The sequence below is a fragment of the Miscanthus floridulus genome, chromosome 7, assembly GCF_019320115.1.
Source record: "Miscanthus floridulus cultivar M001 chromosome 7, ASM1932011v1, whole genome shotgun sequence".
NCBI classification, from domain to species: domain Eukaryota; kingdom Viridiplantae; phylum Streptophyta; class Magnoliopsida; order Poales; family Poaceae; genus Miscanthus; species Miscanthus floridulus.
Genome location: NC_089586.1, coordinates 94,639,686 through 94,711,774, shown reverse-complemented (window position 1 = coordinate 94,711,774; position 72,089 = coordinate 94,639,686). Strand labels below are relative to the sequence as shown.

The 72,089-nt window shown below is 48.9% G+C and overlaps 2 protein-coding genes across 2 annotated transcripts; one reads left to right on the top strand and one right to left on the bottom strand.

Annotated features, from left to right (window-relative positions):
* Positions 1-16,487: 16,487 nt before the first annotated feature.
* On the bottom strand, positions 16,488-19,599 carry LOC136463861 (wall-associated receptor kinase 5-like). The gene is made up of 3 exons (XM_066462837.1): positions 18,309-19,599; positions 18,039-18,209; positions 16,488-17,929 (listed from the first exon to the last, which is right to left on the bottom strand). Exons 1-3 carry the CDS (start codon positions 19,252-19,254, stop codon positions 16,743-16,745), a joined length of 2,304 nt encoding a protein of 767 aa, XP_066318934.1. The 5' UTR covers positions 19,255-19,599; the 3' UTR covers positions 16,488-16,742.
* A 22,334-nt stretch (positions 19,600-41,933) lies between these two features.
* Positions 41,934-42,260, top strand: LOC136465882 (uncharacterized). Its single transcript, XM_066464447.1, has one exon. The coding sequence runs from the start codon at positions 41,934-41,936 to the stop codon at positions 42,258-42,260; it is 327 nt and encodes a 108-aa protein (XP_066320544.1).
* Positions 42,261-72,089: the final 29,829 nt, after the last annotated feature.

Below are 72,089 nucleotides of genomic sequence, written 5' to 3'. Positions count from 1 at the left end.
GTAGACTATAAGGATCCGTCTGTGCCCACCAGAAGAATCCTTCATACAACAACTACTCTTCAAACTACACATGCAATAGGTGTAAATAAACCCTAAGTACATAATGTACTCACAAGACTTATCCATCTATGTAATGCAAGGCCCATACTACAACACTCTCAATTGCCTCACAACGCTAAGGACATGGCATCCCATAGATGTAGCCTACTGACGGACTATCGATGGCCTGGTTCTACCTAAATCTCACGCAATACTGGATGTCAGTTGTCGTCCTCTGGCCCATTGCTTCCATAAACTCCTAGGCATACCCCAGTCACTTAAGAGCTTGCGTGAGAATGGGCTGCAAGCCACATGTAGCATAGGTGAAATCATAGAGCAAAACCTGCAAGCGAACAAACAAAAAATATCAGGAAGCGCTCATATAACAATAAGAATAAATAAACATTACTCTCATATACACGACGTACCACATCATATGGTTGAATATCGCATGCCTCTCGCTTACTTGCGACACATCCAGACTTTGCTGACGTAATGCTTCTATCTTTTAGGATGAGAAATCAGGCATACGGTAGCCAATTCGTTCAATTACCTGCAAAGAAAGCAGCACGACATCGATCTAGGCGCCTATCTCGGTCGGCGACTGTCATCTAGTTTGCACGATGTCCTGACGCACCTCATTATTGTACCTAATGGGGATGTCGAAGGAGAGACCGCATGTCCATAACTCGCCTCCTTCATCATTCATGACCTCACTTGTCGTCGTCTCGAAGATGTTCCACACCCCAGCAGCCATAGTGCTGCTTTCAGCCACTTGACCGGTTTTATAGTCTGTGACATATGTAACAATCATGTTATGAATGAATGTATATATGTAAAAATTATATTAGCATGCAAAACTTAAAATATTCCATACTATGAATGGTCTAGGTGACGCGGAGCGGCCCTATCTGGCGATGGCGCGAATGGAAGATCACCAGGGTGGAAACCTAGTTCCTATAGCTAGGGAAGTTCGCCGCCATTCATCGTAACTAGAAAACCTAAAAAACATCCTAATAAATATAGAACCCCATATAAATATATCATGCAACAATATTGCAACACCGCTGGTGTTATGGACATAGTTAGCACTAAGGTTAAGGCCTAATAAACTCTAGCATATATGTTTTCTAGAATTTTAAAAATAAATTCTCACATGAAATGGTAAGGTGAACCTAGTGTGACTTACTTTTGTGAATAAAAGAATCAAATAAGTGTTGCTAACCAATTTTTCTTTGGTACTTAAAAGCTTTTAAATAGTCTTGGGAACAAAAGTTGTTTAGGGTTTATTTTTGGAAAAGTATGAAGAAAGTACTTAAAATGCCTGATAGCAATTCTAGCAAATAAATGGTGAGTGGCTTGTCCTATTTGATTAAGCATGAAAAACAATTTTTATAAACAAAAAAAATATAACTTGTGTTTAGTACTTAAACAAAATTTGAAGTACAAGTTTGGTAGATGAAAAATGTAACTTTTGTTTTGGTGAATAGATGTTGTTCAATAGTATTTTTGATAGCTCGAGAATTGAATATGGAATTCAATTTCAGCTTCTAGAACTAAAATGACCTAAGTCTGAAAACCTAATGACGATGTCGTTTTGGCATTTAATTTTTTATTAAATTTCTTAAACACTAGATCCATATTTTTATACTATTGGTTGCACCATAACGAGTACCTTGACATGGTGTAGTTCATGGACTAGTTTGGTTTTGCGTTGGCGTTACAAAAATTGCCCAAACTTTGTTGAAACGAGCTGTTGACCATGTTGTTAGCGCTCTGTTCGTGAACCAGCATTCAGCGTGATGAACTCATGTTGGCATCCTTTTATCTCCCTCTCTAGTTGCTCTCTAGTCATGATGATTGCTTTGCTAGGTCGTTGTTAGTATCGGCTTTAGGTTAGTGGAATTGGTTGAACCCCGGTCATGTTGATCAACAGCCTTTGCTTTGCTTTAAAATGCGTGCATGACACCGATTGCAGTCATTCGGCCTGAGTCCGCGGTCACCACGTGGGCGCGGGCACTGAGCCCAAGCTGTGGTTGGGCTATTGCTGCTAGATAGCTCGTGCGGTCGGTCGGTGCCACGCGGCATCCCTGGCCCTGCGTTGGCCAGTCTCGGCTGCCTACGGCCTGGATCCCGCTGTTGCTTAGTGTGTGTGCTACACTTGAGTGGCTGGCCGCTGTGCCACATGTAGGGGCGAGTTGCTATTGTGGTTGCTCTCGCTTGGCCACCATGGCACTCACTCCGCCCTCCAATTCACCTACCGCATCGAATCTCTGAGCATGCGCCACTGCTCGACGCATCTGGGTCAACTGGCCCCGGTTATAGTGGCGATGGTGATGCCTCTCTGCCTCACCGACGCTAGTGAGCCCCGCTTGGGTCCTACCACTACATTCTAAGCATTTCACGCCAAGCCTCCATGTCTCATCATCTGTGCTCACATGCTTGTGCTACCACCATCGATCGGAGTTGCCCCGTCTTAACCTGCTCGGGCTCGCTCATGTGCCCTCTCCACACTGCATCATGTGTGGGACCACCGCTCCTTTTCTCCCCTAGCATCAGCGAGCTTCGTCGCATAATTCCTTGCTCCAGCGGGTAGCTTAGGGAGTCGGCTAGCCGTCTCTTTCCCCTCAAGCCCGGTAGAGCACTACCGACCGGCAATTTGGCATTTTGCTCATTTCCGGTCATGTGCGCCGCCGAGCCGGTAGGTCTAGGGGTAAGACCCATAGGGTTGATAGCAGTTCAATTGCTCGTAACCCCAAACTCACTTTGACTCCCTCTATATGGTGCTCACGCTATTTTGGCCTGGGTACTCAGTGGTGGTGTGGTGACGCGTCAGTGTCTGACTCAGAGCGTCACCGTCAGACAAGCGCGCAAGAGGCCAGGTCACCACAACCCTCCTCTACTTCAACCATCACCTCAGCATGGACCGTGGTGACCCTCTTATGCTTCCCTACCATCTCTACTCTCCGATTAGTGCCCTAGGTCATCAGAACGGTCACACCGCCACATAGTTTGGCCCGACGTCGAGGATAGACTTCAGTAGTGCATCATCGTGTTTCCTTCCGCTTCGCATCACTGCGCGTTGGCCCGTAGGTCCCCATCGACCGGTTAGATGTGCCGATTATGCCCTTAGTTGGCCGGCTTAGCCACGCAGTGCCAACCAAGGCTATGCCGATGAGTGCGGTGGCATCAGGGACCATTCCGTTGTGAAGATGGGATAGTTTGGGGGCTGGTTTCCAAAACCGTTGTTGGTAGGAATAGTGTGCATAGTAGTCGTATTAATATCTAAAAGTTCGCTTCTGCAAAACCACCATCACGTACGGGCCTCTCGGTTTGGGCCGTCGCTGGTCCATCGCGCCCCGCACTGGGCTGCCGGGCCAGAATTGGTTGTTGCTGGCCCTTTTCCTTTCTCTAAGCATTTTCTAATTTAGTTTCTAAGGCAAACATGTAAATTCAATATAAATTTGTGTAGTTGGCCAAAAATTATGAAACTAAATTTGTTAGGTTCCTAAATTAATAATTGACCTGTTTATATATCTTATTCACATAGTTTCATAGTATTTTTAGGAGTTATCTAATTGAATTGAGATGCTTAATATTGTTAAGATAAAAACTTGTAGGAATTTTTGTAATAAATTGGTAATAGTGTTGGCTCTAAAAATTTCACAGTAAATTCTTAATATTATTAGGTGTTCACTATAATTTTTGTAGCTCCATAATAAGTGGCTTGCTAAGATAGCTAAGGAGCCCTAGTTCGAATATATATGTATATATTAAATCAATGAAATAAAGAAACACCTTGAAAGTCTAAAGTTAAAACACTTGTTGGGAAAAAATGTCTTATTCTATAACATGGATACGTGACCTAGTATGTTAGTCAATAGAGCTAGCTCGTTAGCGTGAGAGATGTAAACATATTTTAAGAGTTGCGGTTGTCGTTGATTAATTACGTCTCTGCGTTGCATCCACGTATATCATAATAGGAATAATGATGGATCGTGGAGTCAACCAAAGTAGCAGAAAAGAAGGTGTCTTGATGATCGTGTCACCACAATAGAGTGCTAACTTTTGATTATATCTTACTCAGGTAAGCCCCGGTTCATAACCCCTATTATTTTGCACTTTATTTTATGCTTGTGCATTAAATTTAAAGGAGTTGAATGAAGTCCACTTGCATATATATATATATCCTTATCCAATGAGTCCTGCTAGTATGTCAGGATCGTGTAGATTGCTATTCTATAGGACCCGATAGAAGTCGAGTGATTATCTATCACTCGTAAGAGATAGGAAAAGATATCATTGTTACTATTATCATACTTCCATCACATGGAATATATATATATATGGACAATAATTGGAGACCGGGCAGGACCGTATGTGGACTTGGTTAGGCAACTGTGGGGGTATGGCCCACAGTATCCACAAGACAAGACATGTGCCGCACCATCAGAGGTGGCCAAGCCCACAAGATCAAGGCATGCACGACGCTACTCGGCGTGCATCGCAAGATATTGTATAGTACTAAATAGGATACTTTCCTTGTAACTCTACCCCTCTAGACTATATAAGGAGAGGCAGGGGTCCCCTAGCGAACAAGATACATACATCTGCAGTCACGCAATATCATACGATAGCTAATAAAACTAATAGACCACAGGAGTAGGGTATTACGTCATACTAATGGCCTGAACCTATCTAACTAGTGTGTCTCTATTGCCTTCTTGTTCTTGATCTCATGCTCCTCTGCCGATCAATCTACCTTTATGGGATACCCCTCGGAGGACTGCCAACGATATTCTATCAACAGTTGGTGCGCCAGGTAGAGGTCTGCATGCTGTTTCCTTGTCGAACAAGATGGTTTTTTCCATAGGCTCTTCGTCCCTCCCATAGCCTAGCCAGATCTTCACGGTTGGATCGATCTCTTGGATCATCAACGCTGACAGAGTCGAAGAGCTCCTTGAGCTGGTGTAGATCGATTCTACGCCGATCATCCCCGCACCTACGACTGCAGCTCCGATCTCGAAACCACCTCTAAGGTCACCTTCATCAGCAACTCGCTGCTCGCTTCCTCGCTACCAGAGGAGATAGATCAACAATGATGATCTGATCGAGTCCATCGATTGGGTCGGTCTGAAGCTCGCCGATTGCCTCTCCATCACCGAATCGGCTCTGGACACTTTGGTTCAGCGCCGACCACCCTCCGATCTAGATCTATCGGAGGCTGCTCGAAAAACTCCAGGGGCTACGGCCCTACCCTTTGGGTTCGCCAACATCATCGCCGCTTACCAAGATGCCCTAAGGGGTAGATTCGCAGACCAGGTTGAAGACGTCCATCCTCTCGCCGACCAGATAGCGCCATACGCCGCCAACTAGATGTTCTATCTAAAGTTAAGTCATGCTTTAATATTTTTCTAAATATTCTCCAATCTTCGTTAATCGCCATGATGTTTCTCCGACCTATTTTCTCCATGTTTGCTCTCCAAACGATTTTTTGAACCCCCGAACAGTCCTGTTGATGCTCGGACGCCTCTAGAGATGGCCCTGTCTCCGGCTCCTCCCTACACGTGCACGAGCGTCTACCCTCTGTGTTATGGGTGGCCGGTAGTGGCTCCTTAGCGACGCCTATTCCTCCTACATGTGCACGGGCTCCGCGCTCCATGTTATGGTTAACAGGCTAGCTAGGGCTGGAGACTCAGCTACACACTAACTGTTCGGGTAGTTTATATTAAATACATCTTCACACCAACTAATCGCCGAGCTACTTACGCTATTTCATCGCCATTGCTGATTTCTCTCCGGAGTTCATATATTTGTACATCATGTACTACCCGTTCTACATATTTGTATTGCAGGATCATCGGACCACCTGGTGCTCGGGCTTCTTCACCGATCAACTGGTCGGACTACTAGGTCCATACACTTCATCATCGACCAGTTGATTGGACTGTTCACTGGTCACTTCTACTCAATGTTCACTTCGCCGCTGACCAGTTGACCAAACTGTTCGTCGCTTGTGCTTCATCGCCAGCTACATCGGTTACTCCTCGGCCCTCGAATTCTCCAGTTCGAGGACTAAGTGGGCACACTTCACCCCACTTCACCTTGTGGACATCGTCAGCTATGCTGGGGACTCCTCAGTGCTCGGACGTCACCAGCAGCACCGAGGACTCCTCGGTGCTCGGACATTGCCAGCTACGTCGGGAACTCCTCGATGTTCAGACATCGCCAGCTACACCGGGGACTCCTCGGTGCATGGACATCGCCTGCTACGCTGGGAACTCCTCACTGCTCGGACATCGCTAGCTACACCAGGGACTCCTCGGTGCTCGAACATCGCTGCCTACGTCAGGGACTCCTCGCTGCTCGGACATCGCTGCCTACACCAGGGACTCCTTGGTGCACGGATATCGCCAGCTACGCCGGGGACTCCTCGCTGCTCGAACATCACCGCCTACACTAGGGACTCCTCGCTACTTGGACGTCGCCAGCTACGCCAGGGACTCCTCGATGCTCGGACATCGCCGCCTACGCCAGGAACTCCTCGGTGCTCCGACATCGCTGCCTACGTCGGGGACTCCTTGGTGCTCGGACATCGCTGCCTACACTGGGGACTCCTCGGTGCTCGAACATCACCGCCTACGCCGAGGACTCCTCGGTGCTCCAACATCGCTAGCTACGTCGGGGACTCCTCGATGCTCGGACATCACCACCTACACCGGGGACTCCTCGGTGCTCCGACATCGCTAGCTACGCTAGGGACTCCTCGGTGCTCGGACGTCGCCAGCTATGCAAGGGACTCCACGGTGCTCGGACATCGCTCTTGGTGGTCGGATCTTGCTACGTCTCATCGGTGTGTTGATCATGGGCAACACGTCTGGGTCTTGATATGGGCATGTCAGACGACGTCGGCAAGCTTTCAGACTTCTTTTTCTTTGACCCTGCTACAAGATTCATTCTTTATCTTCCAGCAGTCTCGGGGACTAAGTGGGCACACTTCACCTTGCAGTGAATGTGTGCTTTTCTCATCTCGAGGCTACACCCGGGGACTGGCTGTCTGCTTGGCTGGTCTTCTACTTTCTGACCTTGGCACCACGTGACTATGTCACCTACTATCAGGCATGAGGACTAGCTATGGGGGTATGGCCCCGGTATCCACAAGACAAGACATAGGCCGCACCATCAGAGGTGGCCCAGCCCACAAGATCAAGGCATGCACGGCGCTGCTCGGCGTGCACCGCAAGATATTATATAGTATCAAATGGGATACTTTCCTTGTAACCCTACCCCTCTAGACTATATAAGGAGAGGCAGGGGTCCCCTAGCGGACAAGATACAAACATCTACAGTCACGCAATATCATAAGATAGCTAATACAAACCAACAGACCACAGGAGTAGGGTATTACGTCGTACTGATAGCCTGAACCTATCTAACTCATGTGTCTCTGTTGCCTTCTTGTTCTTGATCTCACGCTCCTCTGCCGATCAATCTACCTTCGTAGGATACCCCTCGAAGGACTGCCAACGATATTTTGTCAACAGCAACCGAGCGAGGCTCTGGTTGCATTTGTTCCGCCTATATCAGTTGAGGACCATCTGTTGCTGTGGATTATATTCGGGTCATAGACTTATTATCCTGAGCACATACTTGCTTATGGGAGCAGAAAAGCTCGTTGCGCTCTTGTCAATGGTTCTGGCTCTTTCTGGACCGACTTATTGAAGGCGGGGAAAGGTGAAGGTCTAAGCACCACACTGAGACTAGGTCTCAAGTGTGGGGGCTTGGAGTCCTAGTTTGGATGGGACCTAGACCCCTCCACATGAGTGAAATGGGTTGGTCTCGCTTGTGCCTGGGGTACAAGCGAGGCGTGTGTTTTGGGATACCCAACTGGGATACATTGATTCATGAATCATCATTTCTATGAATGGTACCAACTTGGCTGTGGTCTATCATCGTAGTAAGAACTGGAATATGAGAGATGGTGAAATGGTTCTGATTGCTTACCACATGTTTGAAAGTAGCTTAGGTGCTTACTTAGAATGATTAGCTAATTAACTAAAAATAACTACTAAAAACTTGGAACATAAGGATGCAGCATTAGTAATGCTTTCTGCAAATACAATAAACCAGCAAGCCAAATAAGCCTTGCATATTCTTGGAGTCTTTTATTTTCCTACTATCGGGTAAGTCTTGCTGAGTACAACCGAGTACTCAGGGTTTTATTCTCCCTATTGTAGGTGACAGGTGGATACTAGAGCTAACTCTTGTGTGTGGAAATCTTCTGATGGGCTCAGACATGATTCTTTTCATGCTGCGATCGTAGTGTTTATTTATAACCCCCACTAACGGTTTTTATAAGAAAATATGTAAAATCTGCTAGCATATATCTTATATAGAAATGTCCACTATGTTAATGCTTCACCATGTCATTAGATTAATCTTTGTTTCCACTGTAACTCTGATCATATGTTTAATTTTCGCTGTTGCATTCAACTTGTTTAAGTACTCGGATGTTGTAATAAAGTGATGTAAGAAATGGCTACGGATGTTGTAAGCTTTATATTCTCGTTTATGATCCTAATAAAAAATGTGGATTTTTGAGTTTCCCCGTTGGGTGTGCTCGACGGAATAATCTAAATTAGTGCGCTCCCCTGGGTACTTAGTGTCTAATGGTAGACATGTACTCTTTGGAGAGCATTAGCTCAGACAGTTCTGCCACAAATATATATTAGAGAAACATATAAAAAATCAATCATCAATATATATATATATATATATATATATATATGTGTGTGTGTGTGTGTGTGTGTGTGCGCGCGCGCGCGCGCATGCCAAGTAAACTTAAACAATTTGCACATAATTTTTTTTAACGATTATTAACTCTCATCAAGAAATAATGTTGCTAACAAAGATCTAGAAAATAATAAATGTTTAAGGTTATGTACAAACAATGTATAAATAAAAATAAAATCCACTATTATTATTCCTAATCTAAAAACCACATATTTGAATATTTCTATGCTTATTACTAAAGCATGAAATGATCTACATTATTAGCAATAAAAGAGTAGAAGATGAAGTTGCTAACCTTTAGAAGATTGAAGATGAAGCCGGCGGCCGAGAGCAAGAACTTACTCCCCCAAGCAAGAACATGGATGAACAAGCAAAGACTAAAGATTTGACCTGTTTCTCGGGCTTGGGGACAGTGGAAGCGGGTATATATAGGTGGGGACCTTTAGTCCCGGTTGGTGAAGCCTACCAGGACTAAAGGATCAACCTATAGTCCTAGTTGGGCCAAAACCCGAGATAAAAGGCTAGCGGGACCTTTGGTCCCGGTTAATGGTACCAACCGGGATTGAAAGGCAACCATTAGTTCTGATTTGAACCACAGACTGGGCTAAAGGTCCCTACTATAAAACCTGTTGCACTATCCGTTGGGCAGAGGATTCTAGTCTCGATTGGTGGTTCCAACCGGGACTAAATCTTCTATTACTCCCGGGCCAAATTCCAGCGGGACTAAAGCAAAAAACCGAAAGTATGTTCTCTACTAGTGGTTGGTACCTCAACTATCAAAGTCATTTAATTTTGACCCCGATGCGGTTTTGAGTGGTTTTCATATGGCTCTTGGATCAAAATTAAACGGATTTGATAGTTGAGATCCCAAAGTTAGACAGTTTTATAGTTAGAAGATTAAAATTAGACAAAGAAAAATTGAGGGGCAAAAAAATGGACTTAATCCTTATAAAAAATCCGTGCCGGAAACTCCCATGCTTTTTTAGTCTTGTGTATTGGTTTTTATTCAGCCTATTCTTCGTGTGATCCGGATCATCCTAAAGTATGCTTTTTTTTCTAAGACTTGGCTGATTTGCTTCAAAACATGATCCCAACTTCATGTCTCTTCTTTTGTATTGCATCTTAGGAACCTACTTAAGCATATTCTTGACAAACATGTTAATAGTCCCAATGACCACGTTATCATTAATTGTATCACCAAAATCGTAAATTGTGGCATACCAAAGCCATATTTGCTATACTTCACCATCCTCACTCATGTTTTCCTCTTTGCATCACACCTCTATGGCTCTATATGTGTTTAGTTAAAATTTTAGCTTGAACTATATGTTTTATCATGTATATGACATATGCATTTTGACATTATGTATGTATACCTTGAGTTACCACGAGCGGCCTCGGCAACCGCCCGCCTTAGATCCGCCGGCGCCCCCAGCCGCCGCTCGCTTGAGAGCCGCGCGCGACACCGGCCAACGCCGTCCGCCTGAGCGCGCTCTAAGCTTTGCGAGGCTAGCGAGAGTGTGCCAACGGCTATTCCACAGACTCGTCTGGCCAACGAGTACCGCAGTTACTACAGATGCGCCGTTACAACATGTGTCAGCTACATATCACATATGCGTATATTGAAGCACTGCTCCAATAACAAATCCTACACACGTGTGTTCGTAACATGCGTTTGTAATATTGGACCTTACTACATACGCGTCTTTGTAACAAGCGTATGTCAGTAAACACACGTTTGTAATATGTGATCTAGCTATAGACGCATCTTAACTACACGCGTCTGTAGCTATTCAACCTGTTATCCGATATGTGATCTAGCTACAGATGTGTCTTAACTACACGCGTCTGTAGTTGTTCAACCTGCTATCCGAGACATGGAAAAGACACGTGTTGACTCCGTCGGATCGGTGACTTCGGTCAGCGACTTACTACATGCTCGTGTTGGGAACGCGCGTATGTGAACTCATACCACAGAAGCGTGTTTTTTCGGCGTTTGTAGGGGGCGCTGGTGGATATGACTCTTTCTTACATAGTGTTTTTTTTATTTTAAAGTGACAAAAGTAGGTAATTTAAAGCATGTATAGAAGTTTTTTTTTTGATATTTTTGTAGTGAGATGTATGTATTAACATATCAGAAAGTTATTAATTTAGAAATCTGTGATGACTTTATCAATCTCGGGATCTGCTGATCTAGCCTAGTTTACATCCATTTATATGAGCGTTTCCATCTGTTCTATGTTTTTTATTTAAAAAGAAAGAAAACTCACACATTAAAATGAGCGGGTACAGTTTGTTTTGTTGATTTTTTATCTTCTACTGGAGTATAGAAGGTACTGATGTGTAAAGATAGATCAGCAAAATTTAGAAAAAAAGAATATGTGAGAAATGGTCACGCGCATTCAACACGAAGAATGTTCCAATAGCTAGTCAACTATATACTACTGTCTTTCCATAAAAGAATCTAACTACGGGTTACGTATCAGCAAAAGTAATTCACTTTTAATCAAATTTCTAGTGAATACTATTTATATTTACAGCTTCAAAATAATTTATTATAAAAATATATTTTGTAATTAATCTAATGATATTTGTTTGATATTATAAAGATTAATATTTTTTTATCTATAATTAATCAAATTTAAGATACTAAACCATGACATTCTGCTAGAATTGCATTTTTTTCACTGGAGTACTCTGCAACGCAAAATTTGCAATGTGTGAGTGTTAATTCCAAGCTAGTACTAGCTTCATTCCACGCTTGAATTTTTTTTTCCATAGATGGTCCCATGGTGTCAGCACTCAGCAGCCTGCGCTGCACCTGGCCGGTCTTGTTACGTTTGGTTCTGGTGGAATCTGATCGGGATAGCTTCTTGCTAGTCCAATTGTAGAAACGGACATTCCGGACCAGGACATTTACACGACAAGACGGACTACCTTGTTACCGAGGACTTCCTCTGTGCCAAATTATTTGGTATTTTTTATTTTCATACCACTCGATTTATAAAAAATACGTACAATATATATATCTCCAAATAAATTTATTAAAAAACTAAATTCAAATATTAATTATATACCATAAATATTAATATTTTTAATATATATTTTATTAAAGTTGGTTCTCGAAAAAACAAAAACCATAGATATTTTGGAACCGAGGAGCACAGTGCTACACACATCGTGAATCCAACCAGAATTCCCCCATCAACATATGGACCAACAGGGAACGTTGCTCCCCTGAAAATACTTGTGCGGTCAAAGCCGCGAATGCAATAGCGAGAGGATCCGAGAGTCAAGTCAGATGACCCAAATAATTCCCAGGTAGACATCGTCAGGCTTATCCAAAGTAAGACGGGACCGGACGGAGGCCCACGCCACTACACATGCTATCCGTGGGCCGTGCGCCGCGCTACCACCAGATCCGCGCGCATCGGGCGTCGTCAACAAGACGGGACGGCGAGACGCAGCCCCCTTGGGACCAGGTGCGCTTGCCCCTCTCCCCCGGGCCCCGGCCCTCGGCCCTCGGCCCATGCGCTTTCAGGTCCGCTCGCATCGCAGGAGCATGCAGGCCCCCAGCGTGACTGTCGCAGCGGCGGCGGCGGTACCGCCTGGGGCCTTGAGGCCTGGTCGCGTGGACGGGACCGGGCCGGCGCGCCCACCTCTCGGCTCCCCGCGGTCGCGGTGTGGGTACTGTCGGCAACGCCTGTCACGACCTGATTGGACTAGGCTTGAGGAAATGGATGGATAATTGGATGGGAGCTGCGCACCAACTAGCAAACATTGGCGATAGAGAGATGGAGCTAGGACGGTGCTTCGCTGCTTGTTTCATCCGCTACGAATTGAAGTCCGGAATCATAAGATTGGCAAGAAAAGAGCATTTCAGATTGGCATGCTCTTGCTTCAATCCAGGCGAAAGGGAACCGGCCGGGGATGTATTGATGCAAAGCTTCATACTGAAGTCTTGTGTGTGTGTGTGTGTGAGTACGGTGTATCGATCGCCTTCGAAAACAAGCATGGTGTTGACAGCAAAAAAGTGATCAATGCGTGTAAAGGACTCCATCGCGACCCTCCTAGTGTCAAGTCAATCGAGATCATCCTATTTGGAGTTTGGAGGACAAAAGAAAGGATCTGGGCTCAGCCTTCCAAGGCCGGCCTAGCCAGTTTCCTAAACCGGAACTGGCTATGACGATTTCTCTTTAGGTGGTCCGATCGGCCTGCACAAGCCTGAAGAGCCGGTTTCAGATCCGGCTAGGTAGGTTTTTTTACTCGAAACCGGTTAAGAGTCCAAATTGGTTTTGGATTGTGTTTTGACATGAAAAACTTGCAAAACGCGCCTTGGGCATGTATTCTACTAAGATAAGACCACCCTCCTCTATACATATCGTAGGATCATGACCAATTGGGAGATTCAACATTTAATCAAAACAAAAAATACATATATTATCGCTTTTACCCTAACTTTTCCAACCCATGCTATTCGACGCATCTCTCGACGAGATTTGGTGGTGTTTTAGGTGGTCTTGCCGACCCTAGGACAACCACAACGTGCATCTCCCCGCCGGAACTTCTCGGGGGGTGTTCTCGAGCTCTACCGACGAATAACGAGCTTCAAATCGGTTCTATCTACCGGTTGGTCGGTACTTGCTGATTTTGGAGTTACTCGCTGTGTGATTAGGTCATGTGCGACCTCGGGCATGCTAGCCCATACTGGTGTGTGATCCGAGATCTAATTCGGTGTCAACACATGGTCGTCATTCAACCAAGGGGAAGATAGAGATATTGATGAGATCTGGGAGCGTTATAATGCATATTTTGAGCAAGGCCCACAACTTGAAATGCCTTTGCAAACATTTTTGTTTTAGACTAACCCCGACTGTGCCTCAAACGTAAATATGTGTGCACAGGTAATTTATTTATTTTTTTCAACTAGCAACAAGGGAGGCCGCTCGACGATCTAGAGAATATGCAACACAGCAGCCAGGGGTATTAGGGTTGCTAGCTAAACCATTGTTGCTAGCTACAACTTAAACCCTAAACCCAAGACACATCACAACAAACAGGGGTATTAGCGTTTTAGGGTTTAGAGAATATGCAACACAACACCCAAGGATATTAGAGTTAGGGTTTAGGGTTTAAGGTGTAGCTAGCAACCCTAAACATAAGAAGGAGAAAGTGAAAAACAATAAGACTTTCGTAAAAAAACAAGAGGAAGTCACTTGCTTAGTTTTTTTTTTGAAAAAGTTGAAGTAAGTCTTAGGAAGATGAAATGAAGCATATAGAGGCAAAAAAAAGACCCTCATGGTAAACCAAGTTCAGTTGGCTAACAAAATTATTAAAGCCAATGTGCATGAAGGCGATTATGCGAACCATTGCTGACACTACATCATTGACAGAATTCAATCAACATGATTGGATTCCAATTCATTTTGGCCCAATGATCCGCCATGCGTGGCACATGAAGGACTATGAGGAGATTTTAACCTATGCTATTTAGAGAAAGACGTCTCCCGGAGTGCTAGTTTGGATCTATCATTTCCTAATTTCCCTTTCAATCCCCTCCAATCCTGACCTACAGAAATGTTTGCCCTTATGTCAACGAGGATGATCCAGAAGCTATCTATTGAAGATTGTCCAAATCAAGTTGGAAATACAAAAATGAGCGAAGGGAACAAACTCGTTGGTGCTGAATTTGTTGATTCATTCAGATTTATAACTCATTATTTATTTAACCACAAATAAAAATACATTTCAAGGCCCCTAATAAAAGTCAGCTGCAATAAAGATGTAGTCCGTACAAAAAAATGATTAAAAGTTGACTTAATTTAAAGGGTAAAATGCTCAGTTAGTCCATCAACTTGTGTGTCTTTTCAACTAGATCCATCAACTTTGAATTTGTTGTTCTGACTCCAAAACTTTTTAAGTTATGCAGTAAAGGTTCATGCCTGTTCATTTGGGCAATTGATCTTACATGGCGTGTACATTGTGGCCGCTGAGGTGGATAAGGGTCACGTTTGAATCCTTCTTACGGGAGTCTGCATCAAGGTCTTCCATTCCACATAATCTTGCTTCTTGGAAGCCTTAGACTTCAGAAGATCCATGTACTTATCCTCCCAATAGAAAAATGGGCAACCCTCACCACTACGCTACAATGGAGATTGAACAAATCAAGCTAAGATTCAGTGTCCAAATTCAAACCACAAATCTAATACAACATTCAAACTTGCCTGGTGCGTTTGCAAACAGAGCATCGTCGTGGATCTGCCGCCGGCGCCATTGTCGCCCCTCCACCGTCGGCTCAATATGAGATAGAGACATAGGAGAGATGGGGAAGTACCGGAGAATGAAAGGGAGGAAGAAGCATGTGGGTTCGAGAATAAATGTTGATCTGTCGCTGACTAGACATGCGCTACACCTACATGTGACCCCTATCCACCTCAACAGCCACAACGTACACACCACGTAGGATCAATTGCCCTGACGAACTGGTATGGACCTCTATTGAACAACTTTAAAAGGTTTACGACCCAAAAATGCAAATTCAAAGTTGATGAACCTAGTCGACATAGACATGCAAGTTGACTAAATATTAGAGCTCTCTTGGCATTCTAAAGTTGAACATACACTTGTTTGTGTCCAAGAGAGAGGTTTAGCCTATTGGTGTGATTTGGATTTGCTAATTTAAAATTAAGGACTCTATTAGTGCTTAGGGAGTAGCAAGTGTGCATTCACTCTTCTCATTATGCTTGGTTGGGTCAAGTGAGAGTTTGTGCTTATTACTCTTGGTGATTGGTATCACCTAGACAGCTTGGTAGTGTTAAGTAGCTGAGTGATCTATCGAAGACGATTGTGAGAGGCCAAGTTATGGTGTAAATGGTTGTGCGTGATTCACCGTGCTGGAGTGGCGAAGAATCAACTTGTATAGAGCACTTAGTCCTTGCACGTATGAAGGGGGAACTACACCCCTACGCGGGTGCTCCAGCGAGGACTGTGGAAAGTGCGGACTCTCCGATCCCCTGGGAAAGCATCGCTGTGTTCCTAACCCTCCTCATCATTTATATTTGTGCAGTTACTTTAATGTATTTACATTCTTAAAATTGCCATGCTAGACTAAGGTTAAAACTAGGGTGCAAAACTTTTGTGTGGTAAAAATAAACTAAATGACATGTTTTAATTTTGCGAGAATTTTATATTAGCCTAATTCACTTTCTCTTCTCTTAAACATCTTGATCCTTTCACGACCAAAGAGTTTGCAGCAGGAACATCTAAATCTGTTGAAAAGAGATACCGCTGGACCCACCATTTTTTATTCAACGCCGCTACATTTTAGTGAAGAGCAATTAAGAGAGGAGTAAGGATTAGCTGCAAGAGGAAAGGAACTTCGGATAAAGGCAAAAAAAAAAAAAAAAGGGCCACGGGGATGAGTGCTGCATTTTGGGCCCATGGGGCTGTTTCGGCTAAAGTCAAATTCGAACTTGTTTAGTGGTTGTATTCGGCTAAAGCCAACTAATAGCGGGCCCTGATAACATAGTGGCATAAGAGAAATCTCTTAGTGGTGAGGCTTTTGAGCAGCTATATCTAGCTATATATATAGCTGGAGATTTAGAACCTTACTAAATATCTAACAATCTAAAAATGTGACAGACAATTTTTTGTTACAGTCTTTGCTGCAGTACTGAAGGCAAACATGTCCCGTCCCGGCCGACCGTATGAGTCATCATCACAACCAGCAAAGGTTACTTTGTAGATCTCTTTTTTTTTCCTGATTTTTTGTTGAACTAGCTAGGAAATGATCCTCTAAGAAAAATGATTCAGTTGCTCAAAGTGATTTCGTATAATGAACTCTGCTGACTGTTGTAGAAGTGGTATTAAGAGGTTAGTGAATCAGGTGGATACCTGCGTTTAAACGGGCCCTAACGTGGAGACCTAATTCCAATGTACGCCGTATCAGTAAAACTGATATTCCGACTGGTACTAAGTTCTATTTCTGAGGCCGTGCTCGGCGATCCATCAAGCAACGCCAGAATCTCCTCGGAGTTCTGCCGACCCCAGGGATGCTGGGACCACCTACTCAGCCTGTCTAGCTCTTCCGCGACCTGCCTCATCGACGGCCTCTTGTCGCCGGTCATCTCCAGGCATTGTTTCGCCAGCTCCGCGACCTGCTCGAGCAGCTCGAAGCTGTGCTCGCCCTTCACCTGCTCGTCCAGTATCTCCTCAAGGCGGTCCTCGCCGAGAACCAGGAGGAACTGCGACGAAAGGTACTTCTCCTCCTCGAGCTCCGCCAGGTTGAGCGCCTTCCGGCACGTCAGGAGCTCCAGCAGGACGACGCCGAAGCTGTACACGTCGCTCTTGTCCGTCAGCTTGCACGTCCTCATGTACTCGGGGTCCAGGTACCCGCAGGTCCCCTGCACGAACGTCACGAGCTGGGCCTCGTCCGTCGGCGCCATCGCCGAGGCCCCGAAGTCTGAGACCTTGACGGTGTAGTCCTCATCGAGGAGTATGTTGGACGTCTTCACGTCGCCATGGATGATGGGAGGCGACGCCCAGGAGTGCAGGTACGCGAGCGCCTCGGCGGCCTGGTGAGCGATCCTGAGGCGGAGCGCCAGCGGGATGCGCGGCACGCCGCGGTCACGCACGCCGTGGATGAGCCGGTACAGGGTGCCGTTGGGGATGTACTTGTACACCAGCATCGGGACCTCCACCTCGAGGCAGCAGCCGTAGAGCTTCACGATGTTCCGGTGGTTGATCTGGGAGAGGATGAGCATCTCCTTGCCGAACTCCTTCTTCTGCCGCTCGTTGGCCAGCCGGCACTTCTTGATCGCCACGGCCGTGGCGTCCTTGGTGGTGCCGCGGTACACGGTGCCGTTGCCGCCCTTGCCGATCACGTTGCGCTCGTCGAACCTGTTGGTCGCCACCTCGAGCTCCTCCTGGGTGAAGAGCGTGAAGGACAGGCCCTGCCTCGACTTCATCTCCTCGAACAGCAGGAGGCCGCCGTGCTGCTTGAAGTACTCGCTTTTGTTCTTGGCGAGCCGCCTCTTCTCGTGGATCATATAGAGGCAGGTCGCCGTGACGATCAGTGCGACAACGCCGCTGGTAACACCTTCACAAAGAGAGACTAGGTCATTACATTATCTGCGGTGGTTGGATCATCAATTCAACTTAATTAGCGTTCGCAAGAAACAAGAAAATGGAGACGCGTGTGTGCCTACCAATGGCGATCTGCCACCCGATTTGGGTTTTCTTTTCCTCACACGTTCCATTGTAGGCGTTGCCCGTCGTCTTGTCAGGGCATGCGCAGTAGAATGACCCAATAGTGTTGACGCAGGTACCAGGAACAGAGCACGGGTACCTGAATCTTCCATCTTCGCACTCGTTAATATCTGCAAAAGCAAAATGTTAACTTGGCCGCCGTGGCGAATTCAATTTCTTTATGTGACGCGCCAGCGACGAAAACACAGTAGGACTAGGAGGAATAGCACCTTGGCAGCCGTTGAGCAGGTAGGGGTTGCCGTCGTATCCGGCGGAGCAGTTGCAGAGGTAGCCCCGGCCCTTGCCGTACTTGGAGTCGATGCACTCGCTGTTGCTACTGGCGCACGCGTACGCCGACGCGTTCCGCTTGGCCTCCTCGCACGTCTTGTTCCCGATGGCCCAGTCGAGCACGAGCGGCACCTTGCCGTCGTTGTCCGCCATGAACGCGTCGGTGGTGACGTACGTGGTGCGGAAGTCGAAGGCGGCGGCCTCCAGGAGCACGGCGTAGCTGCAGGGGCTGAAGTTGGCGATCCCGGAGGTGTTGAACTTGTCCTCGTAGGAGACCCAGTACGCGTTGAGGTCGCTGGGGATGGCGGTCTGGCAGCACCCGACGCCGGCGCAGGAGCCGTTCTCCAGGCGGCTCGCGCCGGGGCACATGGCCATGCACCCGGTCATGTACGTGTCGGTGCTGTCGTTGAGCGAACGGATGTAGGCCAGCGAGTTGCAGCCGATGACGGTGAACCTGTTCTGCGCGTCGTTGATGCGGAAGTTGGTGATGGACATGTCGTACCACCAGTTGTTCTGCTCGTTCATCGCCCGCGTCGTGGCGTTGTAGCACCATGGGTTGATGATGTTGTAGATGCGCAGCTGCCCCAGGCGCACCGACATGTCCATCACCTCGATCTGGTAGTTGTACAGCCGGAGCCGCCCGCCGTCCGTACTATTGCAGGTGAGCACGAACGTCCAGTCCCCCGTCTCGAGGTGGCACCCGGGGCCGACGCCGAACGGGTAGGGGATGTCGATGTCGCCGCACCGCCGCAGGCACGTCGCGTTCGGCTGCATCGCCGTGGCCGCCGCCGCCGGCGGCAGCGCCCAAAGGACCGACGCGGCGAACAGCGCAAGGATCATGGTTCTTGCGCTCTCCCGGCCTCTCCCGGCGGCGTAATTAGGAGGCATGGCGTGGCTGGCAGGAGCGCTGTTAACGTAGGGCGATTATGTTGCCCTCTGAACTAATCGAGAGGCTTTAATCTGGCCATTCTTCGCTTATTTTATTTTGAAGAGATCAAAACGCAGGTGTTTTCGCTCGCATGCAGGACGAATTGACTTCACTACACGATACCGACAGGTATGTGGGAAATTTCAAAGGAGACGCCTCTTTTTCTGACGTGGCGTTGCGGTAGTTGATGCACGTTGATCTTCAGGCTCAAGATACAGTCAGAGTACATGAGTGGGCATCGACAGCGATTGATTGATCACTCATCTCCTACTCTAAGATGAGGTACTGGTTCATCGATCCTTTAGCTCCGTTTGGCGTATGAACAGAATCATGGAGGTACTATGTATTTTTGAAACATTCTATAAGACGAAAGCAATAGTAGTACCATCGTCTTCACCCAGTTGCTTTCGTTTTTCACTTTGGGGGAAAATACTTTGGATTTCTACAGTTGCACTTGTTGACTCCTGAATGGAAGTACACAACTCTTACTCCCTCCTATTCCAAACGTATACCATTTTATTTTATTTATATACTACTAGTGCACAAGCATTAACAAACTAGATCAACTGGAATTAGTGCCTTTTGTTCATAGTACTACAATGAAAAAGATGATTCATTTGACCACCAGTAAAAGATGCATACTCCTAGTAGTTCTGTGATGACTTAATTTAGAGAAAATTTGGGAAAGCTGAACTTAGAGCATCTTCATATATATATATATATATCCACCCCCAACAGCTTCTATATATTTTGTACGTATTTCAAAGAGTTAGCTCCGCTCTCTATTTTTGGCTAGCGAGAAACAAGAACGAAGAATGACAATATTTGAAAATCTAATTAAAGAACTGTTGGAAGACTATTTTCCATCAAATCTGTCTTGTATGAAGTAGAAAAAATTAGCCGACATGGGTATCGTAGCAGTTCATTGTCCCATAAATAATTATGCGAGTGTCTACTTATCTGTCAACAGATTTTATGTGGTCAAATCTGTCAATTTTTTTATAAGTACGGCCTAGTAGACAGTTGTAGCATAAATCCTAAAGCACAGTCAAATGTATAGAAATCTGACAGATCAGTAAAAAACAATCTGTAAGAGATAAATAGCAAAAAGTCAACAATTATACGAGTGGCATTCAGCTTATTTATCCTAGCGCCTAGTCAACTGCAGTGTAGGTAGAGGGACAAGCACAAAGCTCTCAGTTACTGTCTGAACATCCATGATGCTATCAGACTTGATCCACCACTTTATTCCACCCGCATGTCTGCGCTCTACTGCGCCCCGGCTGCTTCTTCGAAAACGTTTTGACTATGACCCCTTCAGGTCTTTAATCAGAAATTCACCGAGTCTGAATCGGACGTGCAAACCAGCGGTGAATTCGACCTGTAAAATACAGGTGCCCGAGAACTTGTGCAGCACTAGACTAGTTTTACCGGCATGCCAAAGGAAGCTTCACCGGCACGTCACCCGTGTCATTGTCGCCGTCTGGACTCTAGGCAAACAAAACAGCACTTATCCTGAAACCATGGCCATCATAAACTAGTAAAGCCCGTTTTACCATCGATCAACAAAGCAACCATTTGCCTTTTTCAAGAAAAAGATAAGACAACAACCGTTTCAAAGCATCATCAAAATTCCAAATTATAGTGGATCGGATTGTCAGGCGGTGATGGTTTCTTTAAGGCACACGTGGGCGCTCGGTGCTCCGTCAGACGCCATAACGTCCCCGCTGTCTGACGTGTCAGTGTCTTGAGCTACGTCAACTTTGGACAAGAAGAAGAAAACAAGACCAAGAATGGCCCAGCCGCCTAGCCTCCACGTCCAGGTCGCTGTAAGAAAAGAAGAAGAAAAAAAAACAACGACGACGACGACAAGGAATGTAGCAAAGACCAAGATTGGCCCAGCCGCCTAGCCTTTTTCCGCCGATTCTGAGCTTATACGATCCTATATACGATTGTGGATTACAAAAACAGTATTTTTTTCCCCACGCCCAGCCAAACCGACCGGCTGTCGACCTTGGGAAAGGCTCGGAGGGGAGGAAAAAGAAACTGGGCCAGCAGCCTGTCACGGCCATGCCACATGTGGAGGATGGGCGGGCGGCGGGCTGAAAGGACGGACAACGGCACTCTTGTGCTTGCGACGAATGGGCTTGGTTAGGCCCAGTTTCACTGGGTGCGAAAGACAGTAGTGGGCTACTGGGCCAAAGAGTCCGAGGCACAGCCGGCAAGCCCGCGGGCCCTCAGGATTACCACTCTCTCATTCAGCACGGTAACTGAGGCCCAGCCGGGTGCATACGAGTCAAGCTGAGGCACTGTAAGAACCCTGAATCTGGAGCTATAAACTGAAGTGAACCAGCGTGATCTTATTATCATTTTTTTTGCTTAAGTCTAAATGGTTGAAGCGACTATATAACTATGGGCACGTTTAGAAGGGCTCCTCTGCGTCTGCTCTCATGCCGGAGCCGGAGCCGGAGCCCTCCGGGCAAAGCACTTTTCGCGGCTCCACATCGGTACGAGAAAAGGGCTCCAGCTCTGTGATTTGGCGGCAAGAATGGTTCAGCTCCGCTCGCTCCGACACTGAAGCCGGTGGAGGAGCTGCACCAAACGGCCCTGTATGTTATACACGTGTGAATACAGTAGTAATTTCCACCGGCGTCCTCGTCTGGCTCCTCATCGCAGACTGTTATTGTAAATTAAGCTCACGTTGAATTCTTGTTGAGAGCGTTCTAGCTTTCTAGGTTCCTAGTAAACCAGAGGTTGCTGCAAGCTGACCACTTCTACTCCGTCTAAACAAAACACGTTCCAACGACACATTCGCGAAAAAAGAAACTTAGCTTTGTAGGTTGCTAGTGCTACTTGCGTATAACATGCCAAAATAGCCGAGCTGGAAAGTAAAATATTATTTTCTATGTAATTCTAATGATATAATTGAAAGTATATTTATAAAGCAACTCGCATTTGTTATTTGGATCGAATGATATACTGAGCATTTTGGGGAAAAATGGCCAATACAAACATACATTAAGTAATGGGTCTGATTAACAACTTCTGAATTGGTGTCTTGAGCATATATTGTTGCATGCGTTGGCATTTCCAGAAGGGCAACCAAAAAAAATCTAAACCACATTAGGATAGAAACTAGTGATTTACGGATTATGGACTTCAAACTATGTAAATTTGGAAGGAAGAAAACAGAGTCATATAGGACACAAAAAGGAAAATGAGAAAGTGGAAGCTTTGTGTATGTGCATCTAATAATGCAAGCTGGGCTCCCACAAGAATACAAAATTATTTTTTTAAACGAACCAGGCAAAAGAGCTACCGATTGTATTAAAAAGCAGAAGTAAACCCAGACTGGGCAAAATAACAAATGGAAGAAAATTACGGCAACAATAAAGCTCAGAAAAGACCAACAACTGAAAGCGGCCAGTTGGACTGGGACCTCAACCGTACCCGCGCCGCACAACAATACTCGGACTCAACAACTGCCGGTTGGATTGAGACATCAACGCGGGCACACCAACTCCACTCAACTCCAAACAGTTCCCCCGGCCGCACCCCCACAAACTAAGAGTAAAGACGACAGGTAGCCCTCACCGTAAGCGCCATCGTTACCAACGATGTCACACGCCAACCAGTCGTTGCCATGCAGAACTAGCCACCATAGTCCACTGCAAGCTAGCCGTGTAGCTACCACGACTCCCCCACCATGCCGTCGTCGTCTTTAGATCACGCACACATGATCGTCGTTCTCCTAACTAGTAACACCCTCAGTGTTACCGCTTAAACAACTTGCTAAACTATGTCATGAGCATCATGTTTATGTGTCAATGCATGTGATAAAGTGTGTAGATCAATTTTCGTAACTCAAAACGATCAACAAGAATGCTAAACGAAAGTTGATTCAATAGTCATGTTATATCACTTAGGGTTTAAAACCAATTTTTATTAAGCAAAAATACTATAGAACATGTATGTGACACTTAAATAAAGTTGGAGGTACAAACTTGGTAGATGACAATGCAACTTTAACTTTTGGAAAATAGATGTTGTTAACTGGTGTTTTGGGAGCCCAAAAATCAAACTTAACGTTAAGATAAGCTCTTTTCGGCAAGCACTTGAACTATTGTTAAAAATACTATTTTTGACGAATTATATGGAGCAAAATAGTTAAATAGTGCTAAAATATTTTGCTCCTATGGGTTAGTATAAGGTATGGACTATTGTATGAAGTATTTGTGGTTGAAATTAACAAGGTTTAGATCTATTAAAAATTGCGACAAAAGAGTTAATGGTTACTTAGCCTCAATTGAAATCCTTAACATTCTTAAGTATGGAAAAGTAGTAAGACAATGCTATTTTGACATTTAATTTCTAACAAAAATGTTTAAACACTAGTTGCACATTTTGGTATTGTTGATTGCATCAAAGTGAGTGCTTGAGCATGGCATAGGTTGACATTATGTTGGATGTCACGTTGTCCGCTCTAAAATTGCCCTAACTTCACTAGAACGCGCTGCGAACCCTGATTCAGTGCTCGGTTCGCGAACCGGCGTTCAGCGTGACGAACCCATGTTGGCACCTCCCTATCTCTCTCTGGTCGCTCTCTGGACGTGAGGTTTGCATTGTTAGCTAGGTGTTAGTATCGACTTTGGGTTCATGGAGTTGGTTGAGTCTTCATCGAGTTGGTAAGTAGTTTTTGGCCCGCTTTAAAATGTGTTCGTGTCACCGTTTCGTCCGTTTGGCCCCGTGGGCACGGTCGCCTCGCGCGTGTGTGCAGCTAGCGCCGGGCTTGGCCCCAGGCTGGTCACGGCCCTTCCCTGTAGGCTAGTGCCGCCTGTCGGGATGATGCCACGATGCGCCTCTCACCTCACCTGCCCTCTTGCTGGCCAAGCTGTGTGCGAGCCGTTGTGCCGCGCGCAGCGCCGAGGCAAGGTTGCGACTGCCATCGCTCAGTCATCATGGCGTTTTCTCCGCCCTCCGATTCACCTCAACCATTGTAGCGCGCGCCCTCTGCCTCTCAACCCACCTACCACACCCTCATCTCAATGCTGTTGCGTGGCCGCATGTAGACGCTAACTGACGCGCTGCTCACTCGTGTGGTCATATCTCCGCTACCGCCGTTCGTGCCTTGCCCAGACCAAGCCGTCCCATCCCGGCACCCCATGACACGCTCCATTTGTGCCACACCGTGCGGATGCTCTCGCTCATTAAATGTGGCCTCGGCTGAGGTTGGCCGGGCCTAGAAGCCACTGCCCCATTGCCTTGCCGCCGAAGGAGCCGCGCCGCTTCGCAAGCTTTAAACACGCGGTCCATGATATCCCATCTCGATTCAGTGCCCCAGCGGCTAGGATTGGAAGCTAGCTAGCAAACCGACCCGCACCAAAGCGCAAATGAGCCTTGTAGTCGGCCAATTTGGCGTTTTGCTCGCCGCCAGCCGTGGGTGCCGCCGAATCAGTAGGTTGGGAGATAAGGCATGTAGGAGTGGTAGCAGTTCGATTGCTCATAACCCTACACTTGCCTTGACTCCCTCTATCCAGTGCTTGCACTATTTTGGCTAGGAAACTCATCGACGATGTGGTGACGCGCCTGTGTCCATCGCAGAGCATCGTCGCCCCGCTCGGTTGCGCGTGGCTAGACCGCCACAGCGCTTCCTAGCTTCAACCGTCAGTAGGGTATACAACATGATGAGCTATGGATGCTTCTCTGCCATCTCTACCTAGCCGTGAGGGTGTTGGCTTGCCAGAACAGTCATGCCGCTGCCGCGGATAGCCGCTCGCCGCTGTAGCTCTCGATAGTGCGCCTCCGAGTCCCTAACCGCCACCCATCCTTTCATGTTTAGCTGTAGATGGTTGTCGGCCCCTTACTTCTATCGTAAGAAAGCCTTGTTGGCCCGGTGTAACCACCGTTGCCGTCGGTGTGCCGCATCACCGCGCGCGGGCACGCCGAGGACCACCCCGTTGCAAAGGCAACACATTCCACGGTCTTTATTGCAAAGCGTGAGTCTATAGTAATAGTGTTCCGTTGCTCCGCGTGATTATCCAAAAACTCGAGCCCTTTTCTGCAAAATGGCCTATGCGTGCGGGCGCAGCCGCGCCACGCTGGGCTGCCGGGCCTAAAGGGTCGTTGCCGACCCTTTCCTTTTTCTAATGTATTTTCTAATTTAGTTTCTAAGGTGAACTTGTAAATTCAAGATAAATTTGTGTAGATGTCCAAAAATTATGAAACCAATTTTGTTAGGTTCCTGAAATCATGATCTATCTGTTAGTATATTTTATTCACATAGTTTTATAATATTTTCAGGGGTTATCTAATCAATTTGAAATGCTTAATATTGTAAGATATAAACTTATAGGAATTGTTGTGATAAATTGGTGATATTGTTGGCTTTGAAACTTTCACAGTAAATTCCTCACATTATTAGGTGCTCATTGTAATTTTTGTAGGTACATAGGAATTAGTTTGTTAAGGTAACTAAATGAGCCCTAGTACAAAAATATATATTTAATCAATCAAATGTCAAAAATAATTGGGGGTTTGTAGAACGAAAACATTTTCCGAAAACAAGCCTTACTTGGCGACGTGGATACGTAGACTAGTATGTTGGTGATTAAGCTAGCTCGTTAGCTCACAGAACGTAATTGTATTATAGAGTTGCAGTTACCATTGATTAATTGTGTCTCTGCGTTGCATCCACGTATATCATAATAGGAAAAACGATGGATCATAGAGATGACCGAAGTAGCAGAAAAGATGGTGCCTTGATGATCGTGTCACCATGATGAAATGCTAACTTTTGGTTATATCTTACTCAGGCAAGCACCGGTCCATAACCCCTATTATTCTACACTTTATCTTATGCTTGTGCATTAAGTTTTAAGGAGTTGAATGAAAACCACTTGCACACACACACACACACACACATATATATATATATATATATCCTTATCATATGAGTCTTACTAGTATGACAGGATCATGTAGATTGCTATGTTGTAGGACTCCGGTAGAAGTCGAGTGATTGCCTGTCACTCACGAGAGATAGGAAAGATATTATTATTGTTATTATATTACTATCACATGGAATATATATGAATGATAATTGGAGACTGGGCGGAATGGTAATTTGGATCTGGACTTGGTTTGGCATTCGAGCGAGGCTCGGATTGCACTTGTTCCGCTTATGTCGGTTAAGGACCGGCTATTGCATTGGATTCTAGTCAGGACACGGACTTATTATCCTGAGCACATACTTGCTTATGGGGGCGGGAAGGCTTGTTGCTCTCTTATCGTGGGTTCTGGCTCTTTCCGGACCGACTGATTGGAGGCGGGGATGATGGAGGTCTAAGCACCACACTAAGTCTGGGACTCAGGTGTGGGGGCTTGGAGTCTAAGTTTGGACGGGGACCTAGACCCCTTGATAGGAGAGTGGTGGGTTAGTCCTGCTTGTGCCTTGGAGTACAAGCGGGGCGTGTGTTTCAGGGTACTCAGCTGGGCTACATTGATTGATGAATCACTATGTAATACGATACAACTTGTCTACGATCTAGCACCATAGTAAGAACTAGAATATGAAATATGGTAAAATGGTTCTGATTGCTTACCACCTTCTTGAAAATAGCACCGGTGCTTACATAGAATGGTTAGTTAATGAGCTAATGATAACTACTAATGAAATTGAAAATAATGATGCACGCTTAGTAATGCATCCTGCAGATGCAATAAAACCATAAGCCAGATAGCCTTGCATATCCTTGGAGTCTTTTCTTTCCTCCTGTCGAGTAAGTCTTGCGGAGTACATTTGAGTACTCATGGTTTGTTCTACCCTGTTGCAGGTGACAGGAACATGTGGAGTTGACACTTGTCTGTGGAAACCTCCTGGTGGGCTCAGCGAGGATTTCCTTAACGTTGCGGACATAGAGTTTATTTGAAAATTCCACCCAAAATGTTTTACAATGGAAAAACTTATAACCTGTTATGATGTATATAACGGATCATCATGTTAATGTTTAACTTGTCATTAAATGATTTTATTTCCGCTGAAACTCTGATAACATTGTTATATTCCGCTGTTATAAACAATAAATATTATACTCTGATGTTGCATGGAAAGTGATGTAAGAAATGACTTAAGAATGTTGTACGCTTTATTCTCTCATTTGTGATCCAGATGGAAAAATGTGTTTTTTTTGGGTTCTCCCTTGGAGTGTGCTCGACGGAACTACGTAATTTAGTGTCCTCCCTTGAGTACTTAGTGTCTAATGGATGACAAGTACTCCTAGAAGGCATTAGATTAGGTAGTTCTGCCACACAACCATGGTCATGCGTTGGCAGAAGTTAGAAGAGAAGCCCACCACACCACACCAAAGAGGCCACCTCCATGCAGGACCCCTCGCCGAAGTACCATTGCTGCACCTTACACACCAAACGACCGAAGCACCGCACCAGATCCTAGACCTCCAAGGCAACTCAAACGAGTGGGGGGCCTTGCCACATCCATCGCCGCACACCACTCCTTGGACACACCACCTTAAAGCGCACAGGGGTTGTTGGGTAAAGAAACCACCCAAGCATCAAAGTTTAAACACAAGACCGCCACAGCGCTTCCTAGCTTCAACCGTCAGTAGGGTATTCACCACGGTGAGCTACGGATGCTTCTCCGCCATCTCTACCTAGCCGTGAGGGTGTTGGCTTGCCAGAACAGTCATGCCACTACCGCGGATAGCCGCTCGCCGCTGTAGCTCTCGATAGTGCGCCTCCGAGTCCCTAACCGCCACCCATCCTTTCGTGTTTAGCTATAGATGGTTGTCGGCCCCTTACTTTCGTCGTAAGAAAGCCTTGTTGGCCCGGCGTAACCACCGTTGCCGTCGGTGTGCCGCATCACCACGCGCGGGCACGCCGAGGACCACCCCGTTGCAAAGGCAACACATTCCACGGTCTTTATTGCAAAGCGTGAGTCTATAGTAATAGTGTTCCATTGCTCTGCGTGATTATCCAAAAACCCGAGCCCTTTTCTGCAAAATGGCCTACGTGCGCGAGCGTAGCCGCGCCACGCCGGGCTACCGGGCCTAAAGGGTCGTTGCCGACCCTTTCCTTTTTCTAATGTATTTTCTAATTTAGTTTCTAAGGTGAACTTGTAAATTCAAGATAAATTTGTGTAGATGTCCAAAAATTGTGAAACCAATTTTGTTAGGTTCCTGAAATCATGATCTATCTGTTAGTATATTTTATTCACATAGTTTTATAATATTTTTAGGGGTTATCTAATCAATTTGAAATGCTTAATATTGTAAGATATAAACTTGTAGGAATTGTTGTGATAAATTAGTGATATTGTTGGCTCTGAAACTTTCACAGTAAATTCCTCACGTCATTAGGTGCTCACTGTAATTTTTGTAGGTACATAGGAATTAGTTTGTTAAGGTAACTAAATGAGCCCTAGTACAAAAATATATATTTAATCAATCAAATGTCAAAAATAATTGGGGGTTTGTAGAACAAAAACATTTTCCGGAAACAAGCCTTACTTGGCGACGTGGATACGTAGACTAGTATGTTGGTGATTAAGCTAGCTCGTTAGCTCACAGAACGTAATCGTATTATAGAGTTGCAGTTACCATTGATTAATTGTGTCTCTGCGTTGCATCCACATATATCATAATAGGAACAACGATGGATCATAGAGATGACCGAAGTAGTAGAAAAGATGGTGCCTTGATGATCATGTCACCATGATGAAATGCTAACTTTTGGTTATATCTTACTCAGGCAAGCACCGGTGCATAACCCCTATTATTCTACACTTTATCTTATGCTTGTGCATTAAGTTTTAAGGAGTTGAATGAAAACCACTTGCATATATATATATATATATATATATCCTTATCATATGAGTCTTACTAGTATGACAGGATCATGTAGATTGCTATGTTGTAGGACTCCGGTAGAAGTCGAGTGATTGCCTGTCACTGACGAGAGATAGGAAAGATATTATTGTTGTTATTATATTACTATCACATGGAATATATATGAATGGTAATTGGAGACCGAGCGGAATGGTAATTTGGATCTGGACTTGGTTTGGCATTCGAGCGAGTCTCGGATTGCACTTGTTCCGCCTATGTCGGTTAAGGACCGGCTGTTGCCTTGGATTCTAGTCAGGACACAGACTTATTATCCTGAGCACATACTTGCTTATGGGGGAGGGAAGGCTTATTGCTCTCTTGTCGTGGGTTCTGGCTCTTTCCGGATGGACTGATTAGAGGCGGGGATGATGGAGGTCTAAGCACCACACTAAGTCTAGGACTCAGGTGTGGGGGCTTGGAGTCTAAGTTTGGATGGGGACCTGGACCCCTTGATAGGAGAGTGGTGGGTTAGTCCTGCTTGTGCCTAGGAGTACAAGCGGGGCGTGTGTTTCAGGGTACTCAGCTGGGCTACATTGATTGACAAATCACCGTGTAATACGATACAACTTGTCTACGATCTAGCACCATAGTAAGAACTAGAATATGAAATATGGTAAAATGGTTCTGATTCCTTACCACCTGCTTGAAAATAGCACCGGTGCTTACATAGAATGGTTAGTTAATGAGCTAATGATAACTGCTAATGAAATTGAAAATAATGATGCACGCTTAGTAATGCTTCCTGCAGATGCAATAAAACCATAAGCCAGATAGCCTTGCATATCCTTGGAGTCTTTTCTTTCCTCCTGTCGAGTAAGTCTTGCGGAGTACAATTGAGTACTCATGGTTTGTTCTACCCTATTGTAGGTGACAGGAACATGTGGAGCTGACACTTGTCTATGGAAACCTCCTGGTGGGCTCAGCGAGGATTTTCTTAACATTGCGGACATAGAGTTTATTTGAAAATTCCACCCAAAATGTTTTACAATGGAAAAACTTATAACATGTTATGATGTATATAACAGATCATCATGTTAATGTTTAACTTGTCATTAAATGATTTTATTTCCGCTGAAACTCTGATAACATTGTTATATTCCGCTGTTATAAACAATAAATATTATACTCTGATGTTGCATGGAAAGTGATGTAAGAAATGACTTAAGAATGTTGTAAGCTTTATTCTCTTATTTGTGATCCAGATGGAAAAATGTGGTTTTTTGGGTTCTCCCTTAGAGTGTGCTCGACGGAACTACATAATTTAGTGTCCTCTCTTGAGTACTTAGTGTCTAATGGAAGACAAGTACTCCTAGAAGGCATTAGATTAGGTAGTTCTGCCACACAACCATGGCCATGCGTTGGCAGAAGTTAGAAGAGAAGCCCACCGCACCACACCGAAGAGGCCACCTCCATGCAGGACCCCTCGCCGAAGTACCATTGCTGCACCTTACACACCAAACGACCGAAGCACCGCACCAGATCCTAGACCTCCAAGGCAACTCAAACGAGTGGGGGGCCTCGCCACATCCATCGCCGCACACCACCCTTGGACACACCACCTTAAAGCGCACAGGGGTTGTTGGGTAAAGAAACCACCCAAGCATTAAAGTTTAAACACAAGACAAAGTTGTATTCATTTCATGATCGTACTGTATATGTCAATGGGGGTATTTATAGAGCCCCAGTCTTCGTATTTTACATAAAATGACTATTTTACCCCTGACTCAAATAGTTACAACCATTTTTAACTATAAGGGCGAAGTGGTATTTTTCTCCTCCTAAGCCTTCATTCTTCAACTTTGGTCATGAATCTTTTTGATGTCTTCGTCTTTTTGGACTTGGTTGATTTTTGCTTTGACTTCTTCCTTCAAAATATTAGGCAAAGTAAAATCCCTGTCTTTGCCTAGTCTTGCTTTCTTCTTTTCCTCAGCGAAGATGAAATCTTTTCAGCGAAGACGAAATCTTTCTAGCGAAGTAAACTTTCTGTCTTTGCTTCATTTCTTTCTCCTGCATGTAAACTATGTTGTAGAAATCACAATTTCAACTCCGAAGTTTCAAGGGCTGTGTTTTCTTGGTGAAGCTAAATCCCCAACAGGGGCCTCACCACTCCCGTCACTGGGCTCTTCGAGGATCTAGGCTTGCTTCACCGTTGGGTGACTTGCTACCACCGAGCCACTCCATTAACTTCACTTTCATCTCACCGCCACCGGAATGTCTGTTGCACCACATGCACTGACACAAAGCTTTCAGAGACACAGCTCACCACCTTGGCCTTCTCCTCACTCGGTTAGATTGCGACATCAACATGAACATTAATGAAAAAAACTCTGCTTGGTCGGATTAGGACATCGACATGAGCCTTCACTCTGCTACCATCACTATGCTGTGCTACCCACTCGCTGCCACCGTATGACCACCTATGTGGCCCCATTGTGCCTTCCTTGCATTGCGCTATCAGGTATCAGGGGGATACCCAGAACAGGGAAGCTGATGGCCACGAATGCTAACTCCCTCGGATGGTCAAGAGCGTATCTTGATCTCGCCCGGCCCTAAGGGTACGGGCTCTATCTTGTTTGACCTCGAGGGCACGGGCTATGTCATGTAGGACCCCAAGGACGTAGGCTACGATGCGCCCAACCCCAAGGGCGCGGGCTTTGTCTCACCTGATCCCTTAGGCAGAGACTTCGCTTCACCAGACCCCTCAAAGGGGGGCTCCGCCTCACCTGATAGGGTCCGTACCGTCCCCAACCACTATGGGTCTTCGAGTATGGACCCTAGGTCAAACTCCTAACACCAAAAAGGGAGTAGATGTGTCCTGACGTGACCCATGGCCATGATGGGCCATGCCTAAGGACACACGTCGCCAACAGCATCGGGCGTACCGGCGTTGTGCTCCCTAATCCCGGTATGGCCACCGATGGGGGTGTCCGTTAACCATGCCACCTACCACACGGGATGGAGCGCCATGACTAGCCAATGACATCAGCGTACAACACCAGTGATGAATAGAGTAACGACATGGATCCATCCCCATCATGATCTGTAGGGTCGGTGGGACCCACATGAAGGAAAGGATGGGTGCTGCGACCATAGAGGCCTTCTATTCTCCTTGCCTATCTCTCTCTCTCGTGTAACCTGTATCTTCCCCTTCGTCAATATAAGGGGAAGCAGGATGCCCTCGGAAGGGCAAGGCTTCTAAGGCACAACGTCTCTAATACATAACGCCCACATGCCTCAATAGTTAGCATCGATCCTTCCACTAGCGACTTGAGACCGGCTCCCTCTCTCGTCCGTTTGTAACCCCTACTACAAACCAGTGACGAGAACACGAGCAGCATCGAACTGGACGTAGAGACATTCTACCCAAACCAGTATAAATCCTTCTATCCTTTGAGCATAGCCATCCGAGTTAGATGCGCAAATTATAAAATTTACTAGCTGGTGATACAAAACACTGACAGTTGGTGCGCTAGGTAGGGCCCTTTTGTGCTTCTCATTGTCCACAATAGGCCACGGATGGCTAGCCATGATGTGAGTTGGGTCCTGGGCGCACATGTGTGCTTTGGGAGCCTAGATTTCTTCATCACCATGGAGGGAGAGCTGGCGCGGGCTCCCGTCCCCCTCCAACTTCTTCGCTCCACTAGCCTTGATGCAACCATCGAGGCCCTTGAGGAGCTGCGGTTGCACACCCTAGAGGCCCATGCCCTCGAGAGCGACTAGCTCCTCGGCTTCGATTACGAGAGGCTAGAGCACCAACTCGACACCTTCCTAGGACCCCGACCGTCCCAGGAGGACATGCGCTACCTCACCTTCTCATTCGGCAACATCATGGCATAGGTTACCGGAGGAGAACCACTCTCCTTGGAATACCTCACCTAGGACGCCCCGACAGCGTTCCCATTCGGTCTACGCAACACCACAAGGACCATTGGTCACCTTGTGGCACGGCGTGTGCACCTATCTCCCATGGATAATGAATTCGTGGGTATGACGGAATACGTCGCGGAATCTTTCCATGACCTTCTTGCAGGAGACTCAGAGTCGATCTTCGACTCTAACTCTAGCAGGGTAAGCCATCACCCCTCGTGAGAATGCTTTATGGCCGACACCCAAGGGACATGTCGAACGCGTCCATGAAGTAGGGCCTACTCCTATGAATGACCCCGACGATGGTGTTGAGGGAGATGTAGGGGCCTTGCCTCACATGCGGGTAGAGCAGCTAAGGGCACGAAACAAGGAGATCAAAGATGCGCGTCTCTAGTTGGAGCAGGAACGCACGGAGCTCGAGCGCGAGATTGAGTGCCGTGGAGATGGTGGCCGAGCATGGGCTATCGCCTGCAATGTGAATCGGAGGATCGTCGAGGACGACGGAGGCCTCCCACATTTTGCCTGGGCAAACTAGAACATAGCTGCCGCTATGGCCTTGCTCTGAGGGCTCTTGAAGCCCACGATGCTCGAAGATTGATGGGTTCATCGCAAAATCTGCACGCTGCTCGAGCGCGCGGTGGCGCGGCAGGCGGAGAGCTCACTGTCTCGGCCATTCGAGCTTGACGCCAGTTAGCACGTGTCTTCGAGATGACATGGCTAGGACATAACCATCCACCAGGCGCCATGCGACGGTGGGGGGCTTGCCATGGTACCGGTGCATGAGCGTCTCGGCCCCAACCGTGATGCACATGACACCCTAGACGCCCGTAAGCACGGATGGGGGGACAAGAGAGAGGAGGCTAGCCATGGCTACCACCCTCGCCATGGCAGATGCTACGATAGTGGCGAGGACTAGAGCCCGAGCCCCGACCTGCTAGGGTCCTAGGCTTTCGGCTGGCACAACCTCATCACGGCTTTCCCACCGCGGTATAGGCCACTGACCAACATCCTGAAATACTCTAGGGAAATGAACATTGGCCTATGGCTTGAGGATTATCGGCTTGCTTGTCAAGCCAGTGGTTCGGATAGTGATTACTTCATTATCCGCAACCTCCCCATGTTCCTGGCCGAGTCGGCGCGAATAAGGCTGGAGCACCTTCCGCCCAATTGGATTCAAAGCTAGGCGGATCTGAAGGAGATCTTTGTGGGAAATTTTCAAGGCACCTACACATGCCTTGGGAACCCCTGGGATCTAAAGAATTACTAACATAAGTTTGAGGAAACTCTCCATGAGTACATCTGACGCTTCTCCACGCAATGCAACAAGTTGCCCGACATCGCCAATGCTGACATCATCAGAGCCTTCCTATCTAGGACCACCTGTGAGTCTTTGGTCCACAAGCTAGGACGCAAGGGCCCTTGGACCACCAAGGAGCTCCTTGACATCGCCACCAGCCATGCCTCAGGCAAGGAGGTGGTTAGAGTGATTTTTGACTGCTCCAAGGGCAAGGCGAAGAGGGACGAGTACGCCAGCGAAGGCACCTCTAGTCATCCCAACAAGAAGAAGAACAAGTAGCGACATGGGGGCTTGCTCGTGGCCGCTACTGAGCGGAAAGGTGGTCGAGCGCCCACCGAGGGTGCTCCCGGCCACTTCGAAAAACTACTCGAGGGGCCGTGCCCAAACCATGCCTTCCCTGTCAAGCACCTATATAATGACAGCGGTCTCATGAAGCCTTTCTTGTCTAGGGGCACCAGAAAGGAGGGCTAGAGGAAGAAGCCTGACCTGGCAGCGGATGACCCCGAGGGAAAGGATGGAAGCTTCCTGATGTAGACATGGTCCGATCTTCCAAAAGGTATGATAGCGTCGATTGGTAGAGACTCGACATTCATGATCTAGGCTTTGAACCAAGACTGATTTGGACCCCCGCAACCATTACACCACTGCTCCGTTGGTTATCAACCACGCGAACATGATTGACCTCGCCAAGAAGGCTTTCCTACAAGCGAATCGAGAACACAAGCAAGAACGGGATGAACGCAATCTAAAATTGCAAATAAATATGAGGCTTATGATAATGAGAAGGAGTTCAAGTATTTATTCGAAAGGACTAATCGCCATAGGCGAACAAGATCAAGAACTGGGGCCCTGGTTCACCGCAAGCAGCCTTGGCGGCACAGTTGCAGCAAAACGATGTCTATTTCACAAGGAAATCAAGAAATAAACAAAACTCAAACCCTAAGGAGAGTGACGGCTGCTATTTATAGAGTCTTGGGCGTCACCCCCCCTGGACGTGTCCCCTAATGGGCCCAAACACGATACACGGTCCAACAGACCAAAAGACGGTGTCGCAGCACCCTGGCAGATTATGGATGCTGACTTGTTTCGACGATTTCCGTTGATTTCGAATGTCTTTTAACGTGAGACCACTTGGATTAGCTTCCTTATCAAATTAGCTTTCCAACCATATGTGGATCATAGAAAACAGAGTCCGGATGCGTCATGGGTGACCAGTTTAAGGCATACTGGTCCTAGAGGCCGAGGCAGACTCGAACTTGAGTTGCTTTGGGCCTCCACCTTGGGGATTCGAACCAAATTAGCCTCAAACCTCCTTCTTGACTTGGACACCCATGCTGGCCTCCTACCCCTCCATACCATGTGCCAAACATGGTCATATGCATGGGTGCATGTCCTCATCATCCTCCCCTTCTTGACAAAAAGCCATCCTCAACGTCGATTGTGCTTGAAAATGATCATGCACAACATAAAGGATAACGGGGTTGTGAAGACAAAGGGAACTGAAATAATTGTGAGAAGGAATGCGACCATGTTTTCAAGTTTCTAGCATGTCATCTCGCATAAAAATTTCAGCAAGCATGTAGACTCCATGATTCGAATGCACACGATATATGTCAACACTATCCTGCAAAAGATTAGAACTAACCAAAGACAATGCAGGAATAGATGGTCTAGCAGACATAGGTAGCAACCAATAATGCTCCCCTTCTTGGAAGTGAACTTGTTTCTTTGAAGAACATGAGAAAATGTTTGTATTATTATGGCTGCCCTCTAAACGATCATAATCTTGTACAACAAAAGGAGAATTCATATTACTACGAATGTATACTCGATGTATCATATATTGTCCCTTGTTGTTATATTTGCCAATAACATGATATGTGTGTTTAGAAAGCCAAGGCAAATCAGCATATTTAAAAAGGCTCTCCTCCAAACAATCTAGGTTACACAAAACATCAAATTCAATGTAACCCAAAGTATGTAAAGAAGACAATAGTTTGAACTCATCAGTTTTAGTAGCAATATGAATAATATGTTTATTTTCAGCACAAGTGATTGGTTCCAAAACATGTAAAACTAAAGCATCATCAGCCAATTCATCTTTATCACAAGGAACTTCAAGCAAATTATCATAGGACAGAGATAAATCAAGAGAGGGTTCCACTAACAATTGCTCTATGATAGCATGGTTTGTGGAAGAATTTAGTACATTAAAACAATTCTCACCTTCCGTGAGTGTAGCACCATGGGCATTACCTGTGTTCTCAGCAGGAGTAATAGGTGCATTGTGAAGTGATAGTTCTGAATTTGCATATGAGGTTGTGAGCTCCTCATTTTCTTCTATGTTATCCTCTCGCTTATGTACATTATCCTGCAGAAGGTTAGTCATAGCAAGAGGAATAATAATAGACTCCTCCTCTAAATGGTGCACCTCAGCATATGAAGTCAAAATAGGAGGTGGATTAACAAAGGTTTCTCGCATAAGGAGTTTCATATCATTCCAAGTTTGAGGTTTATCAGAAGGATCTAAAGACTCCCACCAAGATAAAGTAGAATATCACAAAACACTAGCTGCATTTTTTACCTTCCTCCTTGGACACATAAAGCGAGTAGCAAATATGTTATCTATGGCAATTTTCCACTCCATGTACTCATCAGCACCTATACCATCATAAGTCGATGGATACGAATAACCTGTCATTGTTAGAAGATAGCAAAAGACAATACAAAAGTATTATCCCTGTCAACTACTTAGGTTGTGGACAAGGAAAAACAAGGTACTCAACTCTCAAGCGTCTTACCACGGTCTTACAAGTGTTCTTACCAAAGCAACAGGCGGTGCAATCGGTCAGTGACCGTGATACCGTTGTAGCTTGAGTGTAATAGTTGCAAGGCGAACCTGTACTTGGTTAGAAGAAAGTGGAGCTTGGACAGGCACAATATAGTAGCAAGGAATAGCAAAATTCACAACTGGATAGCAAAGCTGAATAAGTATCCCAAGTACTTGTCTTAGTTGCTGGCCTACTCACGTTCCAAGTACCAGATGTATCAAGTGATGTGAACAGCTAGAATATGATTAGGAACAAAGCATAAATCAGCACACGCAAACACAGCTTAAATGGCGCTCTCTATGTGCTCCTCTAGATATTGTTCCACTTTCACCCCTCTCTTTTTTCTCTATTTTTGGGATGCCGTTGTTTTTTGGGATTCTTTGAATTTTCTTTTTATTTTTTGATATTTTTTCTTCACTTAGGAGCACAAAATAAGTAACCACAGAAAATATGAGCTTAAACAAGTGAAAGGCCTGTGGAAATTTTAGAAGATGTGCTCAAAATCAACAAAAAGCTTGTGACCACGAAAAGATGATCCCGTGACCAGTTTTTGGCCAAAATAAAAATTTCTAAACTTGCAACTGCGGGGACGGATGGATCTGAATTTTTTTTCTGATCGATTTTAATATATGGAACGTCGAAATCCGAGTTCGTATGCAAAAACTAGACCAGTTTTACGAACTGACTCCGAATTAGAGGATAAAACAGGAACAATGCGCGCAAAATTGGTTACGACAGCAAGGATTTGATAGAAATAGTGAAGACAAGTGTAACAAATTAGATGGTGTGGACTAAGGTTTGATGGATATAAAGGAAACACAGCAAGACTTGAAGGTGTTCACGGATTATGATGAAAAACAAAGGGAAAACACAAATTGGACTCAAAAACGATATAAAACCAGCAACTAGAACTTGCCCTAGGACACAAACTCAACAACGTGAAACAGAGACGAAATTGCATGGCACAATGAGGCTATAGGATAGGGAATATGTGGCGGTGTATATTTTTTTGGCTTTTTGTGGACTATAGGTAACGTAAAAACAGTAACAATCTAAAAGGGGAAAACAAAGTTATACCTAACGGGCAACAAGGGCTCTGATACCACTTGATGTAGACAAGGCCCGATCTTCCAAAAGGTATGATAATGTTGATTGGTGGAGACTCGACATTTATGATCTAGGCTTCGAACCAAGACTGATTCAGACCCCCGCAACCGTTACACCACTGCTCCGTTGGTTATCAACCACGCGAACGTGATTGACCTCGCTGAGAAGGCTTTCCTACAAGCGAATCAAGAACACAAGCAAGAATGGAACAAACGCAATCTGAAATTGCAAATAAATATGAGGCTTATGATAATGAGAAGGAGGTCAAGTCTTTATTCGAAAGGGCTAATCGCCATAGGCGAACAAGATCAAGAACTGGGGCCCTGGTTCACAGCAAGCAGCATTGGCGGCACAGTTGTAGCAAAATGATGTCTGTTTCACAAGGAAATCAAGAACTAAACAAAACCCAAACCCTAAGGAGAGCGACGACTGCTATTTATAGAGTCTTTGGCATCAACCCCCCTGGACACGTCCCCTAATGGGCCCAAACATGATACACGGTCCAACGGACCAAAAGACGGTGTCACAGCACCCTAGTAGATTCTAGATGCTGATTTGTTTCAATGATTCCCATTGATTCCAAAGGTCTTTTGATGTGAGACCACTTGGATTAGCTTCCTTATCAAAATAGCTTTCATACCATATGTGGGTCGTAGAAAACGGAGTCTGAATGCGTCCTGGGTGACCAGTTTAAGGCAGACTGGTCCTAAAGGTCGAGGCAGACTTGAACTTGAGTTGCTTTGGGCCTCCACCTCGAGGATTCAAACCAAATTAGCCTTGGACCTCTTTCTTGACTTGGACTCCCTTGCTGGCCTCCTACCCCTCCATACCATGCACCAAACATGGTCATATGCATGGGTGTCATGTCCTCATCACTTCCCGACACCCAATGGCTGCCTCATGATCTTTGGTGGGTCGGTAGCTTACAACTCCAAGCACCACCAAAAGATCACACGTCGCAAGATCTATGCGGCCGAGCCAGCCATGCCATTTTTCCTCTAGTGGTCGGAGTCCGCCATCACCTTCGACCGATCCAAACATCCAGATCGCATCCTGCAGCCGGGAAGATACCCGCTCGTGGTCGACCGATCGTCGGCATGAAGCGCCTAACCAGGGTGCTGATGGACGGAGGCAGCGACCTCAACATCATGTACGCCATTACACTTGATGCCATGGGTGTCGATCGGTCGTGCGTCCAACCGACCAAGATGCCCTTCCACGGTGTCGTGCCAAGGAAGCAAGCCATACCGCTCAGGCAGATCGACCTACCTATCACCTTTAGGGATCTGACCAACTATAGGATGAAGACCCTCACCTTTGAGGTGGTCAGGTTCCATGGGACCTACCACGCCATCCTAGGACGACCATGCTACATGAAGTTCATGGCTGTCCCCAACTACACCTACCTAAAGCTCAAGATGTCGGGCCCGCGTGGGGTCATCACCATCGACACCTCCTTCCAACGTGCTTACAAGTGTGAGGTTGAGTGCTGTGAGTGTGCCTCGGTAATCATCGCCTCCGAGGAGCTCACGGTCATCAAGGAAGTGACTGTCAAGGAGGCACCTGACTCCAAATGGTCGACCAGATCCTTTGAGCCCACAGAGGGTGTCAAGGAGGTCCTCATAGACCCTAGTAGCTCTGAGGGAAAAGTGGTGTGCATCGGCACCACGCTTTCCTCCAAATAGGAAAGCGTGCTCATCCACTTCCTCTGCACCAACAGAGATATCTTCGCATGGAAACCCTTAGACATGCCAGGCATCCCAAGGGAAGTCACTGAGCATGCCTTGAAGATCAGGCTAGGCTCCAAGCCAGTGAAGCAGCACCTACATTGCTTCGATGAGGAGAAGCGTAGGGCCATCAGCGAAGAGATCACAAAGCTTTTGACGGCCAGATTCATCAAGGAAGTGTATCATCCTAAGTGGTTAGCCAATCCCATCCTCGTACGAAAAAAGAATGGAAAATAGAGAATGTGTGTTGACTACACGAGTGTCAATAAGGCATGTCTGAAGGATCCGTTTCCTTTGCCACATATAGATCAAGTAGTCGACTCAACCTTAGGGTGCGAAACCCTCTAGTTCCTTGATGCGTACTTTGGGTACCATCAGATTGCCATGAAAGAGTCCGACCAGCTGAAAGGTCCTTGTTTGGTTTTGGTAATTGAGTGACAACCTAGGTGGACTAATTGTGTTTATGTGAGATACACAGGTGATTAGTCCACAGGTACATGTGTGTGAGCAACATATGCCATGGAGGTGAAAATGGCTTGGAGATGTTGCAGAGCTCACACATGTGATGATGAAGGAGCTTATTGCACATGAGACATGACATTGAGTCATGTGATTAAGGTGGAGAAGATCAAGACAAGACTAGGCTTGATGGACCGGTTGCAAGCGTGAAGGGCAAGTCGAAGGCTTTGGAGTGATGGACCGCGTGGCGGTGAAGCTTGAGCAAGACTTGGCGCTGATGGACGATGGCAATGGTGAAGAGCAAGTAGAGTCAAGATCGATGAACCAATATGATCATGTGATGATATGAAGTGGATCATATCATTGTTGATCGTGTTGGTGCATGTGTTGCATCGACATTGGAGGAGATGGAATGGAATGCGCAAGGCAAAGGTATAACCTAGGGCATTTCATTTCACCGGTCATAGGTGTGTAGAGAAGTTTATGACCGGGTTTAGGATAGATGGCCATACTATCAAGAGGAGCAAACTTGTTTGCATATCGGTCATCTAGTGCCACTCGAGTGATCTAACTTTGCATTGTCGCTAGGATCGAGTGGCGTGGCAAGTTGAGTGGCTAACATCCTTTAGGAAATGATTGTGAAAATGCTAACACACATACACATGGTGGTGTACACTTGGTGGTGTTGGCACATTTACAAAGGAGGTGGTGTTTGTAGGGGTGAGATGGGTTTGGGTTCGGGAAAATAGAATGCCTATTTTCTATTGCGCTGGATGCAAGTTCTTGTGGTTAGCACATTGGAGCAAGGGTGATGAAGTAAGAAGTGAAAACGAGTTAATCGCAAAGATGCTGGCATTGGTCAACTGACCGGACACTGGATCTGTATGCACCGGATGCTGGCAGGCTGCATCCGGTCAGGCTGACGTACGATGATGCAGAAGTTGGAGTGTGACCAGATGCTGGCTACGTCCGATCAAGTGTGACCGGACGCGTCCGGTCGAGGTCGGTACCTTACTGGAAATGACCGGACGCTGGGGGTTCAGCGTACGGTCAGTTGAAAGCTACTACGTCCGGTCAGGTCAAGTGACCATTGGAACCAGGACACGTGGTCGTCTGCGAGCGACCGGACGCTGAGGTCCAGCGTCCGGTCAACACAACCGGAGCGTCCGGTCGGCCCGACCGTTGCCCAGTGAAGGGGTAACGGTTAGTTTAGCCCTTGGGGCTATAAATAGAAGTGGCCTTCGGCCATGGCTGGTGCTGAGCACCTCAAGGGACTTAGTGTCCATGCTTGTGAGTGCTTGGGAGCCCTCCATCACACACATACTTGACGTCCGAGGTGACTCACAGCTGGTCATCGATCAAGTCATGAAGGAGTCAAGCTACCATGACATACTCGAACTCAATCACATCCTAAGGTGGCTCAATGAAGCGGTCGACACGCTGGCGAAGATGGTGTCAAGCCGAGAGCCAATGCCAACGGGCGTCTTCACCAGCAATCAGCACAAGCCTTCGATCCGCTATGAGGAATGGGGACAGACCAAGGACGAGCTATCTGCCCTAGGCTTGAGGGCTGACCAACTGCCCGCTCCTTCTGACCACGAAGTCATGGAGGTCGGCAAGGATTCGGCTGCGGAGCCCGACCTTCTAGCTGATTGGTGGACCCCGTACCTTGATTGGCTCCTCCATGGAGTGCTCCCAATAGACAAAATGGAGGCTCGGCAGATCGCATGCCAAGCCAAGTCTTTCTTCATTATCGAGGGGGAGCTCTACAAGTGAAGCCACCGCAGGATCCTATAGCATTGCATTCCCATCATACAAGGGATGCAACTGTTGAAGGACATTCATGGTGGGGTCTGCGAACATCATGCTGCACCCAGAACCCTAGTTGGAAACATGTTCTAATAGGACTTCTACTGGCCAACCACGGTGGCTGACGCCGAGCAGATTGTGCGCACCTACGAAGGGTGCCAGTATGCTCCAGACTATCCCCATCACGTGGCCATTCACGGTCTAGGGGCTTGATCTGGTTGGGCCTCTCAAAAGAGTGCTTGGGGGCTACATGCACTTGCTCATCGCTGTGGACAAGTTCACAAAGTGGATAGAGGCTCAGCCAATCTCCATGATCAAGTCCAAGCAAGCCGTGCAGTTCTTCCTCAACATCGTCCACCGCTTCGGAGTCCCAAACTCGATCATCACAGACAATGGCACACAGTTCATCGAGAATAAATTCCTCCAATTCTATGATGGCTACCACATTTGTGTCGACTAGGCCGCCGTGGTCCACCCCTACACGAACGGATAGGTTGAGCACACAAATGGCATGGTCCTGCAAGGCCTCAAGCCTAGGATCTTCGATCGGCTAAACAAGTTCAGTGGATGATGGGTCGCGGAGCTTCCATGGTGCTCTAGAGCTTGAGGATGACCCCTAGCCGGGCGACCAGCTACACACCTTTCTTCATAGTCTATGGTTCCGAGGTAGTCCTCCCAACCGACCTCGACTACGGAGCATCGAGGGTCAGGGCATACGACAAGCAAGGGGCTGAGGCATCCCTCGAGCACGCCATGGACCAGCTCGACAAAGCGTGCGATGTCACCCTCCTCTGCTTGGCCAAGTACCAGCAAGTGCTATGCTGGTACCACAAGCGTCGAGTGCGGGATCGGGCATTCAACATCGGGGATTTGGTGCTCCACCTCATTTAGAACAACAAGAACCGCGACAAGCTTTCTCCGCCTTGGGAAGGACCATACGTCATCGTAGAGGTGCTCTGACCAAGAACCTAACCATCGATGACAAAGTCTTCGTCAATGCTTGGAATATTGAACAACTACGTCACCTTAACCCCTAGCCTATGCATGTACTTGCAAAATTTAAGAACAAAGTTTTGCCATCATGTCTCCATGATCTTTAGTGACACCCAACCCTAGCAATGGCAAGGGTCGGGCCTCACTCAGGGGCTGATGGGGGTACACCTACCTAAAAACATTCTCTATGCCTGACCCTCCCCTACGTTAAGACCTAAAAGCAAAGGCCAGGGAAATAAGCGCTGAGTAAAACTGGTCGGGCTATAAGAAACCTATGCCCCAGTGGCTACGGTGTTTTTGCTCACCAGCGTAATAAGAGTTGTTTCGCTCGCACCCCGAGCTTTACAGCCTTAACCACAGAAAGGGTCCGAACGCATTAACCTTTTTATACATAAAAAGGGATGAAGAACCAAAAGATGGTTCAACCATAACAAAACATAAAGACTTATTTACTTATTACAAATTTATCGACTGGCCAATCTAACTACCTAACCCCTCGAGGGGATGACCTCATCCTCAATTTTGGCAGATAAGTCTTGCACTGGGGGAGCCTCCAACCCCTCGATCTCCTCTAGCTCGACCTCGGTGCAGCCGGGCGCGAAGCCCTAGCTCATTGTTGCCAGATCGATGTTCTTGTAGTGAGAACGAGCGATCGCAAATGACCAATGAACTCCAAAGCAGAGTGCGTGTCACAGAACCGTCTAATTTATAAGAGCATAAGTATAATAGCAACCACCAAGGCAGTCAAACCATCACACTTGAGCCCATATAAATCTGGTAGTCCATCGAGTATCGTGAAGGATCTCGATTCAACTAATATACAAGCCAAGATCGTACATGATTCAACATAACCAGTCACATGCTACATCATAGTTCACAAATATCTCACATACATCAGAGTTCACATAGTTATTACAAACCAAGTTTAAAAGTAATGGAAGCAAAGTAGTTTGACATCAACATCACACGTAGTTTAATACATAGCCAGTTTCATAGTCATCTCCAACCAAAAGCATAAGGGTGAGATGAAATACAGAATGACCATGCCCATGGTCCTATTCCTCATCCACTTTAGGAGTAAAGCAGCTCTTGCAGTAGCCGTGGTACATAACATTATCTGCAATAATGGGAATAAAACCCTGAGTACGAGAAGGTACTCAGCTAGACTTACCCGTCCAACTAAAATACTAAGACATCAAGGAGTATGCAAGGCTTTATCAGTAGAGCTAGTAGACTTTATTTACATAAAAGCATAAGTTGTCCAATATCTTTCAAAATGTGAATCACCAGTTATTAATCCTATCTCATACTACATTAGCAACTATCATATGCCAAACATGTTGGTACCATTAATTCATCACAATAATAACCATATCTTGTTGAGTTCTTTCATAATCTCATAACCAACACTTTCATCAATTACTACGATGAAGTTTACTCCTGTCAAGTTCTCACTATCTAGGAGAGATAACAATTCGAATTGATTCCTACCCAGCTGAGGAATTATTCCTAACACACACCCATACTTCCCCCATTGGGGTTGTATTAGGTCACCTTTGGGACAACTCAAATACAATCGCGGGTAAGACCAGTGCCGCACCCTCAAAGATACAACCAATCTGCCAGGATGCTTAGGACTATAACCCACCCTTAGGCTTATGCCATTGGCTCTTCGCACATCCTTACTGCCTCTAGGGTGTGCACTTTAACTGCTCATGTCCTTGGCCTAAGTTGAGCTACTCGGCTTCGTGGTTAGAACAACTTATCCAGCCAACTATGTGAGAGGCATGTGTTCAACATGACAAGATGATCTCCAACGACCGGTCCTTAAACGACACAGACAGAATCACTATGATTACCACAACATAAGACTCTGCCCGGTCTCCAATTATTCAACATCATCAGGTTATGTTCCACGATAGCACAATATAGCCAACAGTGATCAAATTATCACCTATAGCTCGCAGGTGACAGGAAATCACCCGACTTTTACCGGTCTAAGCATAGATAAGCATAATAAGCGTTCCTGAACTTAAATAGGATTCATGGTAGATATTACTAGACAAGGAAAGGTAATATGCAGCAAGTGTTTCCAAACAACTCCTATCACATAATGCATCAATACGAATAACTTTAGGTGACATTAATAAAGTAGGGAGACTTATAATGCTCCGGGGCTTGCCTTTCACGAACGTTGCAGGCTGGTGATCCGGGCACTCAAGAAGATGATCGGCTTCAGGCTCTCCTTCTCTAGGAACCTCCTAGTGCTGCACCTCTTGGTTCTTCTCCTATGGATTGACGTTGAGTTCCACCAACGTGATCTCCTCTGTTGCACCTATTGCATGCATATGAATAAGTAAGTTCCATGAATGCAAAAGAAGGATCACGGAGGATGTGATAGGGGAATGTACATGCTGCAATAATGATGTTAAGTTACACAATGATAACAATGCTAACTCCTTGTTTACTGAGTAGGTGCATATCTCTTCTCTATTCATTTCCAATATTCATCACAAGACAATTTCAGAGCTACACATAGCAGCTACTAGCTTACATCATAACTGAAGTTCTACCTATACAAATGCTGTGATATTGGACTTTATGGAAATATTATAAAACTTCCTACAACTCTTATTTAATCACCAAAAGCTAATTCAAACTCTATACTAACCAAAGCAGGCAATCTATCTAGCTCTGTCCAAAAATTCTAGAAAATAAGTATTTCGGGAGACCAACTTTAAACAGCTATAACTCCTAAACCATTTGGCCTATTGCCCTGAAATTTTGACACGAGATAGATGAAGAAGTTATATACAACTTTGTTATTAACCATTTTACAGTAAACATCATTATGACTACGTAACATACCCAACAACAGAATCTGTCCTAAAACAACTTTAGATTGAATTATAGAACAATAACATTTTCACTGCATATAAGCATTCAAAATTGGACATCACCAAACATACCAACAGTTCAGGAATATCAAATACACCCAAGAAAACATAATGGTCAAGCCCAATCTATTTATTTAAATGCCTTTATTAATTTAATTATATAATTAGGTGAAATAACAAACATATACCAAATATACACAATAAATTCTCAGAAAATTATAGTGGCTTCCAAGTTCTCCCAATAGATTACTGTAAAAATTTCATACCATTTGAACATGTATAACATTCTCTACAAAAATGACAAGCTAGCAAGGCTTATTTTAGTAAAAATAGTTAACCCTATATAAAAGTGTCAAACAACAGATTATATATTTTTCTTAGCTTCATCCTAGTGCCATACTATAGTACAAAAATTTGCATGGCCATATGTTACTTATTTTTATACCCATAATTTTCCTTAGAAAAAACCATTTATTAATAGATAAATAGAAAGACCATACTTCAATCAAGTTTACAGCAAGTTTATTATTTTTCCTAGCTAGATCATGTCAACACAAGACCAACAAAATTAGAATCACAATTTTATCACTTTTCTAGCTCAAGATATACATTTCACAATATTGCAAACATTCAAAAAGCACTTATCTAGCCATATTTGATTTACCTATAAAAATACTAGAAAGTGTACATTTCATGTTTTTATAAAATACTACACTTCATGAGAAATACAATAAAATTTGGTTCACCAAAATTGGACATCTACAACTCAACTTATGATTTTTCAAAGTTCGCATACATTTCAAAAATAAATGCATTGGAATTTAAATCAATAGCCGCTGACAGCTGGGACCCAAAAGTCAGCCGAGCCCACACGTTAGTGGCACAAAATAGAGCACCGGCGTTGACCAGCCAGAGTTCACCGACGACGAGCTCTCCGACGATGGCACTAGCACCACAAGGTTCCCCATGACCTTCCGAACGCACTGGTGTAGCAAGTTGGGTCGATAACAGAAGCTAAGGGCGACGGTGACGCTAATGGTGGCACAGCGGGTGGGGGTCAACGGTGCACCACCGGAGTTGGCCAAGATGGCACAAATTAGGGTTCGGCCGAGCTTCTACACCCTATGGTGAACCTAGCGCACACACAAGCACGGTGAATGGTGGTCGGAGGCGGCCCAGCCACGTGCGGCGTGGCACGGAGAACGACGACGATGGCCGTGGCGCTGCACAGGGGGCATCACCATGCTCTACTAGCTACATGAAGGGTTCAGTGAGGTGGTGGGAACATAGCGGAGCTACGACTACGGTGAGAGAGCGGTGCGAGCGCGGTGAGGTGCCGAGCGGTCAGCAATGGCGTCGGTGGCGAGAGCGCTGCTGCGGGCGGTGTGCTAGCGAGCGAAGGGGAGGCACAAAGATTGTATAGCCACGACGCGGCGTCAGTGGCCTGATGTGGTCGGCCACCCATGGCGAGGCGACGGCGTCATTAGAGTACCGCATTCATGTCTGACAGCGCCAATTGACGATGCTCAAGCGCTTAATCCACGGTTAATTAGCGATAACTCTCTTAATAGAAGTTGTAGATCTACATACTAGCTCCAACATTGCTTAAGTGATCTAGGGCTAATTTGCAAAGGTTAGCAAGTTAAATCATCCCAAAGTTAGGCACAATGAACTGTTAAATCAGTTAGGACTTAGAAAATTTCCTAAGTGTTAAAAATAGTATTTTACTGATTTTTGTGAGCTCTAAATGACCAAGCTAGGCACTAAATGAGCTCATGACCCAAAAATAAAAGTTATTGCTCTAATCAAGTACTACAACTTTGCTTAAGGGTGCTCTACCATGCAAACCCTCTATGACATAGTTCAACCTAGGTCAAACATACCACTTGAAAATGATGACTTACACTATAACTATGACTTAGAGACCAAACTAGCCTTAGTCATGAATACCAAAGTTGTTCCATGTGATATTCTAAACATGTTTAAGGTACTCCTAGGGTTCCACAATCATTTCATACATTGGTTACAAGTAAACCCTAGCATATGTAAGGCAGTTTAGTGACAACACATGCAATATAAGCTAACATAGAGATACTATTTGAGATGCTCATGCTCATAAAGGATCAATGATGCTTGTGCTCATGCAAATGTCAAGGTTAAATGCATGCTTAACACCTAGGGAGTTACAGTGCATCCCTCGCCATCTCGCACGCCCGATCCATGATCCGGTCGGCGTGGACCGCGAGCGAGCTCGTCTCCTATGCCAGGGCCAGCTCGAGGTCACCGCAGATCAGTTAGATAATGACACATAGGGTGACATGATCATCGCTCTCCTTTAGGAGGGAGGCCTTCACCTCACTGAGCTCCCTCTCCAAGCCACGGCTCTTCACCACCTCCACACCAAGCATGTTATCGAGACCTGCCCAAATCACACGATGACCATGTCAAAGGGCCCACCATAGATTCTAGGGAGAAAGACAGCAGGGGAAACCAGAAGCTTACTGTCCACGTCTACTTGGAGCTTGCGCACCTCGTTGTGCTGCCGAGTCACCTTGGCCTCCAGGCGTCAGACCTCTTCCTAGCGCTGATCGACCTCCTCAGCGAGCCAGGTAGACATGCCCTCGGCCATGACCATCAAGTCCTTCTCCCCCTGAAGCTCAGCCTCAAGGAGGACGATCCACTGCTAGGCATCGACACGCTCTCGGTGGGCCAAGTCACACTCCATGCGGAGCTCCTCTACGGTCTGGAGCAGGTCCTCCCGCTCCTTCCATAGCCACTCGGCCTCCATGGCATCCACGCACTCCCTCTCGATCAGCGCCATGAGTTTTTCCCTAGCCTCACAGGCGTCCTTCTCCCTGACCTAGAGGTTGTCTAGCTCCTAGGTGGCGGGAGCAAGCTCGGCCACCTCTTGCCCAGCGGTAGCGAGCTATGTGGCCAGCTTCGCCGTGCCTCCCCATCAAGGTGGTCCCAAATGCCCCTCTCTCGATGAAGGAAATAGGACATCTCTTGGCTGCGACCCATAAGGACCTACGCAAAGAACAAGTCTTAGAAGCACGGAAAGGGAAAACGAGTGTCACAAGCATGTCCGTCTCATACCTAGCCAACTAGGGTGATGATGTCGCGCAGTGAACCCAGCATGGTGGACAGTGCACTAACCGTGTTCCCAACCTCCACATGGATGCTCCCCCACTCCCTCTCCTCTGTAGCGTCATTAAGGACTAGAAGCGTCGCCTCTAGGTTCTGTGGGTCCGCCCACCAGATCAGGGATCCTCCCTGTGCATGCGGGTCGCCACCCGCCCGGACCAGAGACCAGGATGGCTTCGCACCGACCCCGGCCGACACTGACCCCTCTGGTAGAGGTAGCTCCTCTGGAGCAGCCCCTTTGACAATAGAAGAGGCAGGCAGTGTGGACACAGAGGCTTATCCCATCGCTGCTTCTGCTGAGGGCACCTTGGGTGCACCCTCTTCCGCTCGCCCTACCACAGACATGGCCACCTATGCGGAGGATGGCTCCGACTGCACCACCCCCGCCTCCGATGTTACGGCCGCACCTGGCCATGCCTCACCTGCTATGGGTGCCCTAGATGCACCCTCCTCTGTCCGCTCCCCCATGGACGCACCCACTGGCTGCCCCCCTTCGACCAACACCGCGACCACCCCGACACCTCTTTTGCTCACCTCCGGTGCTGATTTGGCTAGCTCCTAGTGCGTTTGCCAGATGGCGAGGGTCTTCTTCGGCGCAAGCCTCAGGCGTGTCTCGCTTCCTCCAACACTGCAGAGGATACATCGGTCAATTTGCTATGAAAATCAATCAGAATGGAAGGACAAAAAAGTTTTTCAACTCACCTCAGGGCCATTAGGCGAGGACATTTTGGGTCGGCCTGCCCGACCCTAGCTACGCCTTATTGGCGTGGTGTCGCTTCGGGCCCTCCCTCTGCTCGGGGGGTCCGGTCAGAGCAGGACGGTCGGTCGCCACTAGTTCTGAGGCACGTCCTCTCCCTCCTACCCCGAGGCATTCCACGGGAAAGGCCCCACCTATGGCAAGGATAGGTCCACGTCTGGTCCACTCAGCTCATCCCATTCGATGGGAGAGCCGTCTTCTTCTTCTTCTTCCTCTTCATCATCCGCTCCTTCGCTCGCTGCCTCGCCTTCTTGTTGTCTTTGACCTTCTTCTTCTTCTTGTCAGCAGCGCGGTTCACCACCCTCATGGCCACATGCTCTGGTAGTGGCACAATGGAGGTCTAGAAGCCTAATCCCGCCAACAGCTCAACAAAGCCCATATTCGGGCACATCGCGGGGTGCCTAGGGATCGAGAACATGGCGTTGGACTCATCCGTCGCCTCCTTGATGTGCTGCATGACCTCCCTATCATGGAGCAACCCTTGGGTGAGCGTAGTCCCATCAAGCTACGTGTTAGGCGTCATCCCATATAGCGGGAGGACGAGCGCCATCAGTGGTGCCACCCTCCTCGTGTGGTACACCCCGATGACATCGACCCCGCGAAGGCCGTGGTCCTTGAGGAATGCGATGGCATCAAGAAGGTCGTGCAACCTCCTCTTCTCCTTCTCAGGAGGCCCCCACGACCACACCAGCGGTGCCTCTTCGATGAGGCACCCGATGAAATCTGGCAAAGGGGCGGCGGCATCATTCTTCGCATAGAACCACAATGCATGACACCCCTTGTTGGATATGGAGAGCTAGCAGGGCATGTACTCCACCGTTCAGTGCCCCCGAAGGTGGATGCTCACACATCCCATTAGCACCGGCGCGTCCCTCTTCTTGTTCTTTTGTAGGGAGATGGAGAAAAAGTATCTCCACAACTTGAAGTGGGGCTTGATTCCTAGGTACCCTTCGCATAGCGCGATGAAGGTAGTGATGTGCTAGATCCTATTCGGGTTTAGGTGCTGTAGCTCGATCTGGTAGTGGTGCAGGAGCCCCCAAAAGAATGGGTTGAGAGGAATCATGAGTCCACGCTCATGGAAGGGCACGAAAGACACGATGTATCCATCGGGTAGCGCTGGCACCTACTCACGATCGGGCATGAGCCACTTTGTCACATTGGTCCTCCCACGGAGAAGGTCACACTTGACAAGGCCCTCCTGCGCGCGTGGGTGTCGTCGGAGCAATACCACGACTCCATGGGAGGCAAGTGCGGGGACCGAAAGCTTCACTAACGGTGGAAGATCAAGGGCGGAGGAACAAGGATTTATCTAGCAGCGCAAGAGCGAGGATGAAAGATTTAAAGCGTCGGCAATAGAGAAGCGGAGAAGATGAGGCTATGGTTATGTGTACCGAAAGGCAAAGGGAAAGGTCCCTATTTATAAGGGAAGGTAGAGCGAGAGGCAAACCGTTCGCCTAGATCGATGTGCCCGCCATGCCCTATCACTTCGCCTCTCCAGGAATCATGCACATGCCACCCCCGCCGCTCCTCGAAGGGCGCGCTGACCAGCAGTTTTCCCCCTCGATGGGCCAAAAACCACCGTAGGTAAGTAGGGATACAGAGCTAAAAATGCTCCCACAGCTCATTAAGGCCTAGGAGTTCGAAGGTTGGCCCACCGACGGGTTCACAACTGCTCCAGGGCACCTTGACAGTGAGGGGTAGTAAGGGATGGGCCCACTAGCAGCTAGTACCTGGGTGCACGAGCGCCACAGGCATCCTAACCCATATTTGAGTCTTGGCCGGTGCACAGTCCATGGTTTTTCGTCAAAGAAAGGTGATGAGCCCATGGGACCGGTCGAACAGACCCAAAAACTATGTGGATTGGCCACCAAGAATCTAGAGTTGGTCACCAGCTGACCCACGCTGAAACCCCATGAATAGGAAGCCGAGGCCCCACTCGGACTAGCCCGTTAACAGCTCACCAAGCACCATGATTCATCCATTGAGGAAAACATGGCACGGCTCAGCCCCTCCATTTTATCAAAAAAATGCATGAGGGAGGACAATTACAAGATGAGTTGACCCCTCAATCGGTCCCCTGCAACGAGTAGGGGCTCGGGGGAAGTTGGACTCGCAAGGAGACCAAGAATGCTCAATGATAGATCGATCGGATCCTAGGGAGGGATCAAAATCATGAGAAATCTTTTCTGACCCCTCGAGCCCTGCAGTTGCATGCTCCCGAGGAGTCTGATCACAACAGAGAGGAATCAAGCCCTACCAAGACATCCTACGGGCCACGAAGGGAGATCAAAACCCTCAGAATCCTTCCGTCCAAAAAAGCCTTCGAAGGAGTATCCTACTCCTCCATAGGCTCGGGGGCTACTGTCGGGTATCAGGATTAGGGATACCTAGAAGAAGAAAGCTGATGGCCGCGAACGCTAACTCCCTCGGATGGTCAAGAGCGTATCTTGGTCTCGCCCGGCCCTAAGGGTATGGGCTCCATCTCTTTTGACCTCGAGGGCGCGGGCTCCGTCTCACCCGACCCCTCAGGCGAGAGCCCTGCCACGTCCAACCCTAAGGGCATGGGCTATGTCGCGCCCAACCCTGAGGGCGTGGGCTATGACATGCCCGACCCTGAGGACGTGGGTTTTGTTCCATCAGGTCCCTTGGACACAGGCTCCATCTTGCCCAACCTTGAGGGTGTAAACCCTGTGCCGTCCAACCCTGAGGACGTAGGCTCCGTCTCATGTGATCCCTCAAGCAGAGACTTCGCTTCGCTAGACCCCTCAAAGGGGGACTTTGCCTCGCCTGACGGGGTCCGTACTGCCCCCAACCACTACGTGTCTTAGAGTATGGACCCTGGGTCAAACTCCTGACACCAGAAAAGGAGTAGGCCCGAGACCACGATGAACCATGCCTAAGTACACACATCGCCAACAACATCGGGCGTACCGGCGCTGTGCTACCTAATCCTTGTATGGCCGCCAACGGGGGTGTCCATTAACCATGCCACCTGCCGCACAAGATGGAGTGCCACGACCAGCTGACGACATCAGCATACAGCACCAGTGATGAACAAAGTAACGACATGGAGCCATCCCCATCGTGATCTACAGGGTCGACAGGACCCGCATGAAGGAAAGGAAGGGTGCTGCGACCATAGAGGCCTTCTGTTCTCCTCGCCTATCTCTCTATCTCATGTAACCTATATCTTCCCCTTCATCTATAAAAGGGGAAGCAGAATGCCTCCGGAAGGGCAACGCTTCCAAGGCACAATGTCTCTAAGACATAACGCCCACACGCCTCAACAAGTAGCATACGATCCTTCCACCAAAGACTTGAGACCGGCTCCCTCTCTCGTCCATTTGTAACCCCTACTACAAACCAGTGTTGGTAACACGAGCAGCAGCGAACTAGACATAGGGACATTCTACCCAAACTAGTATAAATCCTTGTGTCCTCCAAGCACAACCATCCGGGTTAGACATGCAAATCACAAAATTTACTAGCCGGTGATCCGAAACACTAACACGCGCCGAGCCATAGCCTCTTGGCCTTCAAGAAGCAACCAGGTTCATCAAGCCATGCCCATGGTGCCATAGGCACCCCTGCTTGGCTACTGTTAGCCACACCACCACGGCGTCACTAGCACTCAACCAAGCAAGCCGTTTGTCAATACGAGACCCACGGGATACCCCACAAGGAAGGGAGAAGACCTAGTCTAACTAGGATTCTTTCCATGTAATCTTAGTAGTAGTATTATTCTGTAATCCTACTAGGAACTCTCATTGTAAACCGACTAGGACTCTGGCCTCCTGACTATATAAAGGAGGGCAGAGTTCCTGGAGATAGAAGAACACTTTACAATCAATCCAACGCAAAGGCTAATGCTGACTGGACGTAGGGCTATTACTTGATCATGGTCGAGGGCCTGAACCAAGATAAATTGGCTGTCTCTTCCATTTACCGTCGAGTTCTGCATACACTGAAGCCCAAACAAACTGCCCCAAGTACCCCCATGGCAAGCTCCAAAGTCGTCTCCTCGAAGATTCGGATCACCTTGAAGACCTTTCTTTTTCGGCGACTACGACAGATCAACTCACTGGAAGATTCATGTGGCTCGTGATGTCTGATCCAACTTAGATTTTGTAGCTTTGCGCATCTGACTCAAACTCAGGCTCCGCATTCGAGATGGAGTCTTACCCGAGTTCTTTCGAGAAATCAAGTTCTTTTTCAATGGGGCTCCAGAATGCGGCCTCGGCCTATCAAGAATACAACTTGGAGTATACTCAGAGTTCTTTCAAGAAGTCAGAACCTTTTCCGTTTGGACTCCACAACATGGCAAAATCTTATCAGGCATGACCCGAAGGATCCCTCGATCCGGTGCTTAGAATGCCACTAAAAGGAGCTCAGGAAGGTCTTGTAGTAACTATAACATCTCAAGACTGCATCGTCCACTGGCCAGGTTCTGTTCCTAAGGACAGTGGTACCCAACTGGTCGGCACAACGACGATAACAATTCTACCATACCAAGAAGGAGACTCGATCTGTGACCTTGAAGCCTCTACTAAAATCATCAACAACTCTGATAGTGTAGAAACCAACACCGATAACAGAACAATTCACGCATGAGAAGTATTCATGGTTCACCATCCTCGATCACCATTGGTCCACCCAGAAACACCCGACATCAGGTCATTGGATGAATTTGAGTCCAACATATCACCCTTTATCCAGGGGCACGATGGGGAGACCAAGAATCAGAGGCAAGCCAGAGAAAGAAGAAACAAATTGAAACAAGGACGCCAACACCGTGCTAGGCAGCGCAAGGAAGCTTGGGTCAACTATGAGTCAGATCTGGCTGAGTACGATAGAAGAAAATCAGAACAAGAAGTTGAAGAAAGATGCGCAGCGAATACACCCTACAGTAGGATCCGAGAAGCACTAGAAGAACTCGGAGCGACATCACTTCCTAGTGAAAAACAGGAATAGCTCCGGGACCTCCTCTAGTCAGCAGCACTAAGGACACATGATAGAAGGACCTGCTCAAGACTACCTGCCAGGTCAACATCTCATAGGAAGAAAGATCAAAATCAAAGGAAGTCTGCTTTTGAGAGACTTGGACCAGGTGGAAGTCATAATAGGGAAAGCAGAAGGGACCATAGTCAAAACTATCGAGTCGAACAACCAAGGAAGATCAGAAGCGAAGCACCCATTCAGACATCTCCACAGAACTACTTGTCGGTGTTTTGTACAAGCACTGGCAAGTAAATTTATAGTAATGCGCGTTAGGCTCGGATGGTGCGCTAAAGGACACAAGATTTATACTGGTTCGGGCTGAATATCCCTACGTCTAGTTTGTTGCTGCTCGTGTTATTAGCACCGTGAATGGTTCGTAGTAGGGGATATAAACGATCGAGAGAGGGACAGGTCCCAAGTCTCTGATGGAAGGGTCGAAAGGAAGCCAAGAGCTTGGTAACAGCTTGACTATGTGTGTGTGTTGCGTTGTTTCGGTCTCTCTTTGTTGGAGGAAGCGCATCCCCTTTTATAGATGAAGGGGACGGCTTTACAAGGGTCAAGGCTATTCTGATGGGTGTGACAAGATGATAAGCGCCTACAATATTGTCGATGCCTCTGTAAAATGTCAGGATGGTTACAGAATAGTGCCCTGCATAGGGTATGGGCTGTAGTACAGTGGTTTTGACTTATGATCCTCGCCCAGCCTTGCCCTGCATGCCTCCTGGTTCCTATGAGTCTCCGTCGGAGGGACGCGGGGTCGGGGTCCAGAGCAGCGCTGTGGGCAAGGTCTTCTGATTTGGTGGACCCAAGAGGTCGGGAAGCGGGCGCCGCTCCCTTGGGTCCATAGCGTGGTGATGGAATATCCGTCATTTATGGAGATCACAAATCCTGGAGCGTAGTGGTTGTCGTATATCTTTGTCGGGTTCCGTGTCCCAGAGCTGAAGGCGGCGCCTACAACTCTACAGGGTGAGGAGCACGTACCTACGATACTTTTCAGTCTCTATGATGCCTGGAAGGGTCTAAAGCACCCGTCCCATCGTTCCCTGGCAGTACCTTTCCTGCCGGGGCGTAGGGTATGGTCATTGAACCGCGGTTGACCCGAATGTCTCGTCTTGCCCTGTACCCATCGTCATGAGGGAACGAGGAGAAGTTGTCAGGTAAGATGAAACTAGTTTTTAGACATCAAGCGGGGCGAGGTTCGTCTTCGGTCGTCGGGCGAGGCAGAGACCAGTCCTGATCCTTTGGGCGAGACCGAGCCCACCCCTCGGGGGTCGGGCGAGGCAGAGTTTATCTTAGCCCTCGGGCGAGGCGAGGCTGGCCAAAAAGGCATCAGGCGAGGCAGAGACTTAGCCCATAGCCCTCGGGCGAGGTGAGGCCGGCCCAATGGTGTCGGGCGAGACGGAGGCTAGCCTGTAGCCCTCGGGCGAGGCGAGGCTGGCCAAAAAGGCGTCGGGCGAGACAGAGGCTAGCCTATAGCCCTTGGGCGAGGCGAGGCCGGCCCAAAGGTGTTGGGCGAGACAGAGACTAGCCCTTAGCCCTCGGGTGAGGCGAAGCTGTCCCAAAGGTGTCGGGCGAGGCGGGATCAAACTCCCATCATTTGGGCAAGGAACATAGTGGCGCCCTTGTCCATCCAGAAGTTTTTAACGTTCGATGGTTATTGGTTCCACCTTCTAGGGTACCCTGGTATTAGGTCCCCGACAGTAGCCCCTGAGCCTCTAGGTGATTCGGATAGAACCGCCTGGAGGCTGTTTTCGATTTCGTCGGAGTCATTTTGCCAGAGGGTGCGCGCGAGCGCACCCGATGGGTGTAGCCCCTGAGCCTCTAGGTGATTCGGATAGAACCACCTGGAGGGTGTTTTCAATTTAGTCAGAGTCATTTTGCTAGAGGGTGTGCGCGAGCGCACCCGATGGGTGTAGCCCCTGAGCCTCTAGGTGATTCGGATAGAACCGCCTGGAGGGTGTTTTTGATTTCGTCGGAGTTACTTTGCCAGAGGGTGCGCGCAAGCGCACCCGATGGGTGTAGCCCTTGAGCCCTTGGGAGATTCGAGTAAGGTCGCCCGAGGGTTGTATCGGACCCTTCGCGGGTAAGGCTGAAGAACTTAGTTTTTCGTCAACTAGATATTTTTTCAAGGGGGTCGTGGTATCCCATTCGCGAGGATCTCATTCAGGGCTAACCTAACTGGGGCTTGACCATGGATCGAGACCCTAGTAATGCTTGCTCCCTTGATTTTGGATCATTCGCGAACACGTCCTCTGTTGGGCCGGCCGCCGAGCTTCTAGGCCCTAGGTGGGACAAATAGAAAAAATCTTCGTGACCTGCCTTCCCCAGGTGGGAAGAGAGTCTGGATTCGCCTGGGAAAAGCAAACCATCCACCGTGATTTTCAGTGGGAAAGGATAGGGACTACGGGTGCGTGTCCCGCGACGTGACGTGGCGGTGCGCGTGGCAGGCTCGGAGATCGAGGCGGACGGTTGCCCTTCTCGCATCCGTTGCCCCTATAAAACCACGGGGTTCGCCCCCAAGGTTCTGTATTTCTCCCCCCTTGCCTTTGTGTCTGAAACATCCGCCGCCAATTGCCCTAGCCTCCTACGCCCACACCGCCACCATCGACCGGCTTGCATCTGTGTTGCAGCCGCCGTCAAGCTTGTGCCTGCCTTGTAGCTACCGTCGAGCTCGCACCCACCTTTCTCCCCAATCGTTTTAATGGAGTTGTGGGGTAGATCTAGCATCACCTCTCGATGTTTGGAGGGCCTCGTCCACCGTGGCCTTCTCCATCCACTGTCTGCCGTCTAGGAGTGGCTGCTGCCTGGTGATGAGGGTGAGTCGGCGCCGCCCGAAGGGTATGTCAAGTGTTTCACCATCTTCCATGAACGAGGATTTGTGGTACCCGTGCATAGATTCCTTCGGGGGCTGCTGGATTATTATGAGGTGGAGCTGCAGCATTTAACTCCCAATGGGATTCAACATATGGCAGCGTTTGTTGCCCTGTGCGAGGGTTTCCTGGGGATTGATCCTCATTTTGATCTATGGCGACACTTCTTCACCGTCAGTTTGTCGAAGAGGCGGATCAGGGGAAAGGATGTGAATGTGCCGATGGGATGTGCCAGCGTTCATCAGCGCCATACCCGATCGAGGGGTTACCCACTCATGCGTCTGGCGACCTCCAACAAGGGATGGCACTCGTAGTGGTTTTATGTTAGAGATGATGTGAGTGCCACCCTGCCGAGGTACACTGGGTGCCTTATTGAAGAGGCTCCGGAGTCGTGGACTTGGGGCATCCAGCTCAAAGACAAGAAGCACCTTTCCGACCTTCTTTCCGCCCTCCAAGCCCTAAAGGAACGGGGCGTAAAGGGGGCGGGGATCATCGATGCCTATCATGCGAGGAGGGTGGCGCTGCTGATGGCGCGTGCGCTTTCCCTACATCGGATGATGCCCGGGATGTCGTTCGAGGGGACGGTGCTTGTTGACGAGGCGCTCCCTTTCTCGGAAGTGGCACAACGCATTAAGGAGGCGACGGAGCCAACGAAGGATTCCACAGGCGGCGTCCTCGATATTGTGTATCCGATGCTCGGACATCCCCCAATGTGGCCGGAACCTGGGTTCTTCGAATTCGTAAGCCTTCTTCTCCCGTGCTCTTTCTTTTTCCTGAATCTCCATATTTTTGATACTCGCTTTTGCAACGTTGGGACCAGCCAGGGGGCTAGTCTTTAAAGACAGTCCAGTTCCACTGCCAAGGAACAAGGCCCTAGTGGTGGCAAATCGCCTCGTGGCCGAGTGGGACAAGAAGGCAAGGGAGCAGATGAAGGAGGAGAGACGACTGAAGCAGGAAGCACGGGATCGGGGAGAGGACGTGAGCAGTGATGATGACGACGACGATGATGATGATGATGACGAGGTAGCCACCGACATGGATTGGGGCATCCTAGAGGACGAGGACACGCTAACAAGTGCCCATCCGTCCGTGCAGGGACCCTTTCCGTTCCACGTAGAGGGAAGCGAGTCGGTGAGGTCGGTGGAGGTCGGAGAGTCCGCCGCTTCGCACAGCGTGCCAGCCGAGGATCGGTGGATGGGGGAAGGTGGGCTGGCCGCCGCCGACCCTGAGGTGATGGTGGAGGGGAGTGGCTCTGGTGCCGCGCCCCATGAGACGGTGGAGGGGAGCGGCTCTGGTGCCGCGCCCCATGAGACGGTGGAGGGGAGTGGCTCTGGTGCCGCGCCCCATGAGATGGTGGAGATGAGCCCATCTGCCATAGAGCAGGGGGCAGGCTCGAAGCGGTCCCGTCCAGACAAGTCGGGGCAGGGATCTGGGGATCCGTCCCCAAAATGCTTCTGTCGGCCGAAGGTGTCAGCGTAAGCCGCCGATTCCCCTATTTTCATACTTTTCCCCTTTCTATTTTGACCTAATGGCTTTTACCTTTGTGTAGGTTCTTGCGGACGGGCCACTCCCTAGGGCTGGCGCCCAAGAAGAGCCTCGCCATTCAGTCGGGACGGATGGTGCTGCCCGGCATCACCCCTATTTTGGGTAGGAGTGGTGCCGATGTTGGGACCGTGTTGGCCGATCCGACGGCGCCTGTGGTGGCGCCCGTGCCCTCGGTGGTTGCCGAGTAGGCGGCATCCTCTATGGCGGGCATGGTACAGCCGGCCGAGGGTCGCATATCATCGGTGGAGGTGGTTGTGACCGCGCCAAGCCAGGATCAGCCGGGAGTAGCCATGGTGGCGCTCGAGGGCGTAGTGTAGTCCGCGCCACCGGGGGCCCAGGTGGATCCGCCCGTGGTGCTCGAAGCGGCCCAGATGGAGGAGGATCCGGTCGGAGGGCCCTCGGGCATCATGGCGGTGGTGCGGAGGACCAGGAGGGAGTCGCCTCTGGCCCCTATGTCGGGAGGCAGCCGCTCCCCCGCGCGGGGCGAGCCGCCGCTTCAGTGGATGGCCACTTAGGACCCAGCGTCAGCTCTCTTCACACTCGACGACCATGCCGAGAGCATGGAGTGGGAGAGTCTCAACTTCGGGCTTTCGACTATGATGAATGCCCTGAACCAGGTCAGAGAGGCCCTGCGTGAAATTATCGTTCCTACTAGCCAGGTATCTGCTCGTTCTTCCTCGTTTTCCTCCTTCTCCAAGTATTTTTGTGTTATCGTATTTCTGACACTGGTCTTCTTTTTAGGTCATTGTTACTCATAGTCGAAGCAAATCCTAGTTCCTCTGCGAACAGAAGGTGGAATGGGATCGCCTTGCCGAGGAGGCCCGGCTGCGAGGAGATGTGGGTGCGCAGCTTGCTACCGCCTAGCAGCGGGAGGTCCAGGCGCATCAGGACACGGAGGATGCCCACAGGATGTTTGAGGACTTGTCGGCGAGGACAAAGCTAGATGAGGAGGAGATCGCTAGGCTCCGAAAGGAGCGAGACGAGCTGTTGTAGAAGAATGCCGCGGCTAGTGAGAAAGCCAGCGAGCTCGTGGCGGAGCTACAGATAGAGCGGGACCTCAACCTGAAGGCTGAGGAGAGGTCCGCGACATTGCAGGAGAAGGCAAACCAGGATGCTGCAGTGATCGAGCAGACAACCCAAGAGCGTGACGAAGTGCGTCGAGAGGCCAAGGCACGCCAGGCGGATCTTGGAGTCGAGGTGACCCGACGGTTGGATGCCGAGGAAGTTTCTGCCGGTTTGCGCACCGATCTTGCCGAGGCACGGCGGCTTCTTCAAGCTGAAGGTGATGAATATGATCGCCTGTCCCTCACCATTCTAGTGGTCTGCAACAACCGGTAGGTGGCACAAGAGGAGGGGACCGGCTCGCTTGCGACCCGTGCCGCTAGTATCACGGCTCGGGTGGGCCAGCTTGAGGAGAGTGCTTTTCACGCCGGGATCACCCAGGCCTTCACCGTCGCCCATGCTCATTACGAGAAGGAGATCAACCTGAAGGTGATGAGCGAAGGTTTCCTGCCTACCTATGAGGATGATGAGCTGGAGGCAATTGAGAAGATGGTGGCTCCCCTTGCGAAAAACCTGGCGGATAATCTGAAAGAAATGGTTCTCCCTTCGCGGGAGTAGTTAGTCGAATAATTTTGAGCACACCTTATATGTAATATGTGAACAAGTGTTGGTATTTTCGAGTCTAGACGCAGTTTCGTGATTTTGCTTCATAATTTTGTTTTGTTTGATTTTTTGCGATCTTACCAATCTGTTCCCCCGAATCTTGCCGCTGGTCTTGATGCGAGGAGATTGTTTCGAAAAAAGGAAAGGAGGTAGCCGTACCTTAACCAGCCCCCGAGTAAGGTCCGACCCCCTACATTTGCTGGGGTCGGGTGTTACTGGAGACCGAAACGTTCAGATGGAATCCCATTCCATGGTTTTTGTGACAGGGTCGGTGAAGTCCTTGGATGGCATTGCAATATTCCCCACCCTATCTTCCAATAGAATTCCCCAAATGGGGACTCTATGGGCTCGGCAAGGTAGGTCCTTGTTAGGGTCTAATAGGGGTCGGCCATAATTTGCGTGTTACCCCGTCCTCGATTTTCGCAATCGGAGGGGCTGAGTAAACGACACTTGCCTCAATGGCTCGAGTATCGCGCTCAATGAGCTCGCTAACGAGTACGTTCGTGTGGAATCCGGGTCCATCATTTGCTGATGGGGTCGGCAGAGCCCTCTGATGGCACTCCATAGCTTCTTAACGCACCTCCCGATAGATGCCCGAGCTATTCGATAGGCTCAGGCGGCCCGATGGCCTCTCCTCGATGGAGATTCTGTGGGTTTGGCTCAGGGTTAGAATCGAACGAGAAAAGGTTGAGACATCCCTGTCCGTTTCTGAGTGGGGTTAGGCAAGGCCGCTGGGGCTCATCTCAGTTATTTCTCCTTGGCTCTTGTTTGGCACGAAGCGGCCTCGAGCCCTTTGCGGGCCAGCCTTCGAACCTTGGCCTGCTGCCACCTATATTGAATGCGATGGCCATTTCGTGACACGACACAAAGCGTTGGGATGCAACATTTTGCATATGTAACAGTATAATTTAATCAAAATGAAGGCGGGGTCGGTAATGTTACCTTGGTGGCATGAGTGACGGAAAGCTCCTAACAGCTCCTACTAGATGTGTTCGTGCGGGGTTCAGGCCCTGATGTTTGCGACGAGGTTGGAGTAACCTGCATAAGAATCGTTGTTCTTTGTTTTTTGTATCTCGGTGGTGGTCCGAGACGTTCGATTGACTTGGGTGACCTAACAGCTTCTCCTTTGGGGGAGATTCTGTAGGCGGACCCCTCCGAACCCTTCTTGAGAAGGCAGATGTCAGAGCTAGAGACGCGGGGGGTGTTGAGTATGATTATTCTGGTGAACAGAAACACCGTAGCTATCGGGGCGTAGGGTCTGCTAGTTCGTCCAGTTTTACTCAAAGTTCTATGCCCGTATACCGTGCCCCTGGTTTCAAGTGTATGGAGGGGTCAGGTGAGGAGGATGTCTAGGCTGGTAGACACCCTTGGCAGCGCCCGAGTGATGTCCGTGTCCCTGCCGTTTGACGGGGTCGAAAGCTCGGTAATGAATTTTAACACGTAAAATAAGAAGGCAGAGATGCTTATCTTTCTTTGGACGTTCGTTTGTCGTCTCTCCTGGTCCGAACGATCGACCTAGGAGATCCGTTGGATCGTTCCATGGTCCTGTATGGGGAGGCGAACGGTCACCTGCCCATGTGGGTGCCTTAATTGCCGCGTCTAGAGCGGGTTAGTGGCGGGCCATACCCAGGCAGTATCCCGTTTGACCGGGGGGCGCCTCGTCGATCGGGGTGCGTCCCGTCAGTTCTAACGCGTCCCCTCAGGGGTCTATCAGTATTGATTTCGCATTCAAGTAGGGGAAGGGAGAGAGTTTTTTGTCCCAACCTTTCGCCTTTCCTTAGCTGCAGCGCCTCCTCTTTAAATAGTGAGGGGGAGGGGAGTTCTCGTCCCACCTCTTGTTCTGTCTCTGAGTCGCTACCTCTCCTTCTTCTTCCTTTCCGCTGAATGCATCCATGTGTTGCGGCAACTCCTGAGTGAGGAAGGGTAATGCCAGAGAGAGAGAGAAACTCACTGATCTGCTTGAGAATCTGGAGTGTGATGTCGAGCTGGAGGTCATCCAACGTAGATGAGGTGGTGCGGGCCGCCTTTGTTGGGAAGAGCTTGCTGCCGCCGAAGGAGGAGGAGTACTGGAGGGTGCCGGACATCATCAGCCTCGCTGTCATTCGTTGCGGCCTCCCCACAGCGAGAGGCGCCTCTCGTTCGGGCGCCGTTGTTGGGGTTGCAGCTAATGATGATGGCGTAGTCCCCGGATGCCCCGGCGGAGGGGCACCACAGTCGCTGGCATGGTGCTCGACGTTGCAGATGGTGGCTCCTTTGAAGGTCTTGCAGAGCGGTAGGGCATCGCCGATGGGGAGCGGGACGCGGTGGTCGTAGTAGATGAACTGGCCCGTGTACATGCCCTCGGCGGCGATGAAGAGCTCCTTCTGGTGCTTGTGTCTGAAGAGGTTGGTAATGCGACCGTAGTAGCAGTTGTAGTCGAGCTGGGCAGAGATTGTAATCGAAAAAGTTTTGTGGGGGAGCCCTCGAGTGGCTAGTCTTTTGAATTTAAGAGTACATTAGCCCTTTTCGTGATGAGATTGTTTTGTAAGCGGTGAATTTGTGCAAAAATGAACAAATCTTCGTGTTTTTCGGAAGAGGTTTATGGTGCCTTCCGATTCTTCTCATAGTTCAGCTCACAAAACTTGGGGTACGGGCAGAACGATTCTAATCATGCTGGTGAGCGAGGAGGCCATAGCCGCTGGGGCATGGGTTTCCTGCAGTCGTACCAGTTATACTCAGAATCGGTTCTCGAAGTACTAGTTTCTTGGGAGACGTTTTAAAAAAAAGTGGAGAACTTAGAGAAAGTTTGACACATGGGATGTTTGTAAGGTAAACATACTTATATCGTTTGTACCAGCCCCCGAGCGAGGTCTGACCCCTTGCATTTTGCTGGGGTCAGATGTCGCTAAATATCGGGGATTTGTAAAGACAAAAAACTGATAAGGACAAAGTATGCGTTTATTTAGGGGTAGAAGCGATGTAGCTGTCCGATGTTCCAGGCATTCGTGAACACCTTGCCATTGATGGTTTTCAGCTTGTAGGCACCTAGGCGAAGTACTTCCACGATGACGTAGGGCCCCTCCTAGGGCGGTGAGAGTTTGTGGCGGTCCTTGTTGCTCTGCACAAGGCGGAGGACGAGGTCCCCGACGTTGAAGGATCGACCCCGCACCCGTCGGCTATGGTACCATCGCAACGCCTGCTGGTACTTAGCTGAACGGAGGAGGGCGATGTCGCGGGCTTCATCTAGTTGGTCCATGGCGTCCTGGTGGGATGCCTCGGCCCCCTGTTCGTCATACGCTCTGATTTTTGGTGCTCCATAGTCAAGGTCCGTTGGAAGAACAGCCTCAGAACCGTAGACCATGAAGAAGGGTGTGTAGCCGGTGGCCCAGCTAGGTGTTGTCCTTAGGCTCCAGAGCATGGCCAGAAGCTCGACGAGCCAGCACGCACCGAACTTATTCAACCGGTTGAAAATTCTGGGCTTAAGGCCTTGAAGGAGCATGCCGTTTGTGCACTCGACCTGCCCGTTCGTCCGGGGGTGTGCGACGGCTGCCCAATCGATCCAGATGTGTTGTTCATCGCAGAATCAAATGAATTTCCTGCCGGTGAACTGTGTGCCATTGTCTGTGATGATGGAGTTCAGTTCTCCGAAGCGATGGATGATGTCGAGGAAGAATAGCACAGCTTACTCGGATTTGATCGTGGAGATCGGTCGAGCTTCAATCCATTTTGTAAATTTGTCTATGGTGACAAGTAGGTGGGTGAAGCCCCCGGGTGCCTTTTGAGTGGCCCAACCAGGTCGAGCCCCTAGACCACAAAGGGCCACGTGATGGGGATCGTCTGGAGCGCCTGGGCCGGGAGGTGAGTCTACCGAGCGTAGTACTGACATCCTTCGCAGGTGCGTACAATTTGCTCAGCATCGGCTACTGCAGTGGGCCAGTAGAAGCCTTGTCGGAATGCATTCCCAACTAAGGTCCTTGGTGTGGCATGATGACCGCAAGCCCCACCGTGGATATCGCCCAGCAGGAGTTTTCCCTGTTCGCCAGGGATACAGAGCTGCAGGATCCCGATGTGACTCTATTTGTAGAGTTCGCCCTCTACAAGAACAAAGGACTTGGCACGGCGTGCAAGCCATCGGGCTTCTGTCTTGTTCGCTGGTAGTATGTCGTGGAGGAGGTAGTCGAGGTAAAGCGTTCTCCAGTCATTGGGGGGGTCGGACTCCGCTGCTGGGTCCTCTTCAAGCGCCATAACCTCGGGGTCGGGTGAAGCAATTGGTGGATCGGCCCCTGGGATCGGACTAGATGGGCCATCATCGGCTTGTTCCGACCCCGTGTAGCATATCGAGGGTTTGTGTTGATTGCTGGCAAAGACGCCTGCCAGGACTGGCTCTCGGCCGTATGCTGCTTTTGCGAGCGTGTCAGCTGCTTCGTTGAGGCACCTTGGGATGTGATTGAGTTTGAGGCCGTCGAACCTATCCTCCAGCCATCGGACTTCTTGATAGTATGCCTCCATCTTGGCGTCGTGGCAGCTAGACTCCTTCATGACCTAGTTGACGACCAGCTGGGAGTTTCCTCTGACGTCGAGACATCGGATGCCCAGCTCGATGGCGATTTATAGGCCGTTGATGAGCGCTTCGTATTCTGCGATATTGTTTGATGAGGGAAAGTGGAGTCGAACCATGTACCTCATGCAGACCCCAAGGGGAGATATGAAGACCAGTCCCGCGTCGACGCCCTTCTTCATCAACGACCCATTGAAGTACATCGTCCAGTACTCTTGATCGACAATTGTTGGTGGTAGCTGGACCTCAGTCCACTCCGCGATGAAGTCAGCCAGCACCTAGGATTTGATTGTTGTTCGGGGGGCATAAGCAATGCCTTGATCCATTAGCTCGAGTGCCCACTTTGCGGTTCTTCCTATAGCATCCTAGCTACGGACGACCTCGCCAAGGGGAAAGACGTCACGACTGTCACATGGTGTGACTCGAAGTAGTGGCATAGCTTTCTCTTGGTGATGAGGATGGTGTAGAGGAGTTTCTAGATTTGGGAGTAATGGGTTTTGGAGTCGGATAGCACCTCACTGATAAAATACACAGGGCGCTGTACTTTGAAGGCGTGCCCCTCCTCCTCTCGCTCTACCACTAAGGCGGAGCTGACCACTTGCGTGGTGGCCGATATATACAGTAGGAGGGATTCTCCATTGCATGGAGGAACTAGGACCGGAGGTTTAGTTAGCAATTGCATAACCATGCCAAGCGCCTCGTGAGCCTCGGCTGTCCACTCGAAGCGGTCAGATTTCTTCAGGAGCCGATAAAGGGGGAGTCCTCATTCATCGAGGCGCGAAATGAATCGGCTGAGGGTGGCAAGGCAGCCTGTGATCCGCTAAACCCCCTTTATGTTTTGGATCAGGCCCATCTTTGTGATGGCTGATATCTTCTCTGGGTTGGCTTCGATGCCACGCTCGGAGACAATGAAGCCGAGCAGCATGCCCCTCGAGACCCTGAAAACACATTTTTCGGGATTGAGTTTGATGTCATTAGCCCGGAGTTTCGCAAAGGTTTGTTCAAGGTCGACAACAAGGTGGTCAGCTCGCTTGGATTTGACTACGATGTCGTTGACGTAGGCCTCAATGGTCCACCCGATGAGGTCGCCGAAGCAGTTGAGCATGCAGCGCTGGTAAGTTGCCCCAGCGTTCTTCAGTCCGAACGGCATTGAAACGTAGCAGAACGATCTGAAGGGGGTGATAAAAGATGTCGTGAGCTGGTCGAACTCTTTCATTGCAATCTGGTGGTAGCCGGAGTATGCGTTAAGGAAGCAGAGGGTTTCCATGCTTGGTGACTTCCCTCGGGATGCCTGGCATATCCGAGGGTTTCCATGCAAAGATGTCTTTGTTATCGCGGAGGAAATCGACAAGCGTGCTTTCCTATTCGGAGGAGAGCGTAGTACCGATGCGTACCCTCTTAGCCTCGGAGCTGCTAGGGTCCACAAGGACCTCCTTGGTGCCCTCTGCCGGTTTGAATGACCCGATTGTTTTCTTGGTGTCGGGCATTTTTTTGGCAACCTCCTTCCTGAGGGTGGTGAGTTCTTTGGTGGCAATGACTGCAGAGGCATGATCGCAGCATTCGACTTCGCACTCGTAAGCGCGCTAGAAGGAGGTGTCGATGGTGATGACCCCGCGGGGGTCCGGCATCTTCAGCTTAAGGTACGTATAGTTGGGAACGGCCATGAACTTCACGTAACATGGTCATCCTAGGATGGCGTGAAAAGTTGGAGGGAACCCCACTACATCGAAGGTGAGGGTCTCAGTCCTGTAATTGGACCGATCCCCGAAAGTGACGAGCAGATTGATCTGCCCTAGTGGCATGGCCTGCCTACCAGGCATGACTCCATGGAAAGGTGCTCGGACAGGACGGAGGTTTGTTCAGTCGACGCCCATCTCATTGAGCATCTTGGTGTACATGATGTTGAGGCCGCTGCCTCCGTCCATCAGTACCTTTGTGAGCCGCTTTGGGCCGACGATCGGGTTGATGACAAGTGGGTACCTTCCCGGGTGTGGGACGGCGCCCGGGTGGTCGGCCCGGTCGAAGGTTATGGTGGATTCTGACCACCGGAGGAAGGCAGGTGTGGCCGGTTCGGCCATATAGACCTCGCGGCGCATGACCTTCTGGCGGCGTTTGGAGTCGTAGGCCACTGATCCTCCGAAGATCATGAGGGCGCCATTCAGAGTCGGCAAGGTGTCGTCCTTCTCCTCGATGTCATCTATGCTGGGGGCAGGTTCCTTCCCCTGCTCCCCTTTGTTGAGGCCCCCGGACAAGTATTTGCGCATGAGGCCACATTCCTTGTATAGATGCTTGGCTGAGAAAGCGTGGTTTGGGCATGGCCCCTCGAGCATTTTTTCAAAGTGGTTCAGAGTGCCTTCCGCGTGCTTCCGGCCACCTTTACGGTCGGTAGCGGCCATGAGCGAGTTGTCGCGCCATTGCTTCTTATTCTTTCTCTTGGCGGGACGGTCGGAGGCGCCTTCGTCGGTGGCCTCGTCTCGCCTCGCCTTGCCATCGGTGCGGTCAAAGACGGCTCTGACCGCCTCCTCTCCTAAGGCGTGGCTGGTGGTGATGTCCAGGAGCTCCTTAGTGGTCCGCAGGCCCCTGCGTCCCAGCTTGTGGACCAGGGATTCGCAGGTTGTCCCAGATAGGAAGGCTCCTATCACGTCGGCGTCGGCGACGTTAGGGAGCTCATTGCACTGCTGGGAGAAGCATCGGATGTACACGCGGAGGGTTTCATCGGCCTTCTGGCGGCAGTTCTTGAGGTCCCATGGGTTTCCAGGGCATTTGTACGTGCCCTGGAAGTTACCCACAAAGATCTCCATGAGATCCACCCAACTTTGAATGGTGTTAGACGGTAGGTGCTCCAACCACGCTCGTGCCGAATCGGCCAAGAATAGCGGGAGATTGCGAATAATGAAATTGTCATCACTCGCACCACCAGCTTGGTAGGCAAGCCGATAGTCTTCGAGCCAAAGCCTGAGGTTCGATTCTCTAGAATATTTTAGGATATTGGTGGGCGGTCGGTACCTCGGGGGGAACGCAGCGTTGAGGATGTGTCGGCCGAAGGCCCAAGGGCCTGGCAGGCTGGGGCTCGGGCTCCGGTCCTCGCCGCTATCGTAGCATCCGCCATGTTAAGGATGATAGCCATGATGGGCTCCTTCTCTTTCGTTGCCGTGGGTGCGCCTGCGGGCGTCGATGGTGCTGCGCATGTCACGGTTGTGGCCGAGACGTTGATGTACCGGGATAGCGGAGCGCTGCCTACCGCCTGGCGGCGTCTAGTGAACGGACGCGTCCTTGGCGGGATGTATCGAGGGCATGCGCTGGCTGGTGTCGGGCTTGCGTCGCCGAGACAACAAGCTTTCCACCTGCTGTGCAGCCGCGCGCTCGAGCAACGTGTGAATCTCCCTGTGGGCCCGACGATCCTCAGACGTCGCGGTCTTTGGGAGGCCGTGAAGCAGGGCCGTCACGGCGGCGATGTTCTGGCTTGCCCAAGTGAAGTGAGGGAGAGTCCCATCATCGGTGAGGATCCTCCGATGCACATCATGGGTCGAGGCACGTGCGTGCCCACCGTCTCCACGACGCTTGATTTCCTCCTCGATGTTTCGGTACTCCCGGACAAGCTGTTGTCCGGCATCATCGATCTCCAGCTTTCATGCTCTTAGCTGCTCCATCCTTACGTGAGATGGAGCTACCATCTTCGCCTCGATCCTAGCGTCGGGGTTGCCTGTTGGGGTTGTCTCCTCTCCAGAGATGCTTTGGATGTGCCCCTTGGGGGTTTGCGTCATGAAGCATTCCCGGGAAGGGTGATGGCTCCCCTTGCTGGAGTCAGAGCTGGAGGACGACTCTAGCTCCTCTACGAGGAGCCCGTAGAGTGTCTCTGGATCGTGTTCGATTACCCCCATGAACTCATTGTCCGTAGGCGGCTGAACCATGCGTAGTGCCAGAAGGTGGCCAGCGGTCGCCGCGACGTTGCGGAGACCGAACGGAAACGCTGTTGGGGCACTTCATACGGGGCCTTCCGGAAATAGGGTGATGCTGCGCGGGGGCTCCCTAGATAACTAGGGTCCAAGGGAGTCACCTGGCTGGCCCTCAAGCCTTAGGTGGCTGAGGTTGATGGAAGTGAGAGACTGTGCGGTCATGTGGGCCAGCGCCAGCTCTCCTCCGAGTGTGACGATGAAATCTAGGTCGCCGAAACACACGTGTGCGCCCGGGACCCAGCTAATTGCGTGGGTGGCCATCCGAGGCCTGATTTGGAACGCGCAAAGACCCCTACCTAGCACACCAACTGTCGGTGTTTCATACAAGCACCGGCAAGTAAATTTATAGTAATGCGCGTTAGGCTCGGATGGTGCGCTAAAGGACACAAGATTTATACTGGTTTGGGCTGAATATCCCTATGTCCAGTTTGTTGCTGCTCGTGTTATTAGCACCATGAATGGTTCGTAGTAGGGGATACAAACGATCGAGAGAGGGTTAGGTCCCAAGTCTCTGATGGAAGGGTCGAAAGGAAGCCAAGAGCTTGGTAATAGCTTGACTATGTGTGTGTGTTGCATTGTTTTGGTCTCTCTTTGTTGGAGGAAGCGCATCCCCTTTTATAGATGAAGGGGACAGCTTTATAAGGGTTAGGGCTTAGGATGTGTGCTCTACCTAGCCTTGTGGCTCATGTTTACCCAGCCTCGTTACCCATTCTAATGGGTGTGATAGGATGATAAGCACCTACAATATTGTCGATGCCTCTGTAGAATGTTAGGATGGTTACAGAATAGTGCCCTACGTAGGGTATGGGCTGTAGTACAGCGGTTTTGACTTATGAGCCTCGCCCAGCCTTGCTCCGCATGCCTCCTGGTTCCTATGAGTCTCTGTTGGAGGGACACGGGGTCGGGGTCCGGAGCAGCGCCGTGGGCAAGGTCTTCTGATTTGGTGGACCCAAGAGGTCGGGAAGCGGGCGCCGCTCCCTTGGGTCCATAGCGTGGTGATGGAATATCCGTCATTTATGGAGATCACAAATCCTGGAGCATAGCGGTTGTCGTATATCTTTGTCGGGTTCCATGTCCCAGAGCTGAAGGCAGCGCCTACAACTCTACAGGGCGAGGAGCACGTACCTGCGATACTTTTCAGTCTCTGCGGTGCCTAGAAGGGTCTAAAGCACCCATCCCGTCGTTCCCTGGCAGTACCTTTCCTGTCAGGGCGTAGGGTATGGTCATTGAACTGCGGTTGACCCGAACGTCTCGTCTTGCCCTGTACCCATCGTCATGAGGGAACGAGGAGAAGTTGTCAGGTAAGACGAAACCAGTTTTTAGACATCGAGCGGGGCGAGGTTCATCTTCGGTCGTCGGGCGAGGCAGAGACTAGTCTTGATCCTTTGGGCGAGACCGAGCCCGCCCCTCGGGGGTCGGGCAAGGCGGAGTTTATCTCAGCCCTCAGGCAAGGCGAGGCTAGCCAAAAAGGCGTCAGGCGAGGCGGAGACTTAGCCCGTAGCCCTCGGGCAAGGTGAGGCCGGCCCAATGGTGTCGGACGAGACGGAGGCTAGCCTGTAGCCCTTGGGTGAGGCGAGGCCAGCCAAAAAGGCGTCGGGCAAGATGGAGACTAGCCTATAGCCCTCGGGCGAGGCGAGGCCGGCCCAAAGGCGTCGGGCGAGGTGAGGCCAGCCCAAAGGCATCGGGCGAGACAAAGACTAGCCCTTAGCCCTCGGGTGAGGCGAAGCTGTCCCAAAGGTGTCGGGCGAGGCGGAACCAAACTCCCATCATTTGGGCAAGGAAGTAGCGGCGCCCTTATCCATCCAGAAGTTTTTAACGTTCGATGGTTATTGGTTCCACCTTCTAGGGTACCCTGGTATTAGGTCCCCAACACTACTCTCACCAAAACGATAGTTGGCAGGAAGAAGGTGCCGAATCAGAATACAAAGAAGCTAGAACGCACGATAGATTCCCCTATTTTGCAAATAGACTTGCTTCAATACGACTACCTCACAAGTTCAAGCCGTCCAACCACTCTAAATATGATGGCAAGACTGAACCAAGGCAGTGGCTCAGGATTTACTCACAGTCGATTGAACTAGCCAGAGGAGACGACGATATTAAGACCTTGTTCTTTCCCATGGCCCTAGAAACCATGCCCCTCCAATGGTTCGACAAATTAAACCTAGGGTCAATCAGAAATTGGAAGGACTTGCAAAGAGTTTTCTATGAAAATTTCATGGGTATCATTACGCACCCCATCACCCACGCAGAATTAAAAGGACTCAAGCAGAAAGGGGGCGAAAGTCTCAGAGATTACTATCGACGATTTGGCGAACTACGTGCTCAAGTGCATGACATCACCGAACGAGAAGTAATCGAAGCTTTCTCCCACGGAATCATGGCTAGGTGGCAATTTCAGGACTTCTACAAAGAAAATCCGAGAAACAATGAA

What these genes read in the sequence shown, in the direction of transcription:
- LOC136465882 (XM_066464447.1), top strand. Translation starts at nt 41,934, where the DNA reads ATGGTGTCAAGCCGAGAGCCAATGCCAACGGGCGTCTTCACCAGCAAT.
- LOC136463861 (XM_066462837.1), bottom strand. Translation starts at nt 19,254, where the DNA reads ATGCCTCCTAATTACGCCGCCGGGAGAGGCCGGGAGAGCGCAAGAACC. An exon ending in CCTGCTCAACGGCTGCCAAG is followed by an intron (nt 18,210 to 18,308) that starts GTGCTATTCCTC and finishes TTGCTTTTGCAG; the next exon opens with ATATTAACGAGTGCGAAGAT. An exon ending in CGGGTGGCAGATCGCCATTG is followed by an intron (nt 17,930 to 18,038) that starts GTAGGCACACAC and finishes CTCTTTGTGAAG; the next exon opens with GTGTTACCAGCGGCGTTGTC.